Source organism: Papaver somniferum, chromosome 5, assembly GCF_003573695.1.
Source record: "Papaver somniferum cultivar HN1 chromosome 5, ASM357369v1, whole genome shotgun sequence".
NCBI lineage: Eukaryota > Viridiplantae > Streptophyta > Magnoliopsida > Ranunculales > Papaveraceae > Papaver > Papaver somniferum.
Window position 1 is genome coordinate 214,129,593 of NC_039362.1, and position 72,089 is coordinate 214,201,681.

At 37.1% G+C, this 72,089-nt stretch overlaps 7 protein-coding genes and 1 pseudogene across 7 annotated transcripts; 2 read left to right on the forward strand and 6 right to left on the reverse strand.

Annotated features, from left to right (window-relative positions):
* Positions 1-8,513: 8,513 nt before the first annotated feature.
* LOC113280767 lies at positions 8,514-10,473 on the reverse strand. The gene is made up of 7 exons (XM_026529352.1): positions 10,142-10,473; positions 9,797-9,830; positions 9,439-9,660; positions 9,219-9,308; positions 9,047-9,112; positions 8,755-8,802; positions 8,514-8,624 (listed from the first exon to the last, which is right to left on the reverse strand). Exons 1-7 carry the CDS (start codon positions 10,471-10,473, stop codon positions 8,514-8,516), a joined length of 903 nt encoding a protein of 300 aa, XP_026385137.1.
* Positions 10,474-19,432: 8,959 nt separating this feature from the next.
* Positions 19,433-22,065, reverse strand: LOC113280768 (ankyrin repeat-containing protein At5g02620-like). The gene is made up of 4 exons (XM_026529353.1): positions 21,603-22,065; positions 20,280-20,812; positions 19,647-20,083; positions 19,433-19,457 (listed from the first exon to the last, which is right to left on the reverse strand). The coding sequence occupies exons 1-3, from the start codon at positions 22,063-22,065 to the stop codon at positions 19,661-19,663; spliced, it is 1,419 nt and encodes a 472-aa protein (XP_026385138.1). The 3' UTR covers positions 19,433-19,457; positions 19,647-19,660.
* Positions 22,066-25,829: 3,764 nt separating this feature from the next.
* On the forward strand, positions 25,830-28,253 carry LOC113280769 (annotated as a pseudogene).
* A 62-nt stretch (positions 28,254-28,315) lies between these two features.
* Positions 28,316-30,539, reverse strand: LOC113278590 (amino acid transporter AVT1J-like). The gene is made up of 3 exons (XM_026527396.1): positions 30,218-30,539; positions 29,019-29,623; positions 28,316-28,924 (listed from the first exon to the last, which is right to left on the reverse strand). Exons 1-3 carry the CDS (start codon positions 30,393-30,395, stop codon positions 28,397-28,399), a joined length of 1,311 nt encoding a protein of 436 aa, XP_026383181.1. The 5' UTR covers positions 30,396-30,539; the 3' UTR covers positions 28,316-28,396.
* An 8,199-nt stretch (positions 30,540-38,738) lies between these two features.
* On the forward strand, positions 38,739-39,491 carry LOC113280770. Its single transcript, XM_026529355.1, has one exon. It carries the CDS (start codon positions 38,739-38,741, stop codon positions 39,489-39,491), a length of 753 nt encoding a protein of 250 aa, XP_026385140.1.
* An 18,556-nt stretch (positions 39,492-58,047) lies between these two features.
* On the reverse strand, positions 58,048-60,424 carry LOC113278591. The gene is made up of 2 exons (XM_026527397.1): positions 59,998-60,424; positions 58,048-58,175 (listed from the first exon to the last, which is right to left on the reverse strand). Exons 1-2 carry the CDS (start codon positions 60,272-60,274, stop codon positions 58,108-58,110), a joined length of 345 nt encoding a protein of 114 aa, XP_026383182.1. The 5' UTR covers positions 60,275-60,424; the 3' UTR covers positions 58,048-58,107.
* A 3,241-nt stretch (positions 60,425-63,665) lies between these two features.
* LOC113280771 (cyclin-B1-2-like) lies at positions 63,666-64,656 on the reverse strand. Its single transcript, XM_026529356.1, has 2 exons — positions 64,560-64,656; positions 63,666-64,123 (listed from the first exon to the last, which is right to left on the reverse strand). Exons 1-2 carry the CDS (start codon positions 64,654-64,656, stop codon positions 63,666-63,668), a joined length of 555 nt encoding a protein of 184 aa, XP_026385141.1.
* A 902-nt stretch (positions 64,657-65,558) lies between these two features.
* On the reverse strand, positions 65,559-66,527 carry LOC113280772 (fructokinase-2-like). The gene has a single exon (XM_026529357.1). The coding sequence runs from the start codon at positions 66,525-66,527 to the stop codon at positions 65,559-65,561; it is 969 nt and encodes a 322-aa protein (XP_026385142.1).
* Between the last annotated feature and the right edge of the window lie 5,562 nt (positions 66,528-72,089).

The following is a 72,089-nucleotide window of genomic DNA, read 5'->3' on the forward strand; positions in this document are numbered from 1 at the left end:
AAAGGATGTTTACAAATAATGAATGGGAGGAAAAATAATAAAACTTGGATTTTGTAACACTAATAATTGTTGCAAAATAACTGTAACAGTAAGCGATATGTAGGATGTGTCGCTGTTACTGTAGCTATGCGACTGCCTCATGGCGTCATTATTCTTCGTGTTCTTCCTCCTTGTGCAGCAGCAGAAAAAAATATTCTGCAGCTCTGAATTTCGCTCTGTTCTTCTCCCCCACTCTCTTTCCTCAATCTAACCAACTCCAACACATTATATACTCCTCTAGACACCAGAATCATGCGTCATAACTTCATATATTCTTCAATTAATCGGCAGTGAAGAAAAATATTCTCGGGAACATTTTCTTCCCAGATTTGATTCCTAATGCGTTGATTTTCTCCCAGCATGCTCCAATCTCGTGAATAAAACACGGTATAAACACACACCAGCAACTAATTCTCATAGGAAATCTTCAACCAACTCGTGACAGTATGAGTGAAGTCCGAAAAATACTCCACCTCTGTTTTGCTTCACTTCAGGTTATCTGGCCAGTTTTAGTCGAGACAAAGACCCAAACCAAGTCTGTTAGGCCCAATCAAGTCGTCACAGAGAGTTTCATCCGTTGAGTCTCTCTATAACACGATCGAAACTCGAAACCTAAATCTTCCCGTGTGCTGCAACATTTTCCCTCCAAAAGAATATTCAAACGAAGAAGAAAAGGCTGCCCCTTATCCAACAACTAGGGTGAGAATAGCAAAGAAGGTGCCCCTTAGCAATTGAGGTGCCCCTTATCAAAAATGAGTGTCAGTTTAGCAAATGTCCTCTAGGGGTGCCCCAAACAACTTTTCGAGCCGAATTTTCCAAAAATACCTAAAAATACATAAAAACACAATATTAGTACAAATATCGAGTTCCAACAATACAGATATTAAGGACAATTTAGACACAAAAATGTGTCTATCAGTAATCTTTCTGGCTCGTTTAGCGTTATTATTCACAGAAGATTCTGCCTCAGTACCCTGCTTATCTGCTTTTCCAATTGTAGACACTACATCCACCATTAATCTTTGACTATCTTTAGCATGCTTCTTCCAATTTATTCATTTGCATTCTCGGTCTTCACACTTGTCATTATCAATTTCCAGACAATTTCAACCTTCATTGGTATCTCCTCTTATTATGCCAAGACCTTGAGGTAAAGGAAACTTTATGCGTTGATGGAATGTCGAAGCCACACCCAAGATACTATGCAGCCATGGCCTCCCAATCAGAGCATTATAAGGTGACTCAACATCAACAACAAAAAATACAATTTCCGTTGAAAGACTTTTTAGAGGAATTCGCATTGTCACTTCTCCTTTTGGCTTATTTGCAGCACCATTAAAGCCGTAAATTTTATAAATTGAAGGAATTAATTCATCATCTCTTCCACCCATAGTATTGTATGTATGATAAAAGAGGATATCAACAGAACTCCCAAGATCTATGAGTATTCTATTTATATCCCAACTATTCGCTTCATCTTCTTCGTCATCCTCTACTTTAGCCTTCAGATTAATCCCTAACCTCACCACTAGTGGACATTCATGTGGTTCTCCTATTCCTGGTGTATCTTCCGCACTGAACGAAATTGTCTGATTTTGTCAATCCTTGAATGGTGATACCTTCGCAAGGTTAAAGATTTATCTTCCATCATTGTCTCTCGCATGCACCCGACTTAAGATGTTATCATGAAAGTCTTATATATTCTTGAACAAATGTATAATCAAATTACAGTATAGATTCTTCGCCTTCGCACCAACTTCGATTACATATGCATTCTTTCCTTTCTCCGCACCATATGCATTTCCTCCTGGTGGTGGTGGTGGTAAGTTCTGTGGCTGCTGTGCTAATAAGTGGTCCAATTTTCCTTGCTCAATCATTCACAATATGATTTTCCTCACATTTCTACAATTACTTGTTGTATGACCATGAAAGCGATGGTATACACAGAATTCTTTGCTCCTTCTCCCAGGTGGTGGCTCATCTCCTACATTATTTGGTTCAGGAATTTCTTCCATTAATATAACAACTTCCAGACTTTGTCTACTGTAGTATTCAACTTTGGAAAGTTTATCTTCTCCCAGACCACCTTTCCAGTTTCTTGTCTTTTATTATAATATGGTTTTTGGCCTCCATAACCTTCTGGTGGATTGTCCATTATTTGAATCTTATTACCTCCTCCGCGATTTTGAAATTGTTTTTCTTTGCATTCTCTTTCGAATTATTCTCTATTTGCGGTACCCATGGCTACTAGCTTTTGTTCCACCTCTTTAATGTTATTTCCTTGACTTCCCTGTGATGTACTCGCAACAACATTTGTCATCCCTGCAAGTAAACTTGTATTCCCATTATTCGCATTAGGCATCGCAACTGGGTAATACTCCATATCTCTCTGCTTCTTCTCAAGTGCTATATACTCCTCTTGAATTTTGCGCGGCTCTGATATTGTTATGGTATCCTTTATCCCAAAGATCTGTGTATATAATAAATCTGTAGGAAAAAGAGCATTGATAAAGGCTAGTATAAGATTTCGTTCATCTACTCGTCTTGCCATTTCACTACACATGGTTCTCCAACGCGTGGTTAGATGACGCAAACTCTCATTGATCCTTCTGCGAAGTCCAAAGGCTGTCTCAATCCCTGGTCTTGACATATTATTACTGATATATTGTCCCAAAAAAACTTTCTACAAATGACGAAATGAACTTATTGTCCCCACTGGAAAACCTTCGAACCATTGCAAGGCTTCCCCTGTCAAGCTAGCAGGGAAATACTTGCATAACACTGCATCATTCTCTTCCCATTGCAACATAGATCGATTGTAAGCTTTTATGTGTTGTACTGCACATGTACTTCCATCAAATATGCCTGTGAATACTGGTAAATTGCATTTAGGTGGTATTATTGCACTTCGAATTTTCCTTGAAAAGGGTGTTTTTCCAGCTTCCTCTACTGCTTCCTCTAACTGTCTCCTTCCACCATTTCTTCGCGCAGTCATCATTTCTTTTAGCTCTGCCATTTCTCTAAGAATTTCGTCACTCATAGTTTGGTCTAAGTCTTGTCGCATAAGACTTTTTAACCTCGCTTGCCTCAATCTATTCTCATGATTATTCTGTTGCATGGCCTCTTGTATCTCTCTTTCTTTGGCTTCTTCTCTTCTTCGCCTACGCCTCTCTCGTTTATCTCTCATACGTTCACGAATAGCATTATTTATTTCTTCCTCTTCTTCGCGTGCATATTGATCTCTCAATATTTCTCTACCATGCAATAGAATTCTCCCTTGTTCTGGATCATTTTCTTCATCATTATATGACTCATAGTGCGTGCGATATCGCTCGTCTGTATTTTGACGTATGTTGTTCCTTTGACCTTCTTGTCGGTGATGATGTTCACGCGGTTGCTCGTATCGGTCATATTCTATGCGTCTCTCATCGCGTTGATCTTGTAAATTATCACCTACCTGTAAATTATCATCAATATTATCTAAAGGTTGTTCTCTCCTAGCACCTGTTTGATTAGATTGACTTCGTCTTGATGAACTTATGCTTGTCCTAGATCTTGATCGTATAACGCTTCTTGATATATGTTCTTGCAATATGAGGTTCTCTTCTCTTAGATCTTCATTGTGACGTATCAAGTTCGCACGATCTTCCTCTTCTCTTCGCCGTTGTGCAATCAATCTTTGTCTAAGTTCTGCAATTTTCATATCTTCTTCATTTCCTTCAATCCTTTCTGCATCTCCAGTTCTTTGTTCCCTTCTTCGATAGAATTCGTTCGTGTAGTATGAATACTCACTCGATCGTAATCAACATCATTGTTCTGCTCTTGTGTACACTGAGGTCTAATTGGAGTTGCATTTCTTTGATTTTCTCTTTCTCCTATCTCTGGTTGTTCATGAATTTCACCTCCTCTTCTTTCAGCAATGCTTTTACTCCTCCTAGCTGTCGCCATTTTTTCAGCAGTAGATCTGATTCGTACCATCACCACTTTTTTGTATTAACAAATGAAAGACTACTTTAAAAGGAATTTAAAGTGACTAATGATGAAAATATCAATTGTTTAAACGAAAATATTAGATCTGAAATTCTGCAAACTTGATTTCTAAACGAATTCACCAACAGGGTATATCACTCCAAGCTGTTTCTAGCGCCAAAATGTAGTTGCAGGAAATCCTACAACCACACTCATATAAGAATCTAAACAATATACTAAGAAATCATGGTGAAAATCATTCATTTACTTATTAAAATCTTAAGTTGGATACAAGATAATATGAAGACTTTTACTTGCTCTCCAAATAAACTTTTTCTCTCCTAATTTCTTGTCTAATACACACACACAAAGATCTCTCTCATTACATGATAACCCTTCCCTATATATAGAATTATACATAGTGGATGACAGCTAATAAATCCCCTATTTTCGGAATCACTGTGCGTTACAATCGCTCATATACATTCACTCAACTTCACACACATTATACTTCTCACAGATCTTCACACTTTACTCGTGATTATGCTGACATCATAAATTACATCATCTCAATTTTACTTTGTGCGATTATCTTCGCTTATATTATATGACCTTTACTTCGCACACATAGTAAAATGTGCGATATTTCACTCCTACAAAATTTGTTTGGCGGAGAAGATGGTTGTCAACGTCAACCTCATCCAACTTAGGAGCTATTAGTACTAGTAGTTGTTTCAGGAATTCAATGTCCCCAGCAGATTTTATCGCTTCATACAATTGACAATGAGGATTAGAACTCTGTATTATAGCTTTCTCGAGATATCTAAACTTAGAATGAAAACAATCCATTCTGGATCTCTTGTGGGTTAAGGCTTGCCTTAATTAGATTTGATCAAATGAGCGATGTAGAGAAGGTAAAAACGCAGAACAGTATATATATATATCTTTCTTTATAATAAGAGACCCCAAATTGCCACATGTCAACACCACAATTAATCTTGATTTTGGTGAAGCCATGTCATCCAAAGTATCCATGTCATCGCTAATTGATTGGTTAAATCCATTAGACACAATCCAATAGGCAACCGAACAGTCACTAGCTTATACAAGGTTACATCTGAAAAGGTTCAAAAAATAGTTGTGGGAGTAGAGACGCACCTTTTCATGCAGAACCTTAAAGGACGGTTGCATCTAAAGGATCAAAAGTCGTCCCACGTCTGAAATCCTTATGAAGAGACGTAGCCGAAACGTTTCAAGATACTATTATATTTATCTGTCCTCGGAGATCACCATACAATATCCAATGGTCCATCAGCCTCACAAATCGATAGTATGATTTGTATTTTGTGTTCACTCGAATTTGCATCATAAAATTGACTGTTTCACTGAATGTCCTAGGATTTCAACCTGTATCTAGTTACAAAAATGATTAACAAACGAAAAAAATGTACCGCAAAAAGTGTGAGAGGGAAGAGGGGTCCACTTTTATCCTTCTCTATCTAGATGCTAAGCACGTTCCCTCTGTGTCCATTGGATTACCCCTCGGTGTAAATCAGAGTTTTTTTTCGGTGGGTTTATCATTGCTCATTTAGGTAAGCGTTATTTTGGCCGGTTGTTTCATGTTGGTGATTATTGCATAAGTATTTTTGGATTTTGGAATGCTTTATTAACTATTATGCTTTGATCAGGTTTAGAATTGTTATAATATAATTTTTGATTCAGTAGAAAAGATTTGTGCTTCTGTGATTCAGCAGACCATGGTATGTCTCCGGAAGTCGGTGCGCAAATTATATATGCACTGGTATTGACAACTACACCTCTTAAGAAACATAATAATGAATCTTTACTTTGTTTGATGAGTTGCGATTTGTATAAGTCTAATGTTTATTGTATAAGTTTGATGACAAACAGGCCGAATTAGCCGAACAAGAATGGGGTGGTAAAATTTACCAAATTTTTTCTCAGTTAGGTAGATGGTTTTAGTTAGTTTGAGATTCATCTTCCTATAATTAATGACAAAGAAGAGAATATAAATATAATTAGGATTATTTGGTCAGGAATTAAACGTTTGGATCGGGATGTTTACGATTACAGGAGACCAAGAACACATCCAACGATCTGCAGCCAAAGATGCTTACTTTCCACTGATTTCGTATGACCATCCGAACTCGTACCAATATTGCTTTGTAGTGGGCATGGGTGGGGTGCACCCTCTGATGAGATAATTCCTCTGTAACAAGTTGAATGGGTCAAGTTTCAGTATGTAAAACAGGGATTTGGGCCACAGCTTTTTCAAGGTTTGCTTCAAAACTGGCCGTATTTATTATTAATAATCTTCTTACGCTCATTTGTTGGTTTTCAATCTTCCTAGGTCAAGTTTTGTAGCATCTATTTCAGTAGCGATGGTAGTCAAGATAGATCCAAAAAATAAAAAGTGATATTTTATATGAACCTATTTTTCGTAGGAAAATAGAAAGAGATATTCTATGCAATAGTTCACTGATAATGGCTACTATCATTTATTTAATTTTTGGAGAAGTATCAAAGAGATGGAATTTGTTGCATCACATCCTTATCCGCAGTTCTCGTGCTTCCAGTGCAACCATTTCCTTATGCTTAACTTTCTTTCCGAAAACCCATTATTCTGTTCTTATTTGCTCTTCTGTAGCTTAACAGAATTCAACGTTTGAAGAAGGATTATTTGATTACTTATGGGAACGATCATATCTTCATATGTTTTTAACCAATTCATGCGTCATCATGTTTCTCATATACGATAAATATCAATAATGGTGCAATACAACATGGTATTTAAATACCTTTTAAATAGAGCTATCTTAAGTACCAAGAAATGGAGCTATACTTATTGTCTTTTGTATTCGTATTGTATGCATGAATGTTGTGTTCCAGAGTTACGCAGATATACTGAAGTGTTTTGGATTTAGAAATTTAAAGCTTTATATGTGTACACAAACACTTTATACGGAAAGCCATTTTTGAAGAGACGTGATCATCTTAACACCCATTCATTTATGTGTCTCTTACACTGAATACATGTAATGTAAGGCTATAGCTGATTTCTAAACACTATCATAGTACATATTTGCAATTTATTTTTATTTTTTCAAGTAGCAATCTTTTTTTTGGTAATACGGTTAACATGTGTAATCATCCAAAAAAATTTAGTCATTAACTATCTATCACTTCCCAATTTGAATGAACATATTAGTACCGGAAATAATGACCCTTTCTTTTTAACCGCGAAAGATATTCATCTTTCTGATACACGTTTCGATTATTTTTCCTTCTTTTCTAATTTAAACTAATATATGAAGAGATGGTCGTTATCTCTTAATGATGCTTTTTCGAAAGAATATATAAGACGGGCAGGGAAGATTACATAAAACTGTTATTAGTTTTTTTAATGTCGTTTTAGAATAAAAACTTTATTTATTTTACTGTTATTTGTGTTAAATGCTCGTATTAGAAGTTATTTTATTTCAGATTAAAGTAAATGATTTAGTAGCTGCCTGTTATTTGTGTTAATATATATTATGCTGTTCTGTTCTCATGCATCAAAGGTCGGAATTTTTGCTCTTTTTAGTTATTCTCTCCACTTTAAGTTGTTTATTTCTCTTATCATGCGTCTTCATCCTTATTCGCTGCTTTTCTAGTGTCGTTATGCAATTACTTCGTTTGTTCATCTCCACTGCCCCTTCTTATATCTCTTTTAGTGCATTTCTTTTTTCTCCAACCTTTTCAATTGAAATTGAGAGACACTCTTATATATGCTTGTTGCCAGGCAAAAGTGTGAATTGTTGTATTAATTGTCTCGTCACATCATTAGAAGAGTGCACTGCATATGTAGTGAAATGCAGTGCAAATAACCATCATTGTCTACGTCTCTTCCTATTTGTGGCTTCTTCAGAAACTGATTCAAAGTGTTAATGTTGCAAGAGAGAAACTGATGTGCCATTTTAACATTTAACGCAACATTCATCGTGCTGGACAACTGCCCATGCAGGATGTAGCTTGTTCTCGTCTGTCTCATCTGATTATCTTTGCAAAGGTCGCAAACCAAACAAGCTCGTGACGTTAATGAATCAAGCCCTCCTCATCAAGCACCATGAATTAGCAATTTTTTTTTGGTCTCTTCACTTTGTTTAACTGAAGCCCATTTTTATTTTCTGTAAGCATGCTTCCAAAAATCACTACTGCGGCAAATGAGTCCGTTGTACACAAATAATATATGATAAAAGCAACTTGTAATAAACAAAGTGTTGGGCTAATTTTGTGATAAAGTATCTAGTATTCCTGAACAATCCATCGATCCTCATTGTTTCTGTTTGTGCACTTTTGAGTGTCTTCTTTTGTATCACGCTGTCAATAGACTCAATACTCATATTTCGGGAGTAATAACCTTTTTTAATATACTAATAACTTGCTTACACAGAAAAGCTCCGTCATGAAAATCTTTCGAGCCCCTCGTAACCTCATTTTACTTTTCAATGTGGTAAGACTCTGAAAACCATTTTGACCACAAGAAGTGCTTCATCCTTATTACTAGTACAAAGACGCCATAGCAGGGGATATGCACAACACCGACAGATAAATACCTACATATATTTGAAATACAAACAATATTAGCTTCATTTTTTCTTCAAAAACCATCAACCTACTTTGTATAAGTGAAACTAAAATGATTTTTGTCAGTTCAACGAGGTGGCAGAACTTAAAATTATGTACCATAACGGGGCATAAGAGGATGATACGTCGAGAAAGGGGTATGTCCACCTACACAAAGAAAATAATTATTGTTATCCAAACTGAAAATTATGTTGTCTACTGAAGTGCGGAAGAGATTAAAAGAGCACCACAGTGATATGCAAGCATGAATGACCCATTGAAAAATGACATATATCGCTGACAATAAGATGAAATAGGAAATCCGAAACCATGGGAACCGCTGTAACACAGATAAGTTTTAAATTAATCATATGATTATATTAAATTTTTGGGTTGAAGTAATGGCAACTACCATGCTGTTCAGAGCCGCATCAACAAGGAGAAAAACAGCATCGACTGAATGCATGCAAACCAGCATCTGCGGCATAAAAGAAAAACATTCAGTTAAAAAGGGAGAACTTCAACATGTCTAAGATTCATATTATGAGGGGAGACTAAGTGGCTGGTGTTCTGCTGACACTTACAGGTTTCAGTTTGTAGTCTTTGATTATAAGAATAGGAACCATGATGAACCAAAAGACGACATTAGTGAGCATTATGGCTCTTGCACTCATCTGCAAAGTATGAAGATATAAATGGTTGATACAAATCACGTGTTTCATTTTTAAGCTCCCCTGATCCCTGAAGGTTACATTTTTAGCTCCGAGGAAATCTCATACTTAGAATGGAGACTATGGAGTGTACCTGAAAAATAATTTGAAAAGCATAAACCAACGTTCCAGCATGTTCCCGGTCCGAATGTTGTTCATGGAGAGCGGAACTGTTCATTGCATTGCTTCCATTTACATTTTCTACGTGTCTGGGAGCAACGTAGTTGCCTCGTTCTGCATCTAAGGCCTCGACATGAACAGCTACAACTCTATTACGATATTTGTAGCATCCATTAACAGAGATAACAAAACCAAGCTTCAACACAATCCACAAAAGAAAAGTTTAAGCACAAAGAGGGGGAAGTATGTACACATGACAATGCCATCATCTAAAACAGAAAATACATGAACTTTCTTTCGAAAAGAACAGAAACATCAAGTTAAGTGCATACCCCAAAGTAAATAATAACCAGTGCAAACGTCCACCTGCACAAAATGGATAACAATGCTGAGAACCTCAATCTCTCAGAGCTCCGTATTGAATGCCCAAGTAAACGGAAGTAACATGATATATTACATTTTCGGATACCCAAATTTCTATCTTGTGATCACAAATTTAGCGGACTTCACAATGCCCACAATATAGAAACAACTATCTCGATCGAACTTGAAAACCTACTAGGAATACTATGTGACAAAGAAACCAAAAGAGGAGGGCTAAAACTTCCATGGACTTAAAAACCGGAAACAGTCCTATTTAAGAATTAAAATGATGTAAAGAAATATAGTTCACTTACTGGGTATAGAAGTAGAATGTGCGACCTCCATCGACAAGAGCATTGACAACAAGCAATGCCAGAAGAACAACAAATCCAATAATCCTAAAAGCCATTAACCAAGCAGGATGAAGGTCTTTGAAACACGGTCGCCAACCTTCATCTTCATACAATTCTTGAGATTTAACTCTAACCCTATCAGGTCTTGAACTATTTGAACCTTCATACTTCCAAATCAAACATGATGCTATAACCACAGCAAATGAGATCCAAATTCCACATAGTAATACCTTCCAATTTAACCAATAAACCAATGCCGCTGTATCCTTAGTCTTCGCTGGATGCCAAATCATTGAGTTTAACTAATACTTTTTATTGTACAGTTTCATCGAAATGGGTTGATTTCTTCCCGATAAAACCAATTTTCAGAGACAACCAAGGCAGGAACTCTAATGAATAATGAAAAACCAAATCTCAAAAGCTTCCAACAAAACCCTTGGAGAAACCTCAGACCTATATACACAATTTAACTCTAATTTATGCTGTTAAATTAGACCTCTGTACAATTTAGACCTATGTACAGAGATTCACTTGGAGAAGATGAATTTTCCATTGTAAATATCTATGCATCCAGAAAATACCATTATTTACTATTATTAATAATAAATTTGCTATAGCACAAGTCACATAGTGTTCGACAATGACACCCGAAATTGATTGACTACCGCATTATATGAGTGAAAATATTTTGCGTTGAGTTTTGTAAAAAGAAAGTATCAAATACCACCTTGAAGCAAAAGAATCTTGTAATTGTTTATCAACAATGAAAATAAGTTTCTACAACATTATTTCTGATACAAAGTCTATCTTTAAATATTCATAGCCCAAGTTGGGACCAATTTATCCTGGCATTTTTAGGGGGATTTTTTTATTCCCAACCCATATATAACGTTAAGGGATGCCCTAAAAATTAGTACAATACGTTAATGTCCTTACATAATAGGAAGGCATTGTGTTTCCGATTATTAATACTGAAACGAGAGTTAAGTGACTCAAACATGCTACCGATTCGTAAAGTATAGAAACAAGAAACTTTAGAATATTGCCATGTTGAAATTTGGGGCTACTACGTAATCGGAAATCTTTAGCTTTCCGATTTTTAAAACATAATTGGGAGTTAAGTAACTCAAATAGGTTACCGATTGTTAAAGTACAGAAATAGGAAATCTTAAGAATTTTGCCATGTTGAAATTTGGGACTACTATATAATCGAAAGTTTTATAAAATATTTAAACCAACTATTAGGAAATTCGAGAAATTCAAAACTTATAGAATTTTGCATAATTGATATTTGGGTCTACTTAAAAATCGGTAGCTAATGAGATGGTATTAAGTCTCCGAATATACCGTTTGACCGACAAAACCAATATAAACCTAAATTAATTTCAATTCATTTCATTTCCTTTCTTTTAAACTTCAACTCCTCTTCTCTCGTCTTCCCCTCCGATTGCAGAGAGGAAAACTTTCCCCCTCGTCAACTCCGCTTCAATACATCGTTATAGTTAATCGTCGAATCGAATCATCGTCGATCATTCTCTACAAAGATGAAAGATATGAAACGTAAGAAAGCTAAAACAAAAAACTTTTATCGAGGTGACGATCCAAAAATTGCACTGCATGTCCGTAATAAAGAGATTCGCACCGAAGAACGTGAAGAACGCGAAGAACAAGTAGAAAATGAAGAAGATGATGTCCGTGATGTAGGTGATTCTGATAACCAAACACTCAAGTAACTTCAAATGACCCCGATTAGGTAAGATTCTACCATTTTTTTGGTTTCTGTAGCTTCAATTCGACGAATCCATTTTTTTTAGTGTTTTTGGGTATTACCCAGATTCGGCAGTTTAGTTATTGTTTTAAGGTCCCGATTGTGGTCGAATTCTTTATTCCACAAGAACATTGGTCATTTCATGTTCTAAAAATTTAGGTTATCTTACCGATTAAAGAATGTTTTCCATTACTAAACCCTTAAATGACCATAATCGGGAGTGAAATGTGTTTTTGCCTTCCGACTATACTTTATAGAGATGCATTATTCGGATGCTATGTTTGGTAATATCCTTTCGATTGTTTAGGTTGGATAACTTAAGTGTTTTCTGGGCAAAAAATGATGCATATTCGTTAGAAATTAATTTTGTAAGGCTTTCGATTGTTGGTTATTCGGTAGGATAGACTCTCATTTAGCTTGCGGTTATGTTTATTCAGAAGATAATGTTGAAAGATGTCTTACGATTATGAAAGATATTTTAGGATGTTTGTTTTTGGATAAACATATTTGGTAGAACAAATCTTCATTTTGTTTCCGATTAACTATATTCGACCACATATGTTGAACTGAAGCTATCGATTATGTATATTCGGTATTTTGAATTTAGATAAACTTACGATTGTATATATTGTATAGTTTGCTAACTTTATTTTGTTGTTTAGGGATAGGCGAGGTAAAAAAGCCGAATATGCAATTGTCTCAGATAGTGCAAGGTGGAAAGGCGTAGGAACTTGACAGCTAATGCAAGGAGAACTAGGGCTGCTAAAGCAAATTCAAGTGCTCAAGATGGAATAAAAAAAAGTACTCAAGAAGCTGTTCAACCAACTGCCACAAAAGTTCAAGAAGGTGTTAAAAAACCAACCACCCCAGGAGTTCAAGAAGGTGTTCAACCAACCGCCCCAGGAGTTCAAGAAGATGTTCAACCAACTCCAACAAAAGTTCAAATAGGTGTTCAACCAACTCCAACAGAAGTTCAAGAAGGTGTTCAACCAAGTGCTCCATAATCACAAGCTGAAATTCAACCTATTTGTCAACCAGAAGTACCAGAACCTAGAGTACCATAAGTAGGACAACCTAGCGGTACGCAAGCTGAAGGAGAAGCTAACAAGAAAAATCCTCCTCGAAAGAAAGCGAAACACCTTGTCCCAGTAGAACTGAAGGTGAAGGATATTCCAGAAGGTTAAATCCTTGGGCTGCCGCTGGATGGAGGACAACTTTTATTTGGATATATAGACTCTTAGGCTAAAGAAATATATGAAACCGAGGTAATAATCGTATCCATTATAGTTACGTGTTAGCTTTTGATTCGTAATGAGATGGACATTAAGGGTTATAGGTTTGGCTTACTCTAAATTTTCTTTAACTTGTCGTGTTTAATAGTATCATTACGATGCGGTTACACCAACAAAAATGCTGGATTGGCCTTTAGACGGTGAATGTGAAAGGTTCAATACAATTACAGACAACTCGAGGTTAGCTAGTGCCGCTAAGAATTCAATGTTGGAACATGACCGGGTGGCTATATCGACGTTTGTTAAGAGGTTGTATCCTGAGACCGACACCTTCCACATGCCGTTTGGGGAGATGACGATTACCCCAAATGATGTTGTGCAGATTCTTAAACTCGCTGACCATGGCAAAGGTGTCAGGGATGAGTACACAAAGCAATTAGGTTGGGATAAACTTTATGATCTTACTAAAAACTATTTTGGTTGGGATAGAGAAACATCAATAATTGAGTTTGGTAGATGCATGAGTTATAGAACTAGACAGTTCAACATGGGTACTCTGATGGATATGTTCAATGGCACCAAGATAAAAGAAGAGCAATGAACTTTAACTGATGATCAAGTGAACCACGCTGCCCCCTCATATCTTCTATGTGTATTTAGATGTGTCATATTCCCCAATACCAGTGGCAATCGGGTCGACGCCAACCTTTTACAACTTTTGGATCCTCTAGATAAGTGAATGCGTACTCTTGGGGCTCGGCATGCCATGCGTGGTTGATGGAAGAGTTGAGAAAGGCGTTGAGGCTCGGAATTAACCAAATTTTCGGGAACATGAGTCTACTACAGGTATTTTTATTAACTCTACATACTTAGTTATGTTTTTATTTTTCATTAATTGAAGAATCAATTTCCTAATACTAGTAAAAATGATATTGTAGACATGGATCTATGACCACTTCCCTATCTTGGGATTGGCCATTGAAAACCCGGCATGGGCTAAATGTGACCCTAGAGGAAAAAAGTACGTCTTCGATGACAACGATTCTAGGAAAAAGGAGCAGTAGTTGATTCATTTGAGGGAGGCTTTGGACTCGCTGAAGGACCAAGACGTATGCTTTAATCCATATAAGGAATACCGCGCTAGTGGACATATAGTGGGTCAGTCCGATTTGGCCTTTTATTTTGGACCGTTGTGGCACCCCACAGGATATGTGATGTACAATGCCTCAAGGGTGATGCGACAACACAGATATGTACAAGGTATACCAAAGAAGGAAATTCATGGAAATTTCACATTGGATCTGAAACATTGCGAGTCTACTAAAGATTCTATCACAAAGTTTTATTCGGTTAAACCATACGTTAAATTCCATTAGGATAGAACGATGCATTACTTAATCAAGGGTGGAAGTGCAGTCACCCAAGGTTTTGAATATGCTCCCAACTATATGGATTGGTACCGCAATGTTTCTCACTTTCGTGTAATCCGTGATCTGAAAGAAAAGCCCACAACACAGTACAAGAGTATCCTCAAAGAGAAACCTCCAGGTTTTCATAGATTGGTACGTATTGTTTTCTTATTCTAGTTCAATGTTACGGCTCAAAATCTGAGTAATAACCGTTTGATGTTATGCTATGTATAAAAATAGCGGGACAGGTTTAAGTCTTTGTACAAATGGTGCACTAGTTGCATAAAGTCCGGAGAGCCTGTGCCAATTGAGAAGATACAAAAGCACCAAGAGTTGATTGATAACACTGACAATGAAGCGTATGCATCTCAGTTCGGGGAAAAACCCAAGAAACCAATAAAGAAGGGGACCAAAATATCTCGGGCCTCATTGAGCACTCAAGGTGAAGTCCCAAATGATGAAACCAATGATGATGATGTTCCAAGTCGTGGACGTCACAAAGGTTGCAAATTCCAAGCAAAAAGAAACAAGTAAACTCTCGTTGTTTTGTTAACTTTATGGATTTCAAAGTTTATGTCGGATTATGTCATTTTCAATGTTTGTAACGGATTATGTCGTTTTTAAGGTTCGAGTCGGATTATAAGTTAGTACATTACGTTTATGATTAGTTTTATGGTTTATGAACGGTTTTATTGCTACTTTTATGAATTTAAGGATGACTCGCAAGAAAATTACATTCAGAGATATGAAACTGTTGAATTTTGATGCATAATCGGAAGATTAGTTTATATAGATACCTTACGATTCTGTAGATTTTTCAAAATAATTTCAGAATCGTAAGTTTTGTAATATAGTTGTCTACCGAACAACACCGCATTCTGAGAGTAAGTTCACTGCTTAAACTTACGATTTTTATAATCGAAAGTTCTGTAATTTAGTATTCTATAGATTTTTTTGTTTGAAGAAAACATTGTGTTTTATATCCAAACAACACTATATTCGGAGAGTAAGTTCACTCCTTAAACCTCCGATTTTGACAACCGAAAGTTTTGTAATTTAGTATTCTATCGATTATTGTGTGTGAAGAAAACATTGTTTTCTGTTTCCAAACAACACTATATTCGGAGAGCAAGTTCACTCCTTATCCGGATAGTCAGTTCACTCCTTAAACCTTCGATTTTGATAATCGAAAGTTTTATAATTTAGTATTCTATCGATTATTTTGTGTGAAGTATCCAAACAACACCATATGCGGAAGTTAATTTCATTTCTTAAACATCCGATTAACATAATCGAAAATTTTGTAATAAAATTTTCTATCGATTATTATGACAACACCATAAACGGAAGCTTGTGTAACCAAATAAAATACCTATTATTCATAATCGGTAATTTTTTTAAATTAATATACTTTAGATTACAGCCATTACATAAAGTTCAAACGACCTTAACTTTACAATCATAACTTCCAGTGACCATAGAAATTGTCTCTCTTGATTTTGTAACATCCTTCATGTTCAAATCGCTTCCCGTAGAGGTCCAAATACCGGCGATCAGCAAGATTTCTCTGAAATTACGAATAAATAACAAGTTAGTACTAACTAAGGTTTATGTGATCCGGAGTTACAAAGATACTTACTCGTTTTTCATACGTCCACCAAGGAAAATCGTTCCTAACAAATCGTTCCTCATCTTCAAGTTTTTCAATCTCCTTATCGAGCGTCTTCTTTCTCATCTTAATGTCATTGGATGATCTTCGAATTCGATTACCATCTAACGCCTCAAATACCATTAAAATACGGTTCAATAACTTCTCTTCAGATTCCGATTTGTGGAGATTTTGAACACGATCATGAGTAGTTACCACAATGTACGCTCTATAAATAGCACAATCTTCTTCTTCGACAAAAACAATATCCATGTTTTTGTTTTCATAATTAGAACTGAAGAGAGGAAAGAGTTTGGTGCAAATGGGCTGATAGATATGAGTTTCTTTATATAAGTTTATGGTCCAACGACTCTTTTTATTTTTCCCGAAAAATACAACGGCTATTTCATCAATTATGGTTTAAAACACAATGGCTATTTGGCCAAGGTTGAATCTGGGACAACTGATAATTGGTAGGTTTACAAGGCATATACAATCTACCAATTATGGAAAATTTCAAAATTCATCAAACGAAGGATTTAAGCAAAATCTAATTTTGAGGCAACTCATAATCGGGAGGTTTTGTAACACATATAACTTGCGATTGTGGCTACATCCAAAACACAAACTAAATGGTTATGGTTGGCTCTGTACCTTCAAAACCCATAGAATTTGTCCAAGATTGAAGCTGGGGCTACTTAGAATCTGTAGGTTTACAAGTTATAATACCTACCGATTATGGAAAATTTCAGAATTCAATATAAGAAGGATTTAAGCAAAATCTCATTTTGGGGCAACCAATATACGAGAGATTTTGTAACACATTTAACTTCCGACTATTTATTTAGGATACCGAATGTAGTTTTGGCTACCGATTATAAAAGGGCATATTAGCCGAATTATCCACACATTAATCAGTAACTAATTAGTCTATATATATATACTACCGATTATAAAAGGGCATATTAGCAATTTTAAAAAATCGTAGATAAGGGGTAGTTTAGAATTACGTTTGGGTGACCTTTTTGTTTTTCTGTGTCGTCCCTAATTCTTTTGGGGTCGCCCCTAAAATGCAAGACAATTTATGTTCATATTGTTCTTATATAAGGATGTTACATGTTCATTTTAGGAAATAAAGATGTGGATGTTAAGTTTTATGAAAAAAACCATTGTTGTGTTCATCTCATGGTAAATTCACAGTCAAACCTATTTTTTTTATTTTTGATCGGTAAAGAATTTGGTGCTGGCGAGTTTCGAACTCAAATCACTGGTATCATCACCCAATGACTTTACCACTGTACTACAGTGGCAGCGGTTGTCAAACCTATTTTTACTTATTCTCTTTTTGGAATGGCTTAAGGATGTACAGAATGCCCGGAAGCCTGCGGCCTGCCATGTACCGCCCGGGTCGGGAGGAGCCCATGGGCGCCCGATAGCCTGTCATGGGCTTGCCCGGCCTGCCCGATAATTATAATTGGGCGGACCCGGATTTTTGTTCAAATATTGGAGTCCGCCTGTTAGCCCGCCTGGTAGCATGTTTAGTTATCCGTCCTACCTGATTGCCGATATCTTGGAATAAAGTTTTTTACTAATGTGATGGATTTCTCAAGAAATTAAATTTCAAATTTGGACAATTTATTGGGATTCGAGAAAAAATTTGAATTACATTTCACAATAATGAATATGAATTGCTTAAACAATCATTTGAACGAGTTACAAATATATCATCATTTATCAAGCAAAATAGACAAACCTATATACTTTTAAAAAATTTGAATTATTTTTTGGGCCCCGAGGCCTGCCTGGCCTGGCCTGTATTGTTTCACGCATACGGACATGCCATGGGTATTAAATTTTTGTTATAGCCCGTCCTGGCATGTTAAACTTAATGGGTAGTAAAGAGTACAAGCCCGTTCAGTCCGTCATGTGTTATAGTCGGGCTTGGACTGGCCTGCCCGGCCCGATGTACACTCCTAGAATGGCTCCATAACATGTGGGATAAATAGACATAATCCCACAATAATTTGAAAAATTATTTCCAAAATGGAAAAGTGGGTTGTGCGGTGAATAAATGTTTTAATCAAACCCATTTTCTTCTTTGAAATTTACATGGGATAAGTACGCATACACCCTACAAGCAATTAGGAAAGTATTCCCAAAACACTGAATTATTCGTAGTGAGAGCGATGCTATACAGAAAATTTGTTACTTAGACGAGCTTTTTTACTTATGTATACCGAAATATAAATCTGAAGAAAAGTTTTATTCGGAACAAAAGTTAGATACTTAGATGCTGACCAGGCAAAAGCAGAGAAGGGAATAATACTGATCAAGAGGAGACTTTGTTGCACGTTCAGAATGGGTTTTCCTGGGGCGACCGGGCGACCCTTCTTTACTTTGCCTCGAAGCTACAGGTAGTTCTAATTGAAGACGTTGTTGCACGTTCAAATATCTTGCATTTACTTTTACCACTAGGCAGCCTTGGGCCAAAGTTGACTATAATTTTAATGCATATTTATTATTTATTGTTAGTTCCGGTTGATGCGATTGTTTACAGTGGTCGTTGCTTGATTTTCTCTCATTGCAAACTTTGACATGATCATAAATCTAAAAGTACAACCCTCTTGCTTGTCTGTCCACCTAGTACGTAACTATTTAATATGCCACTGCAAAAATAATGGGACAAAGTAGCCCCACAAAACTAACATGAGGACATTCAAGTATATCAGACAATGATGTTTATTAATCTTTGTTCAAGTTTTAAGAAACAATGGGATGTTGCACACTTAGCATTAGTTTTTAATTTCTACAGTCTCAGTTTCAAAATAATAGGTTGATTTATGCGTAAATTTACACACAAACCTACTATTATTTTGAAACCGAAGAAATATAATAATAACAACTTTACACACTCTACGTCAGCCTTTGTTGTATCATTGTCGAATTTATTTTTCTACGAGTCACCCCTTCCTATAGCGTAGTATTCAATACTCTATAATTAACTTGCCAGGGATTGGGTTGGCGAGGTCTCTTGTTTCATTGAACATTGATCCTGTACACCAAACATCAACTACACTAAGTTTTGTGCAGCTTTTCGTTGGTGCGCATGGCTTGGGTTTTTTCGATTAATATGCTCAGATGTGGTTCGCTTTTACACAAAGAGTAAGAAGCAAAGGTTTGTTACCTTTAATCGTCCCAAGTTATCCCTTTTCCTGCTAAGCTGCACAAACATTTTGGAATAGCGCAAGCACATTATTCTCTGCAGCAAAATGAAGAAGATTTCGTCCTTGATTGTCTAGTGACTTCCAACAATCTGGACATTTTCGGATCATATTTTTTTTTATCACGGCTGTTCCATCTTTAAGAGCAACGCTTGCAAAAGGAAAGGAAAACCAGAGAACATATGTACCTTCAAATTCATTATTAATCTTTAAAGCTATCCCGAAGTTCATCTTCTCTCACCCACTTCATAATCTTGAAGATTAGAAAGAAAGCTAAAACAAAGAAGATGCTACCAAGAGTACAAACAGAGATTGCAAGTTCAGGCAAGTGGCTTAAAACTGTATAGATTCCTGTCACAAATGCCACCATCATTGCTAGGATAGCAAGCAGATTGCAGAAAATTGCCATTTGAAGAAGGATTTCTTTCCTCTCTTCAGGGTCTTCTAGCGCAATTGACACTATCTTGCCCACAAATTGGATTATAATAGCCACAGCAGAGAGAACCATGGCTGAAGTGTTAGAAACTAGAAACACGATGAAAGGCGGCTTATTAGCTAATACAGCCATGCCTTTGTGTGGTCCGTCGCTGTTGTAACCTCCAGGTAATAAAACTAAAGCAAGAAACTAAAAAACCTAGTATATCTTAAAAATGCTCTTTTTTTTTTTTTTTTTTTTTTTTTTTTTTTTTTTTTTTTTTCGTTTCTTAGATTTAAATCTTAAAAATGCTCAAGATTTAAATCTAAACCTAGTACGTCAAGATTTAGATTAGTTGAATTGCACTGGTGTTTGCAATTTTTTTAGAGAAAACAGAGATCCGTACCTGTTTGTTAAGATCAATCTCCCACAAGTTAAAGCTGACCCCGAACCAGTCTCTCGCTTCCAGCCTGGGGTTAGATACGATAATTGGATAGAACTCCTCGCCTGTTAGACAAGGTGTTTTTCCGTTTTGATCTTTCATTCCTATAATCGTTTCCAGAATCAAATCTGAGCTAATCTCGTTTAGAACGTATTTGAGTACATGAGAATTATTATTTTGAGCTGCAAGATGAAGAAAATTTCTTCCCTGGTTGTCTAGCACTTCCCAGCAATCCGTGCAATGTCCAAGCATTAGTTTCATTATTTTGATTACTTCTTTTGAACTCCAAGATCCAAAAACTTCTTTTGCTGCAGCGTGATGGAGAGCTGTCATGCCATCTTTATCAGACATATAACAAACAGATGGATCGACTTCCATTACAGCATCAACGAACTCACTGTTTCTGCAATGGACTGCATAATGAAGTGCAGTACGCCCATTTTTATCGACTTCTTTCACTATATGTCTCAATAGATTGACTAATTTTAAATGAGCCCCTGTCACAAATATTTTATCCACCTGTTAATTTAAAAATCAAGAATATAATCGAATCAATATATATTGGAACTTTATCACGTATCTAAATCAAGAATTCCATTTCGATTCATCTGAAATGGATAGGTCGACTCTTGCTAATTTTAAATGCTCTTACGCACATAGGGTAATTAGGACAGAACAGTACAATTGGCAATTGCTTTTCTATCCACCTGACTTATTGAACTGATTTTCTCCAACTGAACCGAGCTTTAGGTAATAGTAGATAAGAGTAATTCTGCACGGACCGCCCCAAAAACCGAAAATTGTTAATCTATCGAGGATTTATCCCGATCAAGAATCCCTCGAAAAATAAAACATTGATGCTAGGCGCACCCAGAATTCACCGACACTCACATTACGAGGGACCCCACCAAAAGAAAGGGAGTGGATTTTTATTTTTCAGTGGGCCCACCATTTTCAGTGGGCCCAAAACCCGCACTCCTATTATCTCTCATAGATTCTAGCGGTTGTGTCTGTCGGGACACATCTCAGGACTAAATATTGGTAGTCACCCCAAAAACTATTCGGCACACCGCCCCAAAAACTACTCAAAAACCGTTGTGTAAGTAGGATGAGTAGGGTCCATCCTAAGGGAGTTAGCAGGGGTCCATTTATGTGTCAGTTGGACCACCAACTGTGTCACAACGGGTGTGGGATGGTTTTTGAGCACGGTTTGTTTAGAATTTTTGAATAGATATTATACCATGTTTAACAAAATGACAATGTTTATCATATAATTCAGATGATTACCTTGAAAGTTGGAACCATCTTGAAGAGCTAATGCATGTAAAGCCGTTCGTCCACCCGGGGCACCATAACTTTGAGATGGACAAATCTTGAGCATATGCTCCACAAGATCAGGAGTTCCAGTCTCGACAGCCAAGTAAAGTGGGGACTCACCTGAATCGTTGGAAAAATATTCAAAACCTCGGTCTGCACTTCTTGACAACTGCGGTATCCCTGAGTTGGGTTGATGTCGCAGCGCCTCGTGAAGAGCTGTATTTTTCTTTTTATTTGCAATTCTCACAAGTTGCAAATCTTTGGATATCCCTTCTTCGACATTAATGTCATGGTCTTCATCATTCCTTTGATTTCCGATGGCTTGAGAATATCGGCAAGCGTGATCAATGAACAGTGAAACTATTAGCGTTGATTTTGACCTTGCTGCTACATGTAAAGGAGTATCTCCGTTCATGTTTTGTTGCATTAACATGGCTAGTGATTTTTGATGAACCGCATTGATTCGATATTTCTTCCACTAAGGTTACTGATTTTGACCACTGCACGGCAATGTGTAGGGAATTGCTGTTGAAATGGGTTTGGCGGAGAAGATGGTTATCAGCGTCGAACTCATCCACCTTAGGAGCTGTTAGCACCAGTAGTTGTTTCAGGGAATCAACATCCCCTGATAATTCGATCGCTTTATACAATTTAGAATGAGGCTTAGGACTGTCTGTCCTAGTTTTCTGGGGAAATCCAAATGTAGAACGAAAACAATCCATTCTAAATATGCAGTTGGGAGAAGACTTGCGTTAGGTATATCTATAGAGAGAGATCGCAGGTATCTAAAAACACACCAATATATATACCAAGAAAATGAAGAGAGTCTACCGACATTCAGTGATACTATTTGTTTCAACAGATAATGGTCTCATTTTTCTAATTTTTTACTTAAAAACAAGGAATCTAGAAAATGGTCAAAAGTGGAGTCATTTGTATTACACTATCATCCGCGATAATACCAAATCATTTGGGATCGAATAATACTGTCTGCTCGATTGCACCATAAGAGCAACTTCGACACGGCATGGCATTGCCTTTCTCAAATTCTCAAACCAACATAAAGCGGAAAAACCATAATAATATCTCAAAAGAATAATTAAGGTGGGATGACTATACATAAAGTAGTGTCATTAGTTTGTTTTTTTTTCTTTCAATGTCATCATTAGAGAATCAAAACTTTGTTAATTGATTTTTGTAATGTAATGTGTTAAATGCTTGAATAGAATTAAAGATTCATGTGGTTGCTTAAATAAAGTTGTGTACAACAAAAGTCTTAGGGTTTTGATTTCCTGCACGCTTTGGCGACTATTTACATGACATTTGAATCTCATCCAAGTGTTTATATGACAAGGGACGATTTCTTTTTCGCACGCATGGTAATCAGATCATTAGTTAATCAACGAACCAAATCCAAATTCTTCCAGAATGAATTTGCACATTATTGAATTTTGGAGTAGGGTTTTCTTGCTATATACTGTTCGGATACATATCTAGAAAGTACTTTTCGGATAGTCATAAGTTAGTATCGGTATATGTAATTTTAGGATAAAGTAATAAAGTTAACATTTTGTGGAGTTTTGGCTTCTGATTCGGATTTTGAGAACAAACATGCCACTAAAATTTATGTTATTATTTTCTATATAAAAATAGATTTTTTTGGATCGTTCTCTTTAAGTGAAGTTTCCGATTGATTTTGGCCACACTAATTTTTGTATTTTGGTAATATAATAAATTTTTTCGGACGAAAAAATATTCTTTTGTCCCACGATATATTTTCATATTTAAAAAGATTATTTTCTGTAACAACTAAAAATCCAATAATATCTCATAATATGTTAAAAATGTATATTTTCTATAACAACTAAATCTAATAAAATCTGATAATATGCTAAAAATATATAAGAAACCGGCTAGAATATAATCATGACGTGTAACATACAAATTCATAGAAAAAATAAAAGTAAAATCACAACAACATAATATCTAATAATAAAAATGTCAAATGTCTGATGTTCTCATCATAAAATTAAATTAATCATAAAATAATAATCATAATGCTGACTAATCACTTTTATTTCAAATAAACATGTATCCCTAACATTTTTATTATGCGTCGGTATTGGGTAAACTAATTGTACTCGATGCACTGTGATGATTGATTTTCTTAAAATTCCATGAAAGAAGAAAATGTGTTTCGTCAATTACGTACAATTTTTTGTCTCACAAATTTCACTAAATTTTCTGTTCATACTGGGACTATAATTCAGGCCTGATCTTTCTCAATATTCGGAAATTTTCATAATGGCCAAATATTTAACTAATGTAGATTTTTCATTTAACTTTTTTGGATGATCGACGGTTTGGTGTGTGATCCATAAAGAATTTGGTTTGGTTTCTTTATCCCGATCGGTGTGACATTTTTGTTTAAAAGAACCAAATTATGCGTCTCAACTAATTATTTGAGGTTGAGTAGCTTAATACTGATTGTTAGTCTCTGTTTATCATACTCCAAACTATACTGATTCATTAATATTTTTATTGAAGTATGAAAATAAAATAAGAACGGAAAGTATTTTCTCTCATGGTAATTTTTGTGAGTTTCTTTTCCCAAAATTTGAGGTTTGCGTTTAATTCATTGATGAATATATTGATTCATTATAGTTTAACAAATGGATTACATCCTACTGAATATCGAAGTTTGGGAGGGAAATAAATGTTTCAACAAACTTCCTTCAAAGAATTACATTGCCTGGAGTCAAAATGTGGACTTAAAAATGTCGAAACTACGACTTCCTCTTTAAACGGTGCATCATCACAGGTAAAATATTTTTTATGACGGAAGTATTGCACTTACAAAGCCAAACTACCGCATCTAATACCCTTTAATGATGCTCAAATAATTCTGAGTCAAAAGGTCAAATTCGAGTCAAATTGGTTTAGTCAAAGTCTGGTCAACCTTTTGGTCAAGGCCCGGTCCATCGGGTTGACAAGGTCATGATTAGCGAATATAAAAATATATGGTCCATTATATATCAAGTATCCATTTCACTGATAATAAGTTTGAAATTATTAACATATGAGCCCAAAACAAATTGTTAATCCTAAAAATTGAAAAATCCATCTTTCAACTATTCTGATCGATAGACAAATGCATCATAGTCCGATCATGATGAAATTTTTATAGAAGAATTAAAAATATATATTGCGGAAAAAGTAATAAAATTTCAAGGTAATCCAACACATAAATAAAAAGATATTCATATGAAGCAGGATGGCTGTTCTAATAAATATTTTTATGGACACGGATGGAAGTATCACGTACTTTAGAACAGTTCCCATGGTTGGATCTTTATGAAATTTTTACGTTGTATAAATAAGAACAATATATAACACTTACCACAAATACAAAGTAATCCAATGGTTAGAATTCATAAAATTTAGGTTTTTGATGTTGTTATGAGTTAGGTTTTTTTTGAAGGTAGACAGTTTCATTAAAATCATTTTTTTTGGAGGCTGCATCGTATTATGATTTGATTGAAATTCTAACTGAGAAAATAATATCTTGTAACGCATCCATAATACGAAAAGAATAAGATCAGAACTACGCTAATCTTCAAGAAGTTATCGACGATCTCGAGTGAGAGAAAAAAGATTTTGCACCAGCGGTAGAGTTATGCTGATAACGTGTTGAAGGAGAAATTCTAGGAAAAAAAATGATCTTTAACTATTCATTAGATATCAAGCCTTTTTTTATAGGCTAGGGTGTTAACCCTGGTTACATATATGGGCCGCACACATGGGCCAAATGCCATATAATAGAACCGAGATTTCTTAGAGATTTTATACGGAAATCTCACAGAGACAAAGTTGTATCAGCATCTCGATCCCAAAACTAGATAGACCGAGATCGACTACATTGGTGCCAATATATCCGTAAACCAAATATTACCTAACAATGACCTTGAATTGTTGCTTATATTTAGGAAACATTAATAAGTTCCATAAGTAGAATCTACTGTGCTTAAGATGGGCCATTAAAAATTTGAGATCTTGGCTTTTTAAGATTTTAGTGTATGTACAAGTATTTCAGTCCCACAAGTACCTTCCCAACTCATTTCTCTTCTCTTCACTCACACCCTGTAAATCTTCGTTCTATTTATCCGTCTCTTTCTAATATATACAAATTCGATCAAAATGGATTCAAGAGATGTGTTGCCTATTTTAGCAATGATTTTGCTTCAATTTGTTTCTGCGGGTAATAATATATTAGGCAAGTTGGCCCTTATACTGGCATGCATCCTAATGTCATGGTCGCCTATCGACAAATCTTTGCTACTGTCATCCTCGCTCCTTTTGCATTTTTCTTCGAAAGGTACTAAACTAATTCGTCTTTCCCTTGATACTATTTGAGTTTGCTCATGAGTATGACTGGTTGTAGGTCATATGTTCTGATTTTATTGTTACACTTTTTTGCGATTGTTCTTCCACTGCTTTCTGTTCTTTCCAAACATCGATTTCATCAAATTTGTGCGTGTTTTGCCAAAAGCTTTAGGTTTTCTGGAATATATGTCCTTTACAACCAAAAATCCCTATTTGGTTGCATATATAATTAAGTCACTGAACCGATCAAAAAAAATAATTAAGTCACTGATATTGTTTTGCTTTTTATTTTTACAGCTAAATCGCGTAACATTAATGGAGATGTAATAGCTTTAAGATTATGAGTATTTATACCAATATGTTTTACATTTTGATATGTAATGCAAATCAAATATGGCAAATACAGAAGAACATTTCATTTGATCCATGCATCCATGGAAAGTGGAACCATAAGAACCTACACTAGGAAATTACCTATCCTCAGAAAAATCTACTAGTGTATAAATGTCTACGTGGAGTTGCAGAACATTCTATATACCACCACACAATTCTTTTGTTAGTCTCACCCTGTTACAGAGTTGCCCACCCCACAGCTCATTTGCTGTGTCAAATTGTTTTATCATTTATGGCAAGGTTTTGAGTTTTTGATATCTGTATATCGCATCAAGTGTTTGTTTCTAGTGGTTTGGAGTGTTAGATTGAAATGGTGGAGGGATGCTGATTAAAAAAGAAAGATGCTTTCAGCATTACTCAGTTTATCCAGAACCGGACTGGAAACTTGGGCCTGTCGGGTTCTGATAACATTGACGGAGATGTTGTTCTTCTTGTCTATAACAGGAAAAAGTTGCCAAAGTTAACAAAACATACTGCCTTCCAGCTCTTCTTGTGTTCCTTGTTCGGGTGAGCTGCATAATTCTCGTGAATTTCTTATTCTCTAAGTGTATTGTATAGTTAAGATTATTCAACTAAAATGGAAGTTGGATTTGAATGGTGAGCAGGGGAACATTGCATCAATGCTTCTATTTCGGTGGTCTCAAAAATTCGACTCCAACCATCGCCTGCGCGTTGCTTAATTTATCACCAGCAACTACTTTCATAATAGCTATCCCATTCCGGTACATTGATATGCAAAACCCGTTTCTTTTTATTTTTAATTTTTTTAACCTTTTTTAGTGTCTCTACTGGCGAATAGTGGCTAATTTATTATTTATTGTGGTTGTGTAGAATGGAGACAATCGGTATAAAGAGGCTTTCAGGGATTGCGAAGGTATTAGCAACGGTTGTCTGTGTAGGAGGAGCCATGTTAATGTCATTTTACAAAGGGAGCCTTATTAACTGGGGAAAATCAACTCTGCATTGGAGGTTTGCAGAGAAAATAATCTCAGAACAATACTCTGCTGCCGGCAAATCTAGCGGTCTCATTGGTCCAGTATTTGTTTTCATAGCTGTTCTTTGTTGGTCTATCTGGTTTATCATACAAGTAAGTATTTCTTGTTCATGCTTAAAAAAAAAAAATTAATAATAATCTTATTTAACGATTAATAAAAAATGAATGCAACATTTGTAGCACCATATTCCACAGCAACTATAATGTGTGGCATGGCTAGTATTCAGTGTGCGCTTTTTGGATTATATAAAGATCACAGTGTCGCAGCATGGTCACTCGCATCTACAACCAGAATCGTTGCTTGTTTGCACAGTGTAAGTTCATTAATCATTTCATATTTACCAGTACACTGAATTCATCATTCATTATTACAACTGAATTGGTTGACAAAAAAATTTCAGGCAGGTTTTGCATCGGCACTAGCATTCATCGTAATATATACCATGGTGTATATCTAAACGAGGCCCTCTTTACGTGTCGATGTTTAACCCATTGGCATTATCTGTGGTTGCACTTCTTGGTTGGGCTATACTAGACGAAAAATTATACGTCGGAAGGTATTTGACATTCCGATTTTTCACCATATATTTGTTGGAGTGAATTAGAGAACTAAATTTGTTATTGTTGGTGCGTGCAGTGCTGTTGGAACTGGAATGATACTATTAGGACTATATGTTGTTTTATGGAGTAAACACGAAGAGATGAAAAATCAAATTGTGAAAACTTCTGATAATGAAAACGGTCGCTTGCATGGTGGAGAATCTGGAGATGTCGAGAAAGGCAATAGGGATACTGAATTCCCAGAGATTCGTCAGCCCACTACACCTAACGGAATTGGGAATACTGATTAGGAAGAATAGAGAGACAATAATGAGAGTAAATTGACATGATTCTGCTACTCCAGTGACGCGTAATTTATTGTTTTGATTAAGAAACTTTGTGTAGATAACAATACAAAATTGAATTATGAACTCTCATTTAAAAGGAGAAGATATTAAAAGCTCAAATGGAACTCACTTGCAATCTGTTTAAGAGATGTATAAGTACCTACAATTACAACTGAAATACCCATCAAAATAATCCCAATGATGATCACCAATTCGTATCCCCATCTTCGATATGTTCCCATGATCTTCAAGTAACACAAACAAGGAATAATAATGGAAGCTGTTGCACTTAGAAACGCTCCAACAAGAGACATTAGATACCCGAAAAATGGAATAGCTAAAGCTACTATAACGGAGCTAATTAAAAACATGGTTCTGATTACAAGACTCATGGTCTTGTTGTTGTAGTTGAACCCCGAAGAGGTTTCAATGGCATTTACTACTGGTGTTGCCATTAATGCATATTTTGCAATGGGAGTGACTAAAGTTGTGTAGATTGCAATCTTTGAACTGAGTTTGTCAATTGGTAGGTTCAGTGTGATTTGAGATTTTATATATTCACCGAACATTAAATAACCCATAACAGCCATTGTAGCGTAGCTTATCGTACATACCGCAAAGCAAAGAAGCAAAACCTGCAAGAAATACAAACCAGATAGAAGTTAGTATTTTCTTCACCTAAGCAGTAGCAGAAGGTATATAAAAGTTAGTATTTTCTTCATGCCATACCTTGGAGAATTGTCGTTTGTCTTTCATTGAAGTATATAATGTTGGAAACACGGGATGAGCACAGAAGCAGAAGGTATATAAACTAACACCAGAAGGAATTCCATTCAAATTAAAAAACCTTCCCTTTGCACGAAAACCAGTATCTTCAGCACCAACCCAAAAGACAGAAAGAATGATGAGTACCGAAGCTAAAACCCCGGTTGCAGATATATAAGAAATTTTCCTCAAGTCAGTCAACCACATTGATGGGAGAATTATAAGCGCTACGAGCATAACGAATCCCTGTTGTCCGTATACTTTAACACCACCTAACGTGAGACTCATGTTTGGAAACAGGTTACTTAAGTTATCACCTTCTAGTATCAAAAATCCTGTTGCAACCACATACAGTTCTAAGTACATAAAACTAGATGCTATTATTCTTCCTTTCTTCCCAAAAGCATACTCCCCAATATCTGGATACGTTTTTATCTTTGAACTCACATCCATACATCTCCGCATTAGTAACCCGGTATAGAATGTTGCAGCCGCAACGACAAAAAGAAGTATTAAAGTTAACCATCCTCCTGAAGCTAGCGCATATGGTACTGATAGTATCCCTACTCCTGAAAGCAATACATTACACACAGACTTCATCATAGTTTTTCGAGAAATCATTTACCGTAACTTTAAAAGCACTCCAGCATGCAAACCTGCTACATTGGGACACAGTGTTAGGTGCCACTTACCAGGCAGGGTAAAAACCATCAATGGGTTTGGCGCCTCACCTCGCCTAGCGCCTAGGTGCGCCTAAGGTGCCCAGAAAAGAAAAAAAAAAATTGTTCACATTATTTCGTCTAGGGCGTTTTTTTTGTCCAGGCGTCCCTTGGGCGACTTGCCTAGCCGCTCGCCTTTTACAACATAGCCTAGTAGCATGTTCGTCCTATTTATATCTCAGCTGGCCTAGCTAAGGGTTAACAAAAGTGAGTCCATGTTGCAGCATTACCTCCGTCAACTAACCAAAACCCTAATGGAGTTTGCTGGGTCAATTAAATCAGTTATCTTTAGGAGAAAACTAAGGGATTTCATTTCTAATCCTTGTTCTTTGTATGGATGTGTAACAGTTTAGTTATGATAATTTCAAAAGGCAAAAAGAACAAAAACAAATGTGAGCAAATCAAATCACATGATTGAAATTTAGAGAAAAAAATAAAACTCACCAGATAAAGCATTAATGCCATTGAAACAAGTTTTAAAGAAGGTAGAAGTTCCTTGAATTTCCTTATCATCCAACACCGATTCTTCGTCGGTTTGCTTTGTGTTAATCGGAATATTTATATGGTCCTCCTTGACGTTGATTAATAGCGGAGTCGTCAATGGATCGTGATATTCTCCCATTTTTTTTAAAGAGATCTAAAATATGATATTACAATTTATTTGAGAATAACGAATAAGAGGAAAGGATGGTAACTATGATCATGAGAATCTACAAAACTAGCATCTGAGTTTCCCGTGAGAGACCTTCAAATTTGTCGTACCAAATTTTTTTGGTTTTCGATGTTGTATACTGAGTGGTTTTCTTTATATATAGTTCACAATAACTTAGTTGTGATAGAATTATAGTCTGATTTTCAATCTGAGAAGGTTGGTTTAGTTTAGGATGTATAATAACAATCAAACCCGTAAATAGTTTTTTTTCTTCTAGAAAACTGCCGAATCCCATGAAACATAGAATTCAAAAGAGGAAAGGATTGTTAAAGTGCAAGGGTAGTGACTAAGTACAACCTTTTTTTCGATTAAATACAACCCTCAATCAGTGAAAAACAATTTTGATAACCAATAATTACAATAATTTTAAGGGGTAGTGTCTAGATTCAAGAAAAATTACAATAATTTAAGGACCGCGATAGGCGCATCGCGCCTTCCACGCCACTTACTCGCGGGCTGAGTTGTCAAAATTACGCGTCACAAAATTGCTTATTTAAGATAAAACAATTACACACCATGCTTGTTTTTTGTTTTTGTTTTTTGTTTTTTTTTTTTGGAAAAAAAAAATTCATACGTAAAGAAGTGCTGAGTTAGCAAAGAACAACAGTCGACTATCCAAACATGATAGGTCAATAAAGTAAAGGGGAGTACAAGAATTGAAACATCTCCCCTGAAACATGTGGAAACTGGTTACTGCTTAAAAACCCTCCAATCGTGCATGAAACCCACAAACCTAAATTATTTAAAAGATTCATGAACCGTCCCCTAACTAAATAAGCAAGTATTCATGAATCCATAAACCTGAACAGTCGACTATACACCATGTTAATTTGTTATTACTAGTTCAAAAGAAAATCACGACTTCTTTTCACAAAATCTCATTTTTTTTATGCTCGGAATCCTTACAAAGTGGTCATTCCAGAGAGTTTAAAGTTCTTTTTTTGCAAAAAGATGAATCCAGTCACTTTCTTTGTCTCACTACTCAACTAATGTTCACAACTGATAGATTTTCCTAGTACTTATAAAAAAAATGAGAAGATAGACTTTCCTAGTATCACTTTCTTTCAAAATCCACAATATATGGTATAATATTATGAGACTTTAGTTGAGTAACCGTGAATTTAGAAATGGAGGCATTCACAAATGTAATACTATTACGGGATGACTACTGCCTGCTGCCAACCTTACCTACATCTACAATTGAGCTAATCAATATGTTTGTACCATAATACTTTACACTAGAAGTTGGGTCACAAGTAGGTAAACTTAAGCTTAATAATGGGAGACCATAATCGTTTGTGGAAACTACTACCACACCCATTTTTTAGATTTAGATCACTGTGAAATCCACGCTCAAAAAACTACAGCCGCGCAATAAAATTATGTACAAGCCCATAATTTTGAGAAATTGTGTTTTCATTTTTCTTCTTTCCAAATCAACTTAAAAACTCCAAAATCACCCATTCATCTTCAGAGGTTTAGTTAGATTTCAATTTCGCATTTATGCTTTTTAGTTTTTCGATCTATGCTTTGAGGAGAGACACGAACAGAGATAAACAAAGGCTGAGTTTTGAGCGGAGATTTGAGAGACCGAACAGAAATTCATTCTCAAACTGAAATGGATTTTTCATACTTTCACTCGAGACCAGGCGTCTCCAACAACAACAGGTCATGGGAGGTTCATCCATGGCGTCGACTGGTAGTACAAGAGAAGAATCAATCGGCAGCAGCGAAGCTAGGTTCTAAAACAAATGCAACTGGGAGTTGTTGGAATTTTCATTAAAATACAAGCACATGAGAATGTAAAGAAATAGAACGAGACAGTGACACAAAGAAGCAACTTCAATTCTCTACAGTGATTTCAAATTTCAGATGCTGAATTTCCAGTTTACGAGGTAACAATCTTCTTGAATTCTTTCATTTATTGTAAAAATCATGTTGGTGTGAATCCATTTCCTTTGTTTTAGATTGAACATAAAGATCAGCTTGTTTTTTTTGTTCATATATGAAGAGGAGATCAAGATTGATTTGATTACTTCAATACAAAACAAAAAAAAACAAAACAAAACAAAAAAAGAAATCTAAAATTTGAATGTTCTTCTAAATCTAAAAATTGCAGTAATGAACTGTTCTGGATAAAAATTTGATTAAAATTATGAAAATCATTTGTAACTAGCTTAATCGTTTTCGTGCAGCTAAATTGATTGAGTAATTACCTAGTGTTTGAAGGAATTGTAATTGTTGTCTAGTGATGGCTTTTTGGAGGCCTTTGTTTCCCTATACTTGTTGTCTCCCTGTGATTTTTGCTCAAGTAACTACATATGCAACAGTTGTTGTTAGGGGTGCTACAAAGTTTGCTGAGACTGATGACCATTTTGTTTGTGCTATTATCGATTGGTGGCCATCAGATAAGTGTAACTACAACCATTTCCCATGGGGAGAGTTCACTGCCTTTCCCTGGTAAGAATTCAACCAAGTTTCTTAAGATATTTTAATTTCAATTTCTTCTCCTTCTATGTCCTAGAACATTGACACAAATGAAACATTGTCTCAAACTCCTTCTCAACTCAATTCTGGTCGGTTACATGCAGACTTTATGAAGTCTGCTGTGAATTCTTCTATAAGACTAAAGTGTGATGACAGAGAAGGTGATTATGGAACTGACGTCATTGAAGTTAAGCTGGAACTGACGGTATTGCTGGGTTGCAGCTGATAGCTTCATGGAAAAACTTGTTGCAAGGAGATGAGCTGTTTGATTGCTCGGATGATGTTTCAGCTTACACGCAGTTGGTAGATGTGTTAGAGTTTCCTGAACCTGAAAAGTTGGTATCTCGCATTTCAGTGAACTATAATGCTTTTGTTTTGTTGCGTTTTTCATAGTTGTTATGGTACTTTGTAGTTTTAGTTATCGTTTTTCAGAGGTGTTGTTGTTGTTGGTTAGGAAGCTAAGGAAGTATTTGGTCATATTGGTGTTGATGTTTGGTTGTAATGGTTGAATAATCTGTTATGCAGCTACGAAAATAGTTTTATAACCTGTTATGCAGCTACAAAAGTTGTTGCATAATTTTTTATGCAGTCCCGAAAATGGTTGCATAACATGTTATGCAGCTATTATTGTACGTGCATGATAAGTTATGCAACTTTTTTTTCATAGTAGTCCAGAGAATGGTTGTAGAACACGTTATGCAGCTATTTTTTTGTTAGTATTGAAACTAACAAAAAAAAGGCTGCATAACTTGTCATGCACCTACAATAATATCTGCATAACATGTTATGCACTCTAGAAAATGGATGCAAAAAGCATTATGCAACCATATTTTTGTAAGCACTGAATTAAAAAAATTGATGCATAATGTGTTATGCATCGAAGGAAATGGATGCATAACATGTTATGCATAAATTAATAGATGCATGAACCATAATACGGTTGCATAACGTTTTATGCATCTTTTGTTGTGTCTGCATAATGTGTTATGCATCGTTTTTGGTGGCTGCATAATGGTTATGTACCAAATTTTTGAAAATTTTGCTTAAAAGAACAATCGCCTCCGATTTTTTCGCAAAAAACTTAAATTTGATATTGTTGTTTGTACTCGTTGTGTAGCTCTCTTAAAAATATTTCCAATGATATAAAATTTGTAAAATTCCAAGGCGCGGATTTTTAGATATGCTATATCCAAGTTGCGTTGCCAGTTATACCCCTGATGCATAACTCGTTATGCATACATTTTTCATAATTTCATATAATTATGGGTGTCACGGAACTAAAAATTAATCTTGGGCCTGGCAATAAGAATATTATTTCTTTTGGGCCTGCGCCTAATTTTCTCTAATGGTTTCACAACAAAAATGGTCTTACTTGGGCCTGATAAGACAACTCCTAGCTAAGAATGAATGATTTTTTGGGGACCATGGTTTTTTTGGGGGGACCATGGTTCTATTTTTAGTAAGACATTTAGAAGTAAATCTAGGTCACCTCTTATCTAGATATTTATATTAATACCTAAACTACCCTCCTGATTAGTTTTGGGTAATGATTAGTGAAATGATTAAGCTAAAGAAGTAGAATTATTGAGAGAGTAAAATTAGAGAAGATGAAGAAGAAAAACATGGAAAATAAAAAAAAATCCAATTCACTAAGCTTGAGTATTAAAGTGATGATAACTCGACTGATTTTTCATCTCCATCCTCTCCTAGAGTATTTGTTAATCTTCACAATGATCTAGATATGAGTTATTTCTTAGATGGTGAATGTATTTTCCCACAAACTCAATCTCAAGATGAAAATGATGGATTTTACCAACCACAACCTGAGGAAGAGTAGTTGGGTACCCAAGTATGCTTCAAACTTAGATAATGGTGGTTGAATTTGTCCAAATATTCATAAAACTATAAATTTTTATAAGAAATTCCTTCTAGGTTCAGGTAGTTCGGTTACCAAGTGTGAAGAACAGGTAACCGAACACGGAGTTCGGTTAATAAATGTCAAGAACATATTCTTTTTTCAAACACGCAGGTAGCCGAACTTTAGTAATAAGATTTACAAAGGTATGTTCGGTTAGTCCGCAAACTTCAAAGCAACCAAGTTCCCAACCGAACAGCAGGTTAAAAGTAACCTAGTATTAGAAGTTCAGTTGGTTCACAAACTTCAACATATTTTGCGAATCAACCGAACTGGGCTTATATATGCATATATGCAATTAGGCAAACGTTCGGTTACTACGGAATTTATTTCTTGGCGAATTAGGTAAAGTTCGGTTACGAAGTTTCAATAATAGATTTCGGTTAAAAAGAAAACTTAACATTTTTGCGAACAAAACGAACTTTTGGATTTCTCATTATTTTCGTAAAATAAATTTCGGTGATATCCTTATTTTGCGAAGGAACCGAACTTATGGACTTGTGTTGTTCTAATACAAGGAGTTCGGTTAAAAGTATTTTTTGCGAATCAACCGAACTCTGAGTTCGGTTAAGAAAAAAATAATTCGTGATAACCGAACTTTTTGCGACGCAACCGAACTTTTCTATGGAAAAGAAAAACTCCATTAAACCTCTCTGCAACTTCCATTTTCAACTCATTTTGATGATTACTGCTCATTTATTCAACAAAAAAGAATAAAAAGTAATGGGTTTGTGAGAATATCTTTGTTAATGTTTTAAATTAAGCTATATATATAGGTGGTGGTGGTAATCGGAGGTGGTGGTGGTAATCGGTGGTTGGTGGTGGTGATAATCGGAGGTGGTGGTGGTGGTGCCACGTCAGCAACACGCCATGTCATCAGAACGGCTGACCATTATAGTACCACGTCAGCGCATGCCACGTCAGTGAACGATAGTCCAGTGTTGTACCACATCATCACTTGACACGTGAGCAATACGACAGGCTTGTATAGGACCATTGAGCAAGGTGCCACGTCAGCGAGGTACCATGTCAGCATCGTGTCACGTCAGCTTGCCATGTCAGCTCCAATGGAGAATCAATGACTGCCACATCAACAATGAGTGCCACGTCATCCATAAAAGAATATTTCGTTGGTATATTCCAACGCCGGCGGCGGCCATACCAAGTTTCGTCCGGCAGCTCCATAAGTGATCCTATGCTTCGCGGTACATCAAGCTTCGATGCGACTAGGTTATTTCCACCCCACGTATGAACACTGGCGGATTTTTACACCAACCGAGTTGACTCACTGAGTTAGCCGAGTTGAACCATGGGCTAGCTGATATTTCATCCAACTCTTGTTTGCCTTGCGGATATTTATGCGCCACTGTGGGCTTATGCACTCTTCTCTCTTTGGGCTTAGCATGTGTACACCTAATTGATTGGGCCAACCCTTTTGGCTTGGTTAATCCCATAGCCATAGAGAAAGTTTCTGGAAACTTTTAGGAGGCATGCAAGGGACAGTTATGCAGTTTATGGAAGGAGGCATGCAAGAGCCTGTTATGCAATTTATCACAGGGAGGCATGAAGGGAAATTATTACAAGGAGGCATGCAGGGGAATAATTACAATTTATACTCATCACAAAATTAAGTTGTGGACCTAATTCGCATCATATAAATACAGGGGTTCACAAACCCAAAAGGTATGCAATCTTGCCCATATAATTATCTGTGAAAAATCCCTAACTAACTTAGGCATCAGAGGGTTTTTTGCAGGTACCCCCCTTACACTGTTCATTTGGAGAATAAAACAGCGGATCGATCTTCAACAAAATCACCATTACGTTCGTGTTTGAGGTTGAAATATTTTTACCATACAAACATTGGCGCTGACCAAGGTTTTTCGAGAAAAGATATTCGTGTTTTACCAAATCGAGTTATGGCAGTAATCAGACAAACTGCACGACGGGCGGATTCTGTTAGCGATTCCCAACAGCGCAGGAGACGCGAAGCTGAAAGGCACGAATTCGAGGTTCAGTAAGCCCCAGCAGTACCCAATGGAAACAGGCTGGGTCAAAATGTCGTTCTCATGACAGAGCCTTAGATCGTGATCAAGATCGAGATCATGCTCGTAACAGATCCCTGGATCGTGGACGAGATCGAGACTGTTTCCGTGACAGAACTCCAGATCTGAATCGAAGAAGGGAAAAGCAACCAGTGATCGATAACGAAGGAATGGACGTTGATGGGGAAAACCCACAAGTTCGAGGAAACATAGATCATGAATTCGAAAATCCGTCAAGGAAGAATAACGATCGACTGGACTCGCGAGACGGACGAACTGCAACTCCTAGTACAGAGGAAGAATCGTTGCGGAATCGGCTGAACGAGGTGGAGAAAGAGAATGCTCTCTTGAGATTAGAGCGTGAAAACCAGTCTTGACCTATTACTGGTAATCTGAACAACCATATAGATATGTTTGTATGGCAGCGCCTTGGAGTCGAGTTAGCCCGCACGCTGCAGACTGCAACAGAGAAGTTATCGATCTTGATCGGCCAGAGAAAAATCTGTTGGTCACTGGAGATCTACCTAAACGAAGGCGTGTACAACCCCGGCGAGAAGGGACGCGGCTAGCTGCGACTCAGTAGAGTGGGGCTAGAACTACCACCCATTCAAAACGTCTCAGGAATGATGAAGATGAGGTTCGAGATCGGAACGATGAGAGAGAATTTTCACCCGATTACTATGCTCATTTGGAGCAAGGAAGATCTGGAAGAGAGCCCACTGGACCCCAAAGGAAAATATTGTGATCTAAATATCATATTCCAGAGGACCGAGATTATGAACAGGAAGACAGTTTCTCGGATGGCGATGTATACACAATAACAGAAGCTCGCCTTTGCAAGATGATCGAGAAAGTAATGTCGAAAAAGCGTTCCAGAGAGGAAAAGATGGACAGGCTGCATTGAGCCTCTAGGTCTCCTTTCAAACTGAATATCAGAGAATTTCGGCCGCCAATGAATTTTCAGGTTCCCAAGATGCCATATTTCGATGAGAAATCATATGATCCAGATCAACATGTTTTACACTATGAAACTTCCATGTCCTTATGGAAGTACATCGATGAGTTGATGTGTAATATGTTTCCACAGTCACTAACTGGAGTAGTAATAACGTGGTTCAATCAGCTTCCAGCACAGTCGATCGGGACTTACCATAAGTTGATTGATGAATTTTTATCTAACTACAAATACAAAAAACGTGACCGTAAGGAATTCCATGCATTATTCCTTCTGGGAATTCGGAAGGAGGAAAGCATCAAACATTTTAATCGACGCTTCAAGCAAGAGTCGGCCGATGTGGATGGAGCTAACAATCAAGTCATCATTTCGGCCTACAAACAGGCTTACCAGCATGATCAAAGAGGTGTGTACGGTTCCTTGGTCAAGAGACCACCAAATACTTTAGAAGAACTGTATGATCGAACAGAATAATACGCTCGAGTGGAGGATGATTCCAAATCTCGAGAGACAAGAGATGTCAACAGATCGTATAATCATCCAAATGATGGGAAGAAATACAAGTCGAAGAACCATCCGAGTAGACATCATAGTGATCAAGGTGAAGTTCGAGAGAAAAATCAAGGGGAACGAACGGAAACTGGATATCAGAAGTATCATGATATGAAGCTGACACCATTGAACATACGGCTGACAGAGTTGTATGAAAAAATAAGCAAGGATTTGAGCCCCCTAGGCCTTTGCCAGTAGAGACACGTGATAAACGTGATAAGAGAAAATACTGCAACTATCATAACGATCATGGTCACAAGACTGAGAATTGTCGCTATCTGCAGATCGAAGTTCAGCGAATGATAGACGCTGGAAATCTACAAGAGTACGTGAAAAAGGATTTTGGGAAAGGTTCGGGGCTATTTGGCGCAGCACACGTGATTAATGTCCTCCATGCTAGGATCCACTCAATAACCAGGCGGGCATCGGAAGATGAAACCAGGAGAAAGCTCAGGCAGTTAAAAGAATGGTATTTGACAAATCATCTCGATTTTGTGAATGGAAATGGAGAAGAAATTTGGGAGCTTGGCTGCACAAAGATCGAGTTCTCTGAAGCAAACATGATAGGTGTATATGCTCCCCACAATGATGTTATCGCTATAACTGCTTGGATTGGCATGTTTCGTGTACATCAGATAGGAAGCTCAGTAAGCGTACTTTTTTCAGGAGCTTGTTCCTCTATGAATCTTCCACATGACTTGATCGAAGAGGATGAAAATCCAATTATCGGTTTCAGCGGCGAAGTTACAAAGGCGATTGGAAGAGTGAAGATTCCTATAAAAGTGGCTGACAAGTCCGTTTTAGGAAATTTCTTGCTGCTTGACTGTAGAGATCCCTACAATGCGATCGTAGGACGAGAGTCACGAGACTGGCTGCATGAGATCGGTGCAGTCACATCATCATATCATCAATTTTTGAAGTTTACTGCCCCTGAAGGAGTCGTGAAAGTTAGGAGTGACCAGATGGCCGCCCACAAGGGTCACGAGAGTGCTATGGATGAGTACAAGAAGTCAGAAGTTAGCGGGAACCAAATCATGCGAGTCGAGCAGTAATATCAAATACAGAATCTCCTCCCTCCAGAATCATATATGGGAGAGGACGCAGCTGAACCCCCAACATTTGAGAAACTGATCGAGGTCCATATTGGAGATGAGAAGGAAAAAACAACGTTCGTAGGGGCAGATCTGCCTGCACACGAACGTGATGGTTTGATGACATTGCTAAGGGCAAACGCCGACGTTTTCGCATGGATTTTTAACGAGATGCCTGGGATAGATCCGAATGTAGCCTGCCACAGGCTAAATATCGATGAGAAGTTCCATCCAGTTCTTCAGAAAATTAGGAATATGGCACAAAGAAAAAAAGATAGAGTTACTACAGAAGTCGAAAAGCTGTTGGAAGTAGGCTTTAATCGACCAGTAAAGTATCCTCGCTGGCTGTCAAATGTCGTACCCGTTCCAAAGAAGAATGGTAAAATTCGTGTCTGTATCGATTTTACTGATTTGAATAAAGCATGTCCGAGTGATCCGTACCCGCTGCCGCGGATAAGAGATTTGGTGGATGCAACCTCAGGGTATGGGAGACCGTCATTCATGGACGGATTTTCAGGGTATAACCAAATACCTTTTTTCGAGGAAGATCAAGAGCATACTGGATTTGTGACTGATAGAGGAGTTTACTGCTATACTGTAATGACGTTCGGGCTAAAGAACGCAGGGGTGACCTAACAGCATTTGGTAGACCATATATTCAACGATCTGATTAGGAAGACGATGAAAGTATATATCGACGATATGGTAGTGAAATATGAGCAAAAGGAGTCTCATTTTCTTGATTTGCAGAAGACGTTTGATATCTTGAGGCAATATCGAATGAAGCTCAATCCAACAAACTGTTCGCTCGGGCTATCCTTGGGAAAGTTCCTTGGATACTTGATGACGCATAGAGGAATCGCGGCGAATCCGGAGCAAATCAGAGCCATCAGAGAGATTCCATCCCCAAGAACGAAGAAGGAGGTCCAGAAGCTAGCGGGACGATTAGCAGCTTTAAACCGTTTCATTTCACGCTCATCGGATCGATTCAAACCATTCTTTGATGTCTTGAATAAAGCGGTGAATTTTGGTTGGACGGATGAGTGCGAAAAAGATTTCAATGAGATCAAACAGTATTTTTCAACTCCCCCAGTTTTGGTGAGTCCAAAAACTGGAAAACCTATCGGAGTTTATCTGGCTGCAACGGAGAACGCTGTAAGTGCAGTGCTGTTTGTTACGGATCCGCATGAAAATCCTGTTTACTTCGTCAATAAATCTTTGACGGGGGCGGAAACACGGTACAAGAAAATTGAGAAGATAGCACTTGCACTGTTGCATGCATCTCGTCGCCTCAAACCTTATTTCCAAGGCAGGAAGATCGTAGTCTACTCAGAATATCCGCTAAAGAGAATCCTGGAATGTGCTGATGATTCCAACCGACTTGCCATCTGGTCAAATTTTCTTGAGGCGTATGAAATCATGTACGAAACCCGAACTGCAGAGAAGGGACACGCCCTTGCTGCACTGCTAGCAGATTTTCCTGTGGACGACATAGAAACAATTATCGGATAAGAATAAGAGTTGTTCAAACCCATAGAGTCAGCCACTGATCAGACTGGGGGCGAGTCCGCAATGGATGTCGACACACCTGAACCATTATGGACCGTATTTACTGATAGGTCGTCAAATGTTGGTGGAGATGGAGTTGGATGTGTCATCCTTACTCCCGAAGGTTTGAGGATCGAGAAAGCAACTAGATTGAGTTTTCAAGCATCAAACAATGAAGTTGAATATGAAGCAGCAATTATCGATTTAAAGGTTGTCAAACAGTTAGATGTGAATAATGTGAATCTGGTAACTGATTCCATGTTAGTAGTTAACAAGTTTCTGGGGACCTACAGAGCCAAGGAAGAGAGGATGGACTTATATTTGGATCATATGAGGGAGTTAGAAAATGAATTCGAAAAGTTCTCTATTTAAAAGGGCAGCGACCACGGCTATAAAACAGGCACGCAGATGCTTTAACATATCTTTCTTCCGCAGTCGAAACTGATACCACCCGTTTCGTGGTAGTGGATTTTCAAGAGTTATCTAGCATCTCCGACAGACACTTTGTTCTGGCTCTCGAACGCGCTAGTGGGGGAAAGAGGGAAACTACATCAGCACAGGGAAATACCGAGAACGTTGACATCAATATGGATGTTGAAAGTCCATTGATACATGATTCAAGCAGTCCTGCTGAAAAAACTTCAGACTGGCGTCAACCTTACGTTCGGTAGTTTACAACCAGTGAACTCCCAGAAGATGAGCATCTCGCTTCAAAAGTGAAGAAGAATGATTGGAGATATTCAATGATCTAGGGACAGCTGTACCGCAAACCTATAGCTTTGGAGCCATTTTTGCGATGCATATCAGCAGAAGAAGGGCAACAGATATTGGCGGAGGCTCATAAAGGAATATGTGGCAACCATTCTGGAAGGTGAAGTCTCACGCACAGGATACTTTCCCAAGGATACTTCTGGCCATACATGCAAAAAAATGCTAAAGAATACGCACAGAAATGCGTCTCATGCCAAGAACATGCTCCAGTTCCTAAAAGGCCCGCCAACGGATTGCATCCAGGTTTTAGTCCCTGGCCATTCTCTATGCGGGGACTAGACATCGTCGGACCACTTCCCAAAGATCCTGGATACGTTAAATTCGTACTAGACGCTACTGATTATTTCACCAAATGGGTCGAACCAGTGGAAATGGTACACGTTACCAGACATGATGTCAAAAAGTTCATATGGGAAAATATTGTCTGTAGATTTGGAATCCCAGACGCGATAATATCAGACAATGGGAAGTAGCTCGATTTTGGGGTGATCAAAGACTATTGAAAGAACCTGAATATTCGCCAAAATTTCACATCTCCTTACTATGCTCAGAGCAACGGGAAGGCAGAAGCGACCAATCGCGTTATTATGGATAATCTCAAGAAAAGGCTAGAGAAGGGAAAATTGACGAAAGAATTCCCTGGAGTCTTATGGTCCTATCGAACGACCCCAAAAAGATCCACTGGATTTTCACTATTTACACTGGCTTATGGGACAGAGGTAGTCATACGCACCGAGGTACATCTCAAGACTACCAAAACTCGTGCTATCAAATCTGGGAAAAATGACAGCATACTGGCTTTGGATAAATAGTTGCTAGAAGAACAAAGAGAAACATCCCTATAGCAGTTGGTCCGATACCAGCAGGCAATCAAACTGAGCTATGATCGAAAAGTCAGAGAACGAGCATTCAAACCAGGGGAATATGTTTTAAAAAAAACCCGAGCATCCACAATGGAACCAAACTGTCGGAAGCTCGGAGCAAACTTGGAAGTTCCATACATAGTGGACAGGCCAGCATCTCGTGGCTCCTACTACCTTAGGAACCTCGATGGCACTAAAGACTCAAAACCATGGAAGCCATGGAATTCGTTCTACTTGAAGAAGTTTTATCATTAGGAGTAGTCTCAAATCCAGCTGTATTGCACTCTTTTTCCTTTATGATGGTTGAATCCCACTGGGTTTTCCACGCAAAGGTATTAACGAGGAAGCTGTTGTCGAGCAGTAGGTATTTATCTTGTTATTTTTGTTCAGAAATTTAATTCAACATTATTTTGGTATTCCACACTTTTTCAAAATTGTTCTTGTTTAAGCTGTTGCGGACGTTCAAATCCGCAGTCAGCCCAAAATGGCAAAACAGTATAGTCTAAGTATACTGTCAGCAACATCTCTGACACCTCGCAGATAGGGTGAATGCACAGTTCAAACATTTTTACCCTATACCAATTGTATCCCCATCATATGGGACATCAAAAAATGTGGAGAACATTTTCACCTGTCCAGGCATTTGAAAATGCATACATCTCAACTTTGCGCGCATCTTGAATAGTAGGATTGGCCCCCTGCGCGAATTCAAGATAGCAGAAAAACTCAACTTTTCATTCCATGCCCGAGCAAAATGCAGCAGGGAAGTGCACCCTTGCGCGAGCATTGAGCAGCATGACACATAAAATACTGGGGGCGAGTTATATGTCACCTGAACCAATTGGGGGGGAGATATATAACACTCCAGCGCATTCATTACATTCCTGGGGGAGAGTTTCATAACACTCCGATCAACGCGCATGGGGACGAGTTATGCAACACTTCAGAAAATTGCAAATTCAGTAGAATTGGGGAACCCGTACTTCTTAACCCATAACTAGTTATGGATTAAGAGGGAGCGATGTCTGTACCATAATATTTTACACTAGAAGTTGGGACACAAGTAGTTAAATTTAAGCCTAATAATGGGAGACCATAATGGTTTTACAACAAAAATGGTCTTACTTGGGCCTGATAAGACTCCTCCTATCTAAGAATGCTTCATTGGGCCTCATAGGCTCCTCTTGTTATCCAAAGAAGGATAAAATTGCCTCACTAGCACAACACACAGAAGCCCATGTGCATAGGTTTAAATCAAGCAAGCAAGAAGACACATCACCACTACCACGCCATATGCCACGTCAGCATTGACTGACACGTCAGCGTGCCAGGTCAACAAAACACCGCCGACAACATGGAGCCACGTCAGCAAGGCGCGTGTTACGCCAGTACGTGCCACGTCAGCAAGACTCCATGTCAGCACGTGCCACGTTAGAAGATCGACTGACCAGTATGGTACCACGTCAGCGAACGATAATCCAGTGTGGTGCCACGTCAGCAATACGACAGGCTTGTATGGCGCCACGTCAGCAAGGTGCCATGTCAGCATCGTGTCACGTCAGCTTTCCATGTTAGCACCAATGGCCAATCAATGACCTCCACGTCAACAGTGAGTGCCACGTCATCCATAAAGAATATTCCGTTAGTATATTCCAACGTCGGCGGCCAAGTCCGGTGGCCATACCAAGTTTCGTCCGGAAGCTCCATAAGTGATCATATGCTTCGCGGTACATGAAGCTTCGATGCGACTAGGTTATTTCCACCCCACGTATGAACACTGGCCGATTTTTATGCCCACCGAGTTGACTCACTGAGTTAGCCGAGTTGAACTATAAGCTAGCTGATATTTCAGCCCACTCTTGTTTTCCTTGCGGATATTTATGCCCCACTGTGGGCTTATGCACTCTTCTTTCTTTGGGCTTAGCATGTGTACACCTAATTGATTGGGCCAACCCTTTTGGCTTGGTTAATCCCATAGCCATAGAGGAATTTTCTGGAAACTTCTAGGAGGCATGCAAGGGACAGTTATGCATTTTATGGCAGGAGGCATGCAAGGGCCAGTTATGCAATTTATCACAGGGAGGCATGCAGGGAAATTATTACAAGGAGGCATGCAGGGGAATAATTACAATTTGTACTCATCAAAGAATTAAGTTGTGGACCTAATTTGGACCATATAAATACATGGGTTCACAAACCCAAAAGGTATGAAATCTTCCCCATACAATTATCTGTGAAAAATCCCTAGCTAACTTAACCATCGGAGGGTTTTTTGCAGGTACCCCCTACACTGTTCAATTTGAGAATAAAACAGCGAATCGATCTTCAACAAAATCACCATTAAGTTCGTGTTTGAGGTAGAAATATTTTTACCACACAAACACAATAATCACACTAATTTCCAGAACATGACTTCTTTATAAGCAACCCCATCATGTTTCACGATTACAAGTTTTGGACATACTTCGTTTTTCACAGATAACCTTACAAGATATTAATGACAACTGCGTATTGTGAGAAAAGATGATGCTGTTTAACCAGAACACCTATTAAGGGGAACTGAATCTAGCTTATTTCCCAAAACGTATATCCCCACCAGTATCCATTTTCGATGGCACCAAGTAGTTGTTAAAAGGCATATATGTGCTCCGGATGTCCAATATTCCCTTCGCTGCTTTTTGCGTAATCACATATCTTAGGCACGAAATAACAGAGTGTATCATTAATCAAAACATTTTACACCACACATTAATTGCACAGAGAGATGGAAATGACTCAGCTTACTTTACAGCTAACGGATCCATACTTATACTGTGATAAGCCGTCAAGACTATTGCAATCACACATACAAGATATGTGTGTGAAGTGAGCACATGCATAACACGTGATACAATAAAGGGAAATAGGTTTGAATGTTCTTAACATGCACCACTGCATTGCTTAACCTGCACTGCACCATTATCCCCCCTCAAGATGAAAGGTGATAAATCAACTTGAAGCTTAGATCGAATCAAGGAGAAGCGCATTGCATAGAGACCATATCCAATGGTCAAAACATAGAACATATCCAATGCCTTTGACTGCACCAATTTCCTGATGAAATTGTAATCTAAATGAACATGCTTCATTTTAGAGTGCAAAACTGGATTTGATGCCAATGATATGGAGCTGATATTATCACATCCCAGCTTAGGAATAATAGGTAATGGAAAGTGAAGATCCCGTAGAAGATAACAAACCCAGATCATTTCAGCAGCACTATGAGCCAAAGTTATATATTTTGCGTCAGTATTGGACTTAGCAACAATGGTTTGCTTCTTAGAAGACCAGGAAATGATGTTGGACCCAAGAAAAATGCAATAACCTCCAGTAAACCTTCTATCATCAAAATTCTCAGCCTAGTCTGTATCAGAGAATCCTAACAGAAAATATGCTCCCTTTGTAAAAGTAATACCAAAACCAAGTGTACCTTTAATATAACGCATAACTCTTTTGGAAGCGGCTAAATGAGCAGTTGTTGGATGTTGCATATCCTGGAAGACTAGATTCACTGCAAAGGAAACTTCAGGCCTAGTCTAAGTCAGATAATGGAGAGCACCAACTAGTGAGCGAAACTCAATGGGATTTTCCAGTAAATCACCATCATTCTATGATAGTTTTGTAGATGCAGCAATTAGTGTTGAACAAGGCTTAGCTCCTTCCATGTGAAATCTTTTAAGCAGATAAACTACATATTTCGTTTGAGACAGAAATAAAGAGTTGGAATCTATTCTTACCTAAAGTCCTAGGAAGTTATTTAGTGCACCTAAGTCTTTGATGGGAAATTGCAGTTGTACTGAGAAATCACATGTTGCAGGAATGCAGAACAAGATCCAGTGAGCATAATATCATCAACATACACCAAAGCAACTGTAAGTTGAGAGCCTTCCTTGTGAACAAATAGAGAAGAATCAGCAATAGAGTGAACAAAGTTAAGAGACAATAGAGCCGCACTCAGTTTGTCATACCAATCTCTTGGAGCTTGCTTCAGTCCTAGATGGCTTTGTGTAAAAGACAAACATGATTTGGTCTGTCTGGATCCACAAAACCTGGAGGCTCTGCCATGTAAACAGTTTCCTTTAAATCCCCATGCAGAAATGCATTACTCACATCTAATTGATGGATATCCCAGTTAAATTGCACTGCAAGAGATAGTAAAATTCTAATAGTAGTGGGCTTAACAACTGGACTAAAGTTTTCATCAAAGTCCATTCCTTGTTGTTGATGATATCCTTTTGCAACTAGTCTAGCCTTGTGTATGTCTATAGTGCCATATGGATTTTATTTGATCCTAAAGACCCATTTACAACCAAAAATATTTTTTTCTTCAACTGGATCCACTAGAGACCAAATACCAGCATCTTGCAAATCATTATATTCATTTAAAGAAGCAATCCTCCACACTTCTTCCTTCTTTGCAAGAGATATACAAGTTGGCACTTTAGATAAAAAAAGCAACATGCAATTTATGTGTAGTGGAAAAGTAGGATTTTGGTGTATAGATGCCATTCTTGCTTCTAGTTGTCATGTTATGATCATTTCTTTGTGACAATAGGAAGAATATCAGCGGAAATAATATGAACTGAAGTGGTTGTGAGATCATACTTCAGAGGATGATAATTGATCATTTTTGTGTCTATTTTGTTCTCAATGTTCTCTATTGTTAGTGCTCGAATTGTACTTATTATGTTTTGTGTGTTTGTAGGTATTTTTGGGAAATAAACATTTTTGGAAAAATCAGCTCGAAAAGTTATGCGGAGCACCCCGGAGGACATTTGCTATGCGGACGCTCACTTTGGTTAAGGGGCACCTCAATTACTAAGAGGAACCTCGATCACTATTTGCACCCCAAGACATCCACCTGCTATTCGCACCCTACTCTGGATAGGGGGATACCTTCTTCTTCACGTTTCAAGATCTTTTTGGCGGGAAATTTATTCTTTTCTGTGTAACTCTCTGGGAAGAATTGGAGGGATATTTAATTGGATTTCTTCATGGATTTGGTTCGGTAATAGATTGCTACGAGTAAACAAGGAAATTTGGTGCGCTTAAACACGAAAATAAATGAAGATATGGGAATATTTCCCAAAACAGGGGAGGAAAAATAGTCAGAATTAGTTGAAGATTCTGTGACGATTTTGTGAAGATTTTGTGCGTGTTTGGATAGAGTTGAAGCACTGCAAACGCGTGAAGAAGATATAGAAGGAAATCTCGGTGATTCCTGTGAGAGTAAAGAGAAAATTTTCTTGCATTCAACCGAGAAGATTCGGAGTTATAAAGGGATATTTTCATCCCATGTTGGATATATAAAGAGGTTACGGGACTCAGATAAAGGGGGTAGAGAGTTTGGGGTTGATACGGAGGCTTAGGCCTTAGGGAGAGACAACAAAGGTCTTTGCTCGGAGAAAGAAAGTTGCAGAGTCGTTTCTGCACTTTCAGGGAAGAGAAGGAAGAAGAAGAAGAACTGATGTCCTAAGTCAGTCGCAGAGAGGTGTAATTTAGTTACTGCAGCAGAGAAGTATCGTTTAGAGGCAGTCTTATATTCTCTGTAGTCCTTTGTAACAGTCAGTCTGGAACGCTTATACACGTTGCAATTGATCTGTTTTATCTTTTTCTTGTATTTTCACTCTCTTCAAACACTTTGGAGCCTTGAATAAATATTTTGAGCATGTTTTTCATATGAGGAGCTAAACCCAACACTGGGACGACGGAGGAAGCCCTTTTTCATCATTGTGGTAATTCTATTAATTCTTTATATGACTTTTTGCACTAAAATTGAACTGATTTATGATTTCTCTTGAATGGTTGTGATTTAAATTGATGGGTCATGCTTATCTTAAGTGTTTTGATGTCCCATGCTTTGGATTTACAGTCATTACTTTCGGAATCTACAGTGGCAAAGAATAAGAGTCAATAATCTTTATCATATGAGCTATAATTGTGTAGAATTGATTTTTGAACCACATGAATATGAAAATTGGTGAAATCCCGAGTCTCAGTACCTCTCGTTATTGTGACAACTTTTTTTTGTGTATATATTTTCTTTATTATTAAGTCTGAAATCGAGTCTACACAAGTCCGAGTTGAACGGACTTTATTTACCACTATAAAATTATTTCAATTTTTGGCGCCTCCGACGCGGATTTGTATTTACATTTGTTTTAGGTTTATTTTTATTTTTATTATTTTTTGTTCTTTTTTACGCGTTTTGGTATTTTTCGATTCTTTTCAGATTTGGAGCGAAGCTACAAGGAAAGAAAATTTGCTATAAAAGGAAAGCATCGCCAAAGAAGGAAAGAAAAGAGGAATCCGAAAGGAGTGAAGAAGAAGATTTTGTATATAGTTATTTTGTTTATTTTTAGAAACTGTAAATAGGATTTTATTTTTGTAATTTTTCTTTTCCTTTTTGGACATTTTTATTTTTGGAATTTATTTTTGGACTGGACATTATTATTATTTTGAAACCCTAAGGAAGGGTTAAAAATTAAATATAAACTGTTTGCAGGGAAGGACGACAGCACGATACTGTCTCGGCCTCTCGGGTTCGTACACTGACATTGGAGTCGGTGGCCTGAGTCGACTTCAACGGTTCATCGCCCGTCTGGTACGGGAGGTAAGACTCTATCCACCCACGAATCCCCTGTCAGTGGGTTTTATTTTGTGTGACAACTCACACCCCTGCAATAGAATGTCGAACTGGTATTACAATAGCCAATACAACGAATATCCGACTGAGTTTCAAAATGGACGTTACTACTTTGACCATAGTGTGAATAGTGGTTGGGAACATAAGACTTTTGAAGATTATGGTCCATACCATGGTGAGCCCAATTACTATCCACATACGCACCGGTCATATGAGCAAAATTCTTATATTTCTCCTTTAGAAGAGTCTCTCAGGAAATTAGAAGAGTCAACACGTAGGATAGCTGAGATGAATAACTTAGTTTATGACGAAATAAAACTTTCTATAGAGGAATCCCTCAAGCTGATAGATGAGACGAACGAAAGAATTGCTCGAAATAATCTTAATTTTCAATACAGTGTCTCCAATAATACCCTTGAAAATGAGGATAGTTATTTGCATAAACAGGATGACGAGGATAAAATTGGTTACACTACTTGTTTAGATGAGGTTCAACCATTTTCATGTTCTTATAATGATGATTATGATGAGGATAATGTTGATGAAGAATTTGAAATATGTAGGCATAGTGATCAGGAATTTGTTACTCCAATTAAGCTTTACGATGATAATATTATTTCTAGTTCAAATCCAAATAATTTTAATAATTATTCACCTATTCAAAAGGACGAGGATTTGACTAGAGATACCCCTGTTTTAGACGATGTAGTATTTCCTGTTTACGAAGTCGATAATAGTTTAGAGGAACGAGTTTATTCTGAGAATACTGTTTTAGAGTCCCGGGACTTAGAAACATTAGTCTTAGACGAAGAAGATGAACTCGTAGATCTTTTAAATATGAGTGAGGATGCATCACCTGAGTATAATCTACACGAAGAAATTGACCATTTTCAGGATTATGATGATCTAGAAATTAGGGAAATTGTAGCTAGTCTATCTAGATAGAGACATCCAAAACTCTAAGTTTGGGGGTGATAATCATTCTCCTTGTGCCTTACCTTTAGCTCTTACAGAGATCCCTCACTTGGGACTTGACATAAGTGCCTCAACCATTTCAAAAGATTATCTTCATACACGTTTTCCTGAACCTAGTGATGTCCATAAGGAAGTTCAGTTGTTAGAAACCCATCCTCTGGTTGATGTGGTTTTCCCAGGCTATGATACCAAGATTGACTTTGTTTTCCCATCAAATATTTTTCTTCCAAATTTGGGGATGTATGAATTTCAAATGTGTCAGTTACTGAGTTTTGAGACTAAACGTAAGTACTTTAGGATATTAGAAACGACACATTTGCCTAAGATTGACCATCACTTTCATCGTGGTCAAATGTGTGAGTCAAAACTGATTGACTTTGAAGATCCGTAATTGTTCAGGTTATTATTATGTGCTTCTAAGCTTTTACTTGAGTTTTTCCAGACTCTAATACCTGAATCGGATCTTAGCTACGAGGAAACCCAACCCATGAAAATATTTTATTTGGACCCAGTTATAGAACCTGAACCACAACTAGATGTAGTTGTCTTAAACAGGAAACTAGACAAGGGTGTGATTTATTTGTTTATTTTCTTGACAGGTTGCAGATTCCTTTTACTTGTGATAGCTCTATTTGGTTTTGATGACCCACAGATATTTCGGCTATTACTTTATGATTCTATGAGGTGACTAATCCTTTCTTAGTCTGGCTGAAGACGTTAAACTTAGAACTTTTTGGGAGGTAACCCATTCTCATGCAACACGGTAATATCTTTCCTTATCTCTTTTGCTTCAAATGGTAACAGTTTCTCCTTGTTCATGCTTTTAATTTGATCTTTAGAACATTGAGGACAATGTTAGATTTAAGTTTGGGGGTATAGAAGAAACTTTTTAATTGCATAATTAAACTCCAGAGCCTAGAAATTTATGCCTATTAAGGATGGAACTAACCAATATAAGTGGATGGAAACATTTTGGTTGTAGGAGTTGAGGAACCAATCTGACTAGATGGCAACATCTAAAGAGTCTATTCATAAAAGCACAGAGCTCAGGTGTTAGAAATAACATGATAGTTTCACCATATCTCGTTGAGTCCTTTTCACTTCTGTTTTTATTTTGTTTTGTTTTTAAACTATGTTTCTCTAAGTGATTAGGTGGGTCTCACGATTCAAGTTGTTACCAATGCTAGGGTGAATTAGAGTGATTGAGATACAAAAAAAAAAAAAAAAACTGAGACCAGACCATCAGACCAACCGGAATAAATTCAATAAAGTCGACCACTGGTACCGTTGTATATGCCAGTGTGTTGACCTAGAGTTAGGATTATAAATCACTGGTTCCTTTGTATATGCCAGTGTGTTGATATTAGTCAGACTAGTATCTCAGTCCATTAGGATAGGTTCATTTTGGCGGAGGCCTTCAGACAGATATGAGAAACACCGTTCACCTAGTAAACTTCAAAACCATCTATGTTTTTCTCTATATCCATCTTCTTGATCTATCCATGTGATTAGTTTTGACTCCGGATATTGATGTCCATAGTGCGACTATCTGAGTAGAGCTCTGTCACTTATATATGAATTTTAGTATGCTTGAGTGCAACCCCGTGTACAACAATTGGAATTTCGCATCAGGGTACTTCCTCCTATGGTCAATGATTGTATGCCAACCAAGGAGATTCTTTAGTGCCTTCCAAGGTAATGCGTAGATAGCTAGGGTCTGGAGTAATGGTTTTGTGGGTACACCTCTGGTAAACCCTCCTTAGATTAACTCGGTTTTATTTTTCTAGATTAGATTTGCTCAAGGACTAGCAAATAATAAGTTTGGGGGTATTTGATAGACGCATTTTTGTGTCTATTTTGCTTTCAATGTTCTCTATTGTTAGTGCTCGATTTGTACTTATTATGGTGTTTTGTGTGTTTGTAGGTATTTTTGGGAAATAAACATTTTTGGAAAAATCAACTCGAAAAGTTATGCGGAGCACCCCGGAGGACATTTTCTATGCGGACGCTCACTTTGGTTAAGGGGCACCTCCATTACTAAGGGGAACCTCGATCACTATTTGTACCCCAAGACATCCACCTGCTATTCGCACTCTACTCTGGATAGGGGGATACCTTCTTCTTCACGTTTCAAGATCTTTTTGGCGGGAAATTTATTCTTTTCTGTGTAACTCTCTGGGAAGAATTGGAGGGATATTTAATTGGATTTCTTCATGGATTTGGTTCGGTAATAGATTGCTATGAGTAAAAAGGATATTGGGTGCGCTTAAACACGAAAATAAATGAAGATATGGGAAGATTTCCCAAAACAGGGGAGGAAAAATAGTCAGAATTAGTTGAAGATTATGTGACGATTTTGTGAAGATTTTGTGCGTGTTTGGATAGAGTTGAAGCACTGCAAACATGTGAAGAACATATAGAAGGAAATATCGGTGATTCCTGTGAGAGTAAAGAGAAAATATTCTTGCATTCAACCGAGAAGATTCGGAGTTATGACAGGATATTTTCATCCCATGTTGGCTATATAAAGAGGTTACGGGACTCAGATAAAGGGGGTAGAGAGTTTGGGGTTGATACGGAGGCTTAGGGAGAGACAACAGAGGTCTCTGCTCGGATAAAGAAAGTTGCAGAGTCGTTTCTGCACTTTCAGGGAAGAGAAGGAAGAAGAAGAAGAACTGACGTCCTAAGTCAGTCGCAGAGAGGTATAGTTTAGTTACTGCAGCAGAGAAGTATCGATTAGAGGCAGTCTTATATTCTCTGTAGTCCTTTGTAACAGTCAGTCTGGAACGCTTATACACGTTGCAATTGATCTGTTTTATCTTTTTCTTGTATTTTCACTCTCTTCAAACACTTTGGAGCCATGAATAAATATTTTGAGCATGTTTTTGATATGAGGAGCTAAAACCAACACTGGGACGACGGAGGAAGCCCCTATTCATCATTGTGGTAATTCTATTAATTCTTTATATGACTTTCTGCACTAAAATTGAATTGATTTATGATTTCTCTTGAATGGTTGTGATTTCAATTGATGGGTCATTCTTAGCTTAAGTGTTTTGATGTCCCATGCTTTAGATTTACAGTCATTACTTTCGGAATCTACTTTGGCAAAGAATAAGAGTCAATAATCTTTATCATATGAGTTATAATTGTGTAGAATTGATTTTTGAACCACATGACTATGAAAATTGGTGAAATCCTGAGTCTCAGTACCTCTCGTTATTGTGACAACTTTTTTTTGTGTATATATTTTCTTTATTATTAAGTCTGAAATCGAGTCTACACAAGTCCGAGTTGAACGAACTTTATTTACCACTATAAAATTATATCAATAATGTAGAAGGAGAATGAGAATGAGACATTGGAGTAAGAGACACAACATGAAGCTCATGAGAAGTGGAGGCATGATGTAAAATATGTTTATAAGGAAATGAATGCTCATTGAAAGATACATGTCTGGAAATATAAATGGTTTGACTGACAGGATCAAAGAATCTGTAGCCTTTTTGACTTAAGCTATAACCAAGATATACACAATGCTCACTCCTAGGTTCAAGCTTACTAGATGTATAAGGTTTAAACCAAGGAAAACATGCACAACCAAAAACTTTTAAGAAGTTATAATCTGGAGTTTTATGAAATAGCAATTCAAATGGAGTTTGAAAAGAGATGGATTTAGTTGGTAATCTGTTAATGAGATAGTTTGATGTTTGTAAGGCTTCAACCCAAAAATTTGGAGGTAAACCAGCTTGAAACAAAAGAGTTCTAGTAACTTCTAAAAGATGCTTATGCTTGATTTCATCAACACCATTTTTTTCTGGTGTGTGAGGACATGTCATCTCATGAGTTATTCCTTTAAGAGAACAGAATTGATGTAAAAAAGAGTTGAGAAATTCTCCACCATTATCAGTTCTTACTGTAATCACTGAGAATGAGAACATATTTTCAATTCTATTGATTAATGAAACAAAAGCATGTTTGAAATCAGATTTTTTGTCTAAAGGAAGAATCCAACAATATTTGGTAAACTCATCAATTACATTAGCGTAGTAAAGTGCTCCATAAGTAGAAGATGTTTGACAAGGACCCCAAAGATCCATATGAAATACTACGGTACTAGACAACTGAAACGGTAATTTCTGAGATCTGCAGATTTTGCAGTCATTGCAAAAGAAAGGTTTATTTGAAACATTAGACAATTGTAAAATATGACACAGTCTTTGTAATGTTTGAAAACATGGATGTCCAAATATTTTATGCAGGAGAGCGTTGTCAGTGGTTGTGGAGTTAAGAGCATGCTTGGAATTGTTGAAAGATAAGGGATATAAACCATTTCTTCGTAGTCCTTGCAAAAGAATCTTTCCAAAGTTGAAATCCTTCACAGAAAAGCCATGAGTGTCAAGATTTAAGGAACAATTATTATCAGAAGTGAATTTGTGAATGGATAATATTATGTGAAGATTGTGGAACTACAAGGACATTATTAAGAGAAAAGGAATGATCATGAACAATCTTACTAGAATTACCAATGCAAGAAATGGACATACCTTCACCATTTGTTGTGTGAATGACCTCAGATCCATCATAGGGAGTTACTTCTTGTAGTTGAGATGAGGATGAAGCAATGTGATGATTGGCACCACTATCAGCAATCCACTCTTCTTCATTAAAGATCACTAGTGGAAAACAGAAGTTCCGCGACCGTCAGGACAAGTCATATATACGAGTTATACGACCATTTCCAACCGTCTCTGTTGGGGTCCTTGATAAAGCGCCGCTGTTTTGTACGACCCTTAGCCGTGGGTCTCAAAATGACGACTGATTTTAAGGGTTACGAGATACAGACCCTTAGCCGTGAGTCTCAGATTTAAATTATAATATAAAAAAAAAATGTAGATTCAGACTTGCTGAAATGCCTGAATGGCTAAACCTGAAATAATCTGACTGCATCAGAGTCAAGTCAAGTCAAATGGAACTCAAGTCAAAGTCAAGTCAAAGTCAAGTCAAAGTCAAACTGAAATTCAAATTTAACTCAAATTTAAACTCCAATTGAGAATTCAACTTCCGTTCTTTCATTCATTGGGTTTAAATTACACATAAGAATGAAATTCTTAGTTCAGAACAACACATGTCCAAGCTAGCTAGTAAGTTCTAACGACATGCTCAACTAATAGACGACGTTCCGATAACATGTGACAGGCAAGAATCGAAATGTTTAAGCCGCAGAGCTGATGCCAAACCAAAAGAAACATATAAAAAATGTCTTGAGACTACCATGCCTCTCACTATGGTGTAAGCTCCAAAGTAACTAGGATATCAAGAGAACCTACATATCAAAACACAACAATTCAAAATCTTTTAAGGATAGGTAACAGTCATGAATAATACAAGCTGCAAAGATGAACAACTTACTCTCACAGAAGCACATGACAGCTTACTCAGCAGTTAAGGAAACAACCTCGCAACCCTTGATACCACTTTCCATGAAGAATCTCAGTACATCACTGCAGGCCCTAAGCACGAAAACTTCATTAGTGATGCATAAAGATCTTTACGGATCCACAAATAAGACCTCTTCAATAAAAATATAAAAAAGTATTATCATACTCTTCAGATTCTTTCTCATATCATAAATTATCACTCACATAACTGTTTTAATAATCTAATCTGCCTATAACATAGTCAAAGAACAATTGAAATTAGTTAGCTAATAAGAAACACTTACCCTGGTGTCACTCTCTGGAGCATATTTAGATGAACTCATGCCCCCGACCATACTTGCATCGAGAATCAATCGAGGGTAAGAGTGGCTACACAAAAATCCCTCTCTGTAGCAGTAAAGCACTTTCATGGGCTCTAGCTTTAAGATATTTTAACCAACTACAAGGCTCTCAAATCTTTCGTAACTGGACATTATGCAAACCCATGAAATCTTTTATCAAAATCACTGTAAAAATCTTCTTGAACAATACCTCCACCAAACATTATTCAAAATTTTCATATTCAACAAACTACATGCACAATATGCTTGAGTTACAACGCACATATTAAAGAATCAGAGATATGGATGGCTATTATACCGAAGGCCTTCCCTTGTATTAAATACATACATAACAAGAGATCTGTGAACCTATATTAACAACAATAGACAATGCGAGAGGCAGAAATGTCATGCAATTGTCCAGGCATCAGGAGGCACATGAGGCTCAACACACTTACACCAGGCAATGGATATACCGAGTGTACGAAGTTTGCTGCTTTGGTATACCAAACCCCAAGCTTATTCTATAACAATCATGCAATAATTAGAAAATGCCACTACAGGACAAGGACACGATAGAAATTCTAGACCAAATTTTCTAGAGGACCCACATGATAAATAAAAAGGAAGCACAAATTTTGATTGACTAACAGAAACATGCAATGGACTATTTTATTATTAGTTATTAAGAAAAGTGGTACCTTAAAAAGAGTCAAATATCCATCACGAACAGATGCCCTCTGATGAGAACAATTACGAATAATATTTGATAATAAGTGCTCAAAGTACTCTTTTCCAAGGGCATCTAAAACCTGCAAATAAATGGCAGATTAGAAAAAAGAACAATCTAGGAAAAAAGAAGGCCCCTCATATCAGCAAAATCCCATAGAATATCACTACTCGTCTAGAAAGAAAGGATCAACCCTCCATCCATTCTGAATAGGAAGACAACAAAAAAGGTGATTAATAGACCTCTATAAACTTGGGTACAATCCAATGGAGGCACTGAGACAACTGTTACGGAATGCAGTAAGCCATTGCCTCTAGTAGTTGCAAACTACTTTGCTTTGTTCTCCAGGATTTATCCTCTAGACCCTGAGAACATAACATAATCAAAATGTTTATAGAGAAATTAATCCCATGCAGCACGGTAAGCAGACAACCTATGAGACTTCATTCAGAATAAGCTGCATTCAGCGACGCTGATTACAGGCCTATTTTAAAGCCTAGATAGATAAGGTAAGCTATAATCACAACCATGCAGTAGAGCAATCCCGACAACAGTAGAATATAATAGACACTAGAATTTTCAGAAATTTACCTTAAGGAGCGAAGGAAGAACATGTTTCACTCCCTTACCACTAGATAAGTTGTGACATATTTGCATGAGAAGCACATACAGAAGCTTCACGCATAGTTAAAACTCGATCCGAGAAAGATACTAACAGCAGCGGCAACATTTGAATGATGTACATAAACCGAAACAAACAAACAGATAAAAAATTAAGACATAAGGACAAACTTGCAGTACAACAAGAATATTTGCATTTGCCATGTGAAACTTTTACATACAGTTCAAACAATCTTCCAAGCTTCTCCTAAATACACTCAAATCCAAGCAGATCTCCTTCACGAGCTACTACATAGTTCCTGAAAATCAACACGAATTAAATCTTTTTGCCAGTTTCACAATCTCACTACGTTGTACAATACAAAAAAATTATGAATAATCCTTTGATCATAATTGTGTAGAGGCCACCTCAATGTACATTGTGCACTACAAGTACAATATTAATATCAGCACCGCAAAACCTTAAGAGCAACATCAACAATAATATCAGAATCCACCACCAATTTGACTCCTCTATTGCATTCTGTTAATCGCAAAAACCCAAACTAGTATTACCCTGTCCCTGCATGACCAAAGAGATAAATCTCCACATCAATTAGATAAAGAATGCCTTAAGAAAGCAATTATTTCTTCACCAGTTCATCTTCTGACCCTCTTTTTAAAAAAAACCCATTAAGAATCCAGCCTCCATCTGAAACATAGATGTGTACAAAATCAAATTCAAAAAACCCCAAATAGAAAACCTAGGGTTATATTTCATAAAACAAACCCAAAAATGAAAACAAAATCAGAAGTAGAGAACTAGAAGTAATCCTAAAACAAACCATTAAATTACTGTATTGTTGGTACATCAGTTCATACTTCTTTTTCCTGTTGGTGAATCCATGAAATTAGAAAAATAACCAAACCCAATCACCCCACTATCTCAATTCTTCAATTAAAGTATAAAACCCTAACTCATTAAAAAAATATAACTATCAATTATAGGAAAATTCAGTATAAAATAATATTGAAAAACAGAGATCTATACAAAATAACGATTTAACACTGAAACTATACCTTAAAAGTTACACTGCTCTAGTATTTGTGAGAGAAATAACCTTTACTTGATAGAAAAAGAGGAGAAGATGAATAAGAAAACCAATCTTTTGGTTCTTCGGTAATGAATAGATACTTAAAGGAGAAGAGGTTGTTGTTGTGGTGATTGATGGAGGCGGTGAATCGCGGCTATGGTGGTGTGTAGTGAAGTGGAGAAGAACCGAAAGAAGATGTACATGGAGAGATCTGAAATTTTGTCCCTCGATAATAACGAAGTTGTTTCTTCCCGATCCAGCCATAGTAAAGACAGGTGAGATAAGAAAAATTAAGGTTTATACCTGTTGATTTTCGAGAGAGAAAGTTAGGGATTTCTGATTATGATGATAAAAACGAAGATAGGATTTTGGTAGTTGTTGATGAAGATAAAAGGATGTTGAAATAGAAGTAGTTTAGAAGATGGAGATACCTAAAGTAAAAGTTGCAGCAAGTTCATCTCTGATGAAGAACTTGGAGATGAAAAAGTTGGAGAAGAAATGGATGAGTAGTGAGTGTGAAGAGGAGAAAGATGAGGCGCAGCTAGAAGGAGAACGAAGGTATTTTTATCCTCGATAACAACGAGGTCTCTTCTTCACGATCCAGCCATTCATCTCATCTCAATCAATGGCTCAAATCTTAAGCATCTCCAGCCGTTCATCATACATCTTAAAGAGTAACTACAGCGTACGCCTACGTGTCTCTGAATCGGAGTTCCAAAAAGGATAAAAGGGTAAATAAATTTTGTTATTCTGAGACTGCTTATTAAGCTCTCGAATGTGGTCCGGTTTTTTATTATATCAGAGACTGCTATCTATGGTCGGCGGTCCAGCTACCGTCAGTGAGGGTCTCGGATGTGGGTTGCTAAACACCCATTATCCACTAGTGGATGTCAGCAGCAGCCAACATAGCACTGAGATTGGATGCTGGTGATCTACCTTGATAGGATAAATTAAGCCTTTGTTGACAATTATCATCTTGATGAGTTGGACTTTTGTAAATTTGACATGGTTCTTTGTCAGGAACATAATAGCCTCTGCCTGAAGGATTTCTTGCAAACAATGATGGATTTGGAAATCTACCACTATGCTGTCTGCCACCATGATAACCTATTCCTCTATAAGAACCTCCTCTGTGATTATTATATCTACCTATAAATCCATCTCTATTTGCCATGAAGGCCTTAGCTTCTTATTCTAGATTAGCTAGTTTAATTCTCTCACTAATTACAACTTCTTCACTTAGCAGATTATTGTGTAACTCAATACTAGTTATGGGTGGATAACGATGACGCATGGAAGTAGTAAATGGAATATAATCCGAGTTGAGAGATTTTAAAGTTATATCAACTAATTCCTTATCAAATATAACCACTCCTGCAACTGCTAATTGATCTGATAAAGAGCGAATTTCATGAATCAGAGAAGGAACAGATTTTGTACCTTGTGTGAGAGATAATATCTTTGTACGAAGTTGTATAGAATGAGTAGAAGAAGCTCTGGAAAATATTTCTTCGATGCTTGTCCATAATTGATGAGAAGTTGTTGATCTTGAGAAGTAAGCGATGACAGAATCTGAAATTGTTGAATTTATCCACATAATAATAGTTGAATCTTCATCAATCCAGTCTAGAAACAACTGATTCTCAATTCCATTCATCTCATTCCTCGGCGAAGTAAATTGAGGAGGACATGGATGTGAACCATCAATAAAACGCATTAGCTTATATATATTTATGAATCACCGGAGTCTAAGATTCTTCCAGGTATAGTGATTATCCTCCTTTAGCTTCAGATTAACAAATCCAGTTAATTGATTGAGAGGAACTCGAGAAAACGAAGTTGCAGTAGGATTCTACATTGATTTTGATGCAGGAAATTCACCAATCATAAAAGAAATAGTAATTAATTAAAGAAAAGATTTCAAGAAAATTGAAAAAGAAAATCAAGATCTGAAGTTGATATTCAGATGTAAAATCAAATCTTGAATGAAAAACAAGATTGTGAACAGAAGAATTCTCTGTGTGTGATGAAATTGAAAACACTCTAATGATCTTTCAAAGAACAAGAAGATCAAATGATGTAATAAGATAGCAGGATCGATTTGTTGAGGAAGAAGAAACCCTAACCTCTCCCGTCTAATACCATAACAGAGTGTATCATTAATCAAAACATTTTACTCCACACATTGATTACACATAGAGATGGAAATGACTCAGCTTACTTTACAGCTAACGGACCCATACTTATACTGTGATAAGCCGACAAGACTGTTGCAGTCACACGTACAAGATATGTGTGTGAAGTGAGCACATGCACAACACGTAATACAGTAGAGGGAAATAGGTTTGAATGTTCTTAACCTGCACCAATGCATTGCTTAACCTGCACTGCACCATTACGAAAAAGTTAGGTTTTTGGTATCGGGATTTATGTTCCCTCACTATGTGCAGTATGCATTAACCTCTTGAACCATAATAATAATTTCTCACAATTATCTTAGTATTATGGTGCAGTAGATATGAGTTACTAAATATTGCTCCTATATGAAGCTGCAGTAATCTTTGACCTAAATTCATGTTTACAGAAACCTTGGAGAAAAAGAAAGAATGTATACCTTGAGAAATTTTAAGTAATATTTCAGACACAATGTATACCCGTATGTGTGCTGGATATTTTACTGTGGGTGTCTCCATAAGTTTGTCTCTACTACAAACCGTTGATGATGTTCTTGAGTCTTAAAGTTTTACTTCGGCCGTTGATATACCGTGGACCTCTACAACAGCAACCCCTTGTGTGATTGGATTTGAGTTGGGGTGTCTGACGCAAGTCAGATCGCTTGGTTTTTCATTTCTCTGATGTCTGATTAACCTCATATATCTAACTAAAAGAATTCTGACCAGAAAACTATGAACTGAATCAAAAGCGAGAGATCGAAAGAAAAAGCAGTAAGAATAGGTAGAAGAAACCTAGTCGCACCACGTAAGAAATGAGTACCCCTTTCCAAGGATAGCCTTACTTGTAAAACATGACCAAAATTTGATACTCAAAAGACTTTTTTATCTACCGATTCTGTCTAGGTATATATTTGTACATTTTAACATAACAAACTTCATGGATTTCCCATATTCCAAGGAGGTGCAAGGTCAGAGTTTTGTTGATGGTGCCAGACTGACAGATACTCAGCTGTGGTCGGTGAAAGAAATTCATGTAATGCATATATTTCGTCCAAGAGATATATTGAGAAAAACCAATTTACAATGCATGGGGATGATTAGTTGATGATGTTAATGACAGCAATTAGTTGTGAAATTTTCAGGGTCGTTGGAGGTCGAGTCCACAAATTCCTGAATAAGCTTTGTTCGACTTGCACCCAAATGTGCTACAATTAGGTTCAAATTTGCCAACTATCTAGCTAGGATCATGAGTTTGTTACCTACCATGCACAATCAGGATATATTGGTTGTTGCATATGCCAATTTGCATTTCTTACCTAAGGGTTTTTAGGTGGAACATGCACAACACAGACTTTACCTTTGACAATGTGGAAGTTTCTCTTCTTATAAATTGGTAATTTGTTGTTGTCACTATATCAAATGGATCGTACTAATTTTAGATCTTTATTCAAGAGATAAATTGAGACATTGGAGAAAACTAAAATTGTTATGAATGGTGGTCTGAAGCTCTACATGGTGTTTCTTATGTTGGACCTACCATTTCTGTGATGTTTTTTCTGGTGCTACCAGGTTTCCTTAACTTACTGCCTTACTTCTGCTTCTTTCTATGTCTCTCTTTTATGCTATTGCACTGGTAATCCCATACATATATCATTCTTTATTCAGTTCTTTAGTTTTTGGTTACTTAGAAGGTGGTAGTACTCTTCATAGTGATGGTCATGTACCTGGTATTTGTGGGCTAGCTAGATGTAATAAGAATGATATTCTTACTGCTTGGGAAGCTTTCAAATATGTTAAGAAGCGGCGAATTCATACATTTATTACTGAGTATTAAAAAGAACTTCAAACAAAACAAAAGAGAATTCATCATCTAGTGGGAACCCGAGATGAGCTGCTGTGCAGCAGGATTGTCTGCGAGTGCTGGAATGGCTCCTTTCCTAGTTGTACAGATTGCTCCGAAAGCACTAGCCATCCTAAGAGCTTCTCTCAGTTTGCTTTCTTCTTTCAGAATTGATGAATCTTTGGCAGCCGAGCGAAGGAATGAACCAACAAAAGAATCACCAGCTCCTGAAGTATCCACTAATGTTCACCGAGAATCCTTTCACAGCTCCGCTGAAGTTCTTGGTGAAGTACCTGCATCCTTTCTCCCCATCAGTTACTAACAGCAACTTCAAATTGTCGTACCAGAGTGACAAAACGTTCTTCTCATCCGCCGCATCTCCTGGGGTCAAGAATCGTACCTCGTCGTCTCTAACCTTGATAACATCAGCGCTAGTCCTTATGTTCTTCTCATTGTAGGGTAGCTAATCGTACAATAGAAATCTCTTGTGCCGTGGAAAATTCTAGTTCATCTAAGGTTTTTCTCCGCGGGCATGCCCTCTGTAGGTCTAATCGAACTCAATATATAGAGTCTAAAGATTAATGAACAACAAATTGTGTAACGCTATGCTATATCTCCTAAACACATTCGAAGGACACAAAAGTGATTTATTAAAAGAAACTACTACATATTTACAGAAATATTAGACTAGAACACATGTAAATTGGGCAAATATTTTTTTTACATTTTTTGGAACTGAACCGTGCCTAAAAATTAACTTACACGGCTGCCTACGTACCCATAACGGGATCAAGCCCAATGTAGTTCTTTTACAAATAAAAGAGCTTGACAGCGACAGCGACAGCAATTACAATATCTTTATCGACTTCAGGTCTTCATATCTTCACCAATCGCTTAGAGAATTCAAGCTCTTTATCATCTTTAGGTCTTCACATATTCACCAATCGTTGTGAGCACTCCATAACTTGCGATTCACAGAAACCCGTATAATGCTTAAGGGTTGCACTCCAAAGAGTGGTCTTTTTGAGGATGCAATTTGCTGCGTAGACACAAGATGCTGCTATGATGGAGGGGGTATACGACTTCATCACTGTCTATTGCATCAGACCAGACTTTGCAAAGTAAATTATTGTGTTCTCCATCTCTTTATCAGCTTCAGCAGCCTTGATAAAACGCACGAGGAAGTGATATGTAGTAGGAATGGCTAAAGTCCATCCAAGCTTCCTCAAGATTAATTTCTCCATATCCAATATCTGCTTTTTGCTATAAACCCCTTCTGCCACATTAACATAGTCTCCCACTGGTATCCCAGAATCTTCTTCATATTTACCAGCTAGAACTAAAGCAGTTAACCCAACCAATGGGAATTCTTTTCCTGCGACTAGATTAACGGAAAGGTATTGATCCAGTATATGAACTGCTAGAAAAATAACTTCTGTTGTAAGTTTTAACTTGATATGAAATTGAAGCAAGCAACCCACTAGACCCATCCTAATAGCCTCGTCAATCTCGGTTTGCATGTTCATGTAATCACCAACCTGACTTGATCTTTCTGCCAGTTTATAGAACTTGTTAAGTCTTCAACGTACTCTACTACTGCCAGAGGATTCTTCACATCTTGTTTATCGATATCGATTACTGAATCTTTATTAACTTTACGCTGCTGCTATACAGCAAGAATTGCTCTTCTAGGACCTAGAGCGGATGCTTTCTTAAACTCCATCTTAATCATCTCCGTCTTAACACAACTTTTAATTTCTCTGCTCTGCGTATGTTATAACCAGCTTCTCTCTTGAATGGTTCCTTACCAGCTTCTCTAGATCTCTCTGAATGATATCTGTAGGACCACTACGCACCGCCACACCCATTCCGGGCACGGCCACATAACACCGATACTGTCCCCACTTGCCCACCTTAAGGTTAGGTACCGGGTTTTAATCTAAAAAGCCTCGGTACTATGTAGGGAGAATGTCTAGCTTATATATCACCATATTTATCTTTAGCTCCATCTGCGACCTTCCGACTGACATTCCATAACCACTCTTCAACCCGACTCCCGGTAGCTCCACCTTGCTCTAATACCATTTTGTAAGACCCTTACGTACCGCCGGACCCACTTCGAGCCCGGACACATAGCACCTAACCTCAAATAAGGAGAGTGAATTGAAGATGATATATCCTGCTACTCCATTGATGCATGCATGAATTAAATTTTAAACAGTTATTTTGTGTTTGGGTGCTAAATTTTGTTTTGTTCTTCTAACTTTCTTCTAACTTTTTTCTCACTTACGGTCAGTTTGTCCATTATATATTATTGTTTGATTGTCCTGCATAACCAAAAAAATTTCATAGACTTCATACAAAATTTAGCAACAACAATTACTAGGATCTTCCAGATTGCGTGGACTGCAAGGTTAGCATTTTGTTTGATGGTGTCAGGCAGTGTGCTATGGTCGTGAAAGAAATATCTGTCATGCATATAATTCGTGTAAGATAAATACTGTGAGTACCTGCAGTAAACTGCATGGCTTCATCTAACCTACGATTTTTGCAAATTGCAATACCCGTTGATCAAACTCATTTGGCTCGAGGTCCTATCCACCATCGAGTCAAACTATTTATTCGCTGCTTGCAGCCTACCTGCCAAACACGGACCTTTTTAATCATTGAATTATAAGTTATCTGATCGGGTTTCAAGTTTTTCTTCTCCATCAGTTCAAATAACCCCCAAGCGTTTTTCATAATCTCAACTTTACAAAGTAAAGTTATTAGTATATTAAATGTTGCTGTATCAGTTTTTTTTTATAAGAAGAGAAGATATATTGAAGAAAAGGATTTTCAAGTATTCTACCAGAGGTTAAACAAAAAATTTATCTCTGAAAGAAGAAATAAGAGAAGCAAATTGTAAGGTAAAACTGAATGTTAAAAACAACATATAAAGAAAGAGCTACTAGGCAATTAAAGTAGAATAATAGCGAATTCATCATCTAGTGAAAATCCGAGATGAGCTTCTGGGCAGCAGCATTGTCTGGGAGCGCTGGAATTGCTCCTTTCCTAGTTGTACAGATTGCGCCACAAGCATTGGCCATCCTAAGAGCTTCTCTCAATTTGCTTTCGTCTTCCAGAATTGATGAGTCTTTGGCAGCCGAACAAAGTAATGAACCAACAAAAGCATCACCAGCTCCTGTAGTATCCACTGTGTTTACCGAGAATCCTTTCACGGCTCCTCTGAAGTTCTTTGTGAAGTATCTGCACCCTTTCTCCCCATCAGTTACTAACAGCAACTTCAAACCGTCGTACCAGAGTGACAAAACGTTCTTCTCATCCGCCGCATCTCCTTGGGTTAAGAATTTTACCTCGTCATCACTGACCTTGATAACATCAGCACTTGTCCATATGCTCTTGATACCTTCACGGCAAGCTTCAGCAGAAGGCCAGAGTGGTTCCCTTACGTTAGGATCATAAGAAAGTAAAGCACCAGCCTCCCTAGCAGCTTTCATGGCAGCCATATGAGCGGAACGACAAGGTTCGGTGATCAAGCTAATAGAACCGTAGTGAAAGATTTTAGCTTGTTTGATCAAACCCATGTTAAGATCAGATTCTTTCAACATCATGTCAGCGCTCGGGTTTCTGTAAAACATAAACTCTCTTTCACCGTCTTTCTTCAACGTTACAAAAGCAAGTGCTGTTCTTGCATCCTTATCAAAGCAAACACCTTCACTGTTTACTCCATTCTCTTTCAACACATCAACCAACATATGTCCAAATTCATCTTCTCCAAACTTTCCAATGAAAGCAGAAGAACCACCAAGCTTCGTAATAGCGCAAGCGACATTGGCAGGAGCACCACCGGGAGCCTTGAGAAAACCAGCTGATTCAGCTAGTGATACACCGGATTCGTTTGGCACGAAATCGATTAACATTTCACCAAAACACACGATCTCCGACTTCGACATGTTTTCAATCTTGCAATAAATTTATATGAGATTCTAGAATAATAAGAGAATGGCTAGAGAGAAAAGACAACGAAAACTCAAGGCGTCTAAAGATGATATGATCGGAGGATGGAGTTAGGGGAGTATTTATATAGGAACTATCCGAGTTACATAAGAGTTCGAATTATTATTCTGTTCCTAACAGGATTGGGATTTTATTACTTGCTAATGACGTCAAGGAAACAAAATCCTATTGTGTAAAGATACTTCTAAAGTCCGGTATCGGGTCATTAATGAAGACTCCAAGCAGAGACGGGTATTGGGTTCTTGCATTTGCCAATTTGCATTCTTACCTAAGGGTTTTTAGGTGGAACATGCACAACCCAGACTTACTTCTGATTAAGAGGGAGTTTCTCTTCTTATAAATTGGTAACTTGTTGGTGTCACTATATCGAATGGATTGTACTAATTTCAGATCTTTATTTTCAGGAGGATATACATTGAGACATTGGAGAAAACTTGTGAAAGAGTGAGTTGAAAAATCAGTGACCCAGTGAATCAATAATAACCGTTTATAAAAAACGTTTTAGATTTCTTTTTTTTCTTTTAGGTCGTGTTTGGCCCCTTGGAAATTCCTATCCTAGGTTGGGTTATCAAGAAAATACAATAAAAATATGTTTGTCTCACTGCAATCCTAATCTTGAACAGGAATTACTAAATCTTCCTTGATTTTAGGAACCCAAAAAAGTAAGGTTATGGTATTCTCCAAAATAGCTAGGATACCAATATCCTTACCTAGGTTAGGCGGTTATATAAGTAGTTATTTTAATTTTTCATTTTTTTTTTATTAATTTTTGATTAATTTTTATATTTTCATATTTTCCTCCGTATAATTTTTTCCTTAATATAGGACTATTTTGTAAAAATATGGGGTTAGAGTATGGTGAGACAAACATAATATATAATAAACCTGTGATGGATACAATAGAAGGACAAACAACATCTTTACTAATACATCTTATGATAACTCTAATCGAGTTAGAGAAAATTCTTCCCTAGCTAAGTTTTATGTTGTCAAAGTTCTCAAACATGGCCTTAGGTTTTTTCTTACTTTCGTATGAGAGCTTATATACATAAGAAAAAAAAATATTTTTTAATCTTAGAACCCTCGTTGTTACTAGATACAAAGTTCATAAAATTATTATTTAATATTTGCTATTAAAATATAAGAAAATTCATCAATTTCTCTGTTTACACCATCTGAAACCCTAGAAAAATCAATTGGAAACTTACTGGAAGATCATGTTGGTACCAACAATTCTACTAATACCTTGATTTTTTATAATGAGGTAATACTACAAATGTTTTATCTTATTATTTAGTTACATGTTGTATTTGTAATTATTGATTGAACTATTTTATTATGATTATATCTTGATTTGCGTAATTAAATCATACATATACTATACAAAATCAAAATGATGTACCAAATCATGCATATGCATATACATCAATCCAACCTCTTGACACGGGTTTTGTCGATTTAACAAATGCTTTTGCAACCGATCGGGTATGGAATTTTGCATATTCATTTATGTTAAAAATGAAGTTAATTATTTGATAGTTAGTACAATTAGAAATATTTATTGATCATTTATTGTAGTTATTTGAAAATCGTCAAGACATGAATAATTGGTTCCAATCAGTCGGAAAGAAGAATCATACAGTTGTGATTATTAGAAAATCGCAGCAAAACCGAACGGCAAAGGGTCTTTCGCCATTTTCGCATGCGAAATGTTCGGGTTGCATGTGGAGAAAATACAAAAGAATTCCAAAGTGATCTATCAACACAAGAAAAGAAAAAGAAGAGATGCGGGATCAAAAAAAAATGTGTATGTCCTTTTGAATTGAGAGGTACTTGTGTGGATGGAGTTAAATGGATTGCGTGTGTGAAAAATGGAACACATAATCATCTGAAATCCGAAATACAAAGTCATTTCCAGTAGCAAGTACCGGGTCGACTAGAGAAAAATCTCCTAAGAGTTGAACATGGGTTTTATGCCGGCCTGTCCGAGCCTCGCACAACTTGCACTACGACAAGCAAAGAACACATAATCATCCATCATATGAAAACCTTACTGGTCATCGTCACCCAGGGAGGTTGACACCAAAAGAGACGGATCTTTGTATTTCATTGTCACTAAGTTGAATTACCCCTGCTCAAATATTAACTCACTTAAAGAAACTAAATTCTGATAATTGTTCAACAACGACGAATATCTACAATTGTATGGTGAAATTCCGACTTAAACAATTAGCCAGAACAAGAATGCAAAAGCTTTTGGAGTTATGCAACGAGCATGGGGAAAGAAGTACCCAAAGTGGATTTCTTATGTTAAGACACAATAGTTGGCTCATAAAGAGAAATTTGTATGTGCATGGACTAATCAGATCAAACACTTCGGTAATAGAACGACAAATCGTGTTGAAGGTGATCATGCTATTCTTAAAAGTTCTACATGCAATTTTATAAAATGTTGGCAGGATATGAACAATGCTTGGTTAACCAGGGGATCAAAATCCGTGCATCATTTGAAAAAAGTAAACACATAGGCTTACATGAACATCGTCGTAGTCCATACATCAAGCATTTGGTGTATCATGTTTCCAGGACTGCGTTGGATTTTATTTCAAGACAAATCAAGAGTTTGAGCAATAGAGATTCGGGACGTTGTCAACATTTGATTCGCAAAACCCATGGGTTGCCCTGTGCTTGTGAGATATCTAAATGATATCGCATGGGTCAAACACTTCAGCTTGATTATATTGATGAACATTGGAAAAAACTCTCGCTGGTACCGGTCCATAAGAAGGTGGTGGGAGATGTAGATTGAGACTCAATTGTTGAAAAAATCAAGTGTAGGTTTAAAGGATCTACACAAGAATAGCATCAAGAAATGTTAGATAATTTAAATGAGATAGCAGATCCAAGATCAACACTAATGCAAGAAACCAAAGGGTGTTTTTCAGTAAAGGGTCTTCTTTGTGAAAGTGCCTCTATGACCAAGAAACAAAAATCAAAGCCCAAGTCATGTACGAGAGATCCGTTCAAATGGGAGAGAATTCTTGGTTAAAAAACTACAAAGTCGAAAAATGTTTCTACAAGAAAAAGAAAGAATTCGACCGCCAAGAAAAATATGTTATGTTCCCAAGCAAGCAACTTACCTTCGTCAAAAACACCTCGCAACTGCAACAAGGCTCCTTCGTTAAGAAATCCTCGCAAATATACCAAGAAGCCTAAAACTATTGATATATTTGGGAAACCTACCCGGGCATATAAAAATGATAATGACGAATACTTGGATCACCTAAATTCAGATATGGCAAAAATGGATCAAAACATATCTCTTCATATAGTTGAAATATTGGAAAATGTTGCTCCGGATGGTCATTGTGGATTTCGTGTTTTTGCCGAAATGTATGGATTATGTCCGGTAGATGGTTGGAGAACTGTCAAGAAACACATGCTGAATGAACTAGAGAAGAACCGCAACTTGCATGTCCCACAGATGAGTGGAGAGGAAAGTTATAAAAAAGTAACTAAAGCTCTTAAATACACTTACAGTATTGCGACAAAGGATTACTGGATGACCTTGCCTGAGATGGGATATATTTTTGCTTCAGCATTCAACTGTATCTTTACAATTATTTCTGACAAAGGGGACAACTGCTTCTTACTCTTGACTACCGGCCCCCCTAGAGATGTCAAGAATGTATCAATCTTCAATATAGATAATCGGCATTTTGTGAATGCAATCTTCAAACCAGCAGCTCCCATACCACCAAATGTATCCCGGATGGGAAAACATATGCAAAGAAGCGGTACTTTTGCGGACTCCTCATTATGAAAGAATGCATCAAGGATGGAATGAACGTGTCCATCACAAGTCCAAGATGGTCCTATTGAAACCATAGACCTTAGCTTAGATTTCTGCCTTTTTGATTAGAGTTCTATTATGATTCAAGTATTAAACTTTTTTGTTGAGTTACTTTCAAAGTTTTAGTTTTGTTTAGGATACTATAAGGTTATTCAATTTTTATCTTTTGTATTGCATGTTTTAATCTCGTTTATTTAAGTTTAATCTTGTTTTAATACTTTTCTATATGTCTACACATGCTTTTTCAGGATGAATATATTTTCACAGAGGCTCTGACGGTCGAGAATTCATTCAATTCTCGTATACCACGACCTACGGTGACTTATTTTAAGTTTTCTACGAATATTTTTTCAGTGTCACTATTTTTTCACGGAGGCTCTGGTGGTCGGGAATTCAGTGAATTCTCGGCCACCAGACCCAATGTGATTTTTCTTTTCACCTGACTTTGTAATTGTTGTTGGTATTGGTATCTGTGAAACTTACTCTTGCCATGGTATCAATTTCTTCTTCATTTTTCCTTCCAAAAGAAACTCGACATATGACGTTGTTAACAAAACAAAGAAGAAGAATATCGATGAATGAGTTCAATCAGTGTAGCCACCTCTTCTGCCCTGACAGCATGAAACGATTGTACCCTCTTCACGCTCAACAGTTCCGCCATTGTTATTTTCCTAACCTATCTCCAGTACTCACCATAAGGAGCAAAAGTTATATCCACAAACTCGTAAGAAGATGCTTCAATTGATGATCGGTGTTTTTGTGGTTGTATTGAGTGCTCGGAGGATTTGGACTTGAAACAGAGAAGAGAGCACTAAGGCCAAGAATAAAATGGAAATTGAGAAGATGAAGAAGACATAGATGACTAGTTTGAATTCAATCACGGACACTTCCCCATCCATGAAATTTAAAAGTCCCTGGATTTTTATTTTCCGATGATTAAATCTTAAGGAAACTTCCCCCTCCGTGAAGAATCAATTCTTCGGACCTTTTCTAACTCCAACCAATGCTCTCGCGTTCACCAGAGTCTCCGTGAGAATAAAAAGTTCCTGATTTGATTCTTTCTTCTTTAATTCATCCCCTGATGATTTGATTGATTGATTTTTTTGGAACCAATTTTGAAAAGAAATTTTAGGGTTTATAGCTAGAGGGTGTGTGGTTGGCAGGTTTTAGAAAAAGGGTTTGTGCAAATCGTTTTAGAATCTAGTTTTAATAACTGAATTAACTGAGTTGGATCGTCTGAACTTAATTCGCCTCTACTAGAAACCGATTTATGCTAACTCGGTGTGGGCTATGATATGGGCTATGGTTAATAAATTGAAAAATATTGTGGGCTATGGTTAAAAGGGGCTGTGGTTAATAAAATGTGGGCTATATTTAAGAGAAGCCTAATTTAATGTGAAACTGAACCAAACAATGTACAACACTCATCCTGATATCTTCGTCAATCTCCTTTTGCACACTCATATAATCACCGAACTGACTTGATGTCTCTGCTGATGAGTGCCTAATATTGTATATATTTATCCCTTTTTGTTGGCATTTAACTCATCTTTTGTGCAGTAATTCTACATTTTATCCCATATTCTGTATTTTCATTGTTTTCAAGAATAAATATTTTTCTTACTTAATTTTGCATTTTTAGGTA

Coding starts and splice junctions, on each gene's coding strand:
- LOC113280767 (XM_026529352.1), bottom strand. CDS start 10,473: ATGATTTGGCATCCAGCGAAGACTAAGGATACAGCGGCATTGGTTTAT. Junction 9,661..9,796: donor TGGTTATTATTTACTTTGGG/GTATGCACTTAA, acceptor ATTGTGTTGAAG/CTTGGTTTTGTTATCTCTGT. Junction 8,803..9,046: donor ATGCGGCTCTGAACAGCATG/GTAGTTGCCATT, acceptor TTCTTTGTGTAG/GTGGACATACCCCTTTCTCG.
- LOC113280768 (XM_026529353.1), bottom strand. CDS start 22,065: ATGTTAATGCAACAAAACATGAACGGAGATACTCCTTTACATGTAGCA. Junction 20,813..21,602: donor AGATGGTTCCAACTTTCAAG/GTAATCATCTGA, acceptor TATTTGTGACAG/GGGCTCATTTAAAATTAGTC. Junction 20,084..20,279: donor AGATTGATCTTAACAAACAG/GTACGGATCTCT, acceptor TAGGTTTTTTAG/TTTCTTGCTTTAGTTTTATT.
- LOC113278590 (XM_026527396.1), bottom strand. CDS start 30,395: ATGGGAGAATATCACGATCCATTGACGACTCCGCTATTAATCAACGTC. Junction 29,624..30,217: donor TGGCATTAATGCTTTATCTG/GTGAGTTTTATT, acceptor TATTGCTTTCAG/GAGTAGGGATACTATCAGTA. Junction 28,925..29,018: donor ACAAACGACAATTCTCCAAG/GTATGGCATGAA, acceptor TATTTCTTGCAG/GTTTTGCTTCTTTGCTTTGC.
- LOC113280770 (XM_026529355.1), top strand. CDS start 38,739: ATGATAGACGCTGGAAATCTACAAGAGTACGTGAAAAAGGATTTTGGG.
- LOC113278591 (XM_026527397.1), bottom strand. CDS start 60,274: ATGCGTTTTATTGATGGTTCACATCCATGTCCTCCTCAATTTACTTCG. Junction 58,176..59,997: donor GATATTATCTCTCACACAAG/GTACAAAATCTG, acceptor TCTATGTTTCAG/ATGGAGGCTGGATTCTTAAT.
- LOC113280771 (XM_026529356.1), bottom strand. CDS start 64,656: ATGGTATTAGAGCAAGGTGGAGCTACCGGGAGTCGGGTTGAAGAGTGG. Junction 64,124..64,559: donor TGGAGCTAAAGATAAATATG/GTGATATATAAG, acceptor ATAAACTGGCAG/AAAGATCAAGTCAGGTTGGT.
- LOC113280772 (XM_026529357.1), bottom strand. CDS start 66,527: ATGTCGAAGTCGGAGATCGTGTGTTTTGGTGAAATGTTAATCGATTTC.